Source organism: Condylura cristata, unplaced genomic scaffold (assembly GCF_000260355.1).
Source record: "Condylura cristata isolate star-nosed mole 26May11 unplaced genomic scaffold, ConCri1.0 scaffold00028, whole genome shotgun sequence".
NCBI classification, from domain to species: Eukaryota; Metazoa; Chordata; class Mammalia; order Eulipotyphla; family Talpidae; genus Condylura; species Condylura cristata.
The window spans coordinates 14,865,908-14,937,996 of NW_004567129.1; positions in this window are offsets into that span (position 1 = coordinate 14,865,908).

The window sequence follows — 72,089 nt, forward strand, 5'->3', positions numbered from 1 at the left end:
GGGATAACACCGTAGAGTAGAGGCTCACCTTTTGCTCCTGCATTTAATTGCTGCAAAAGCCATTTATTACCTTGTGCTCTTCCCCAGAGGGAACATTACCCTCTGCAGCAAGCAGACCTGGCTATGTCTGGCTCATCGAAAGACCCAGAAGTAATCCCACCACCTCTGGATAATTCTGGGTCAGCGCTATTGCCACAGTTGCCCATCTCCAGTTCAGGAAGGCCCTCAAGAAACGAAGGCTGGCAGAAACTGAGATTTCTTTCCCTCTTTGAATTGTGCATAAAACTCCCTCCCAGGGCACATAATGAGAAGACATCAATCATCCATCTTTCCCTGGGAATGTGGGAGGCCGTCCTGAGCGGTTTGCTGTCCCGCTCCATACACAGGCCAGGCTGGTAAAATTGCTTTTCCCTCGGAAAAATATGTTCATTTCCACCTTCCTCGGATGGTTTTCACAAATGAAAGTGCTTTGTCATTTTTAGTGCCCGGTATTCCCATTCTCCCCCTGCCTCTAGTCACAATCCAGCCAATAAAACCCACAGGTACATTTTTTTGTTTTGTTTTGTTTTTTTAAATAACCCCCCGAAAGCCCAGAGGATGGTCTTTGCAGGTGCACCTTGCGCTATTCCATGTGAAAATGACTGCAAGGAGAGGTTCTTTACTTTTCCTCAGGCGTTGGGCAACATTTGATAGGCACACCAACAGTCAGATGGGCTCTAGGTAACAGATACCATCTTAGAAATGAAGGGAATCTCTCTTCCCTATCGCTCTGGATGGCCAGCTCTGAGCATGAGGGAATTGACAGACATGGGCATGCTTTGTAAATGGGAAAGTGCACTAAAAATGCAAATTGTTATTATTATTTCTAAAATGTCTCCAGCCTACAATTTGTCATGGGCACTGATCACTCTACTCAAATAACTGGGTAATCGTTCCTCATGCCACAGGAAAGAAAAGTCTTTTTGAAATATTTGTGTGTGTGTGTGTGTGTGTGTGTGTAGGCTTAAACATATAGAACCCTGTTATAATCAGGTGTTTACTCCATAGAAACGCAGATGCAAAATAACTAAAAATATCCTCCTCCAGAACACCCACAAGTATTAACCTTTCGATAGGCAAGCTAGTAGGGTAACCTGACTCCAGCGCTGTAAGTCACCCTCTCCAGTATGGGTAGGGGTCACCGGATTAGGATCCATCGTAGCCTTACACAATAGATTTGATGCCCAAAAGCTATTTCCAAACAGAATCACTGCCACATCTCATCGTTGCCACATACTTTCAATACATTTACTTGATACTTCAGCAACCTTTAATAGATAATGAAGTAGCTTTAACTTTCTTTACCTTCTCAAGATCACTTCACCCACCCAAATAGCTAAAAATCCTGTACATATACATTTAATACCAGAATAATCTATTATTCAAAGGGACCTCTGGTTTCTCTGTAAACATCTTCATTATGATGGAGGACCTGCTTCTCAAATTATTTAAGAACTTTTGGTTGTTACCATACAAACTTTCATGGACTGATACTTTACAACGTACATAAAAAATGAATTCCTGGGCCCTCCCTGGTGGCACAGAGTTTAGTTAAAGCACAGCACTATAAAGCTATCTGCAGCCACTGCACCACAGAGTTTGATCCCCTGCCCAGGAGGTGCACCACATGGCACAGCAGACCTCTCCTGTCTCACCTGCTGTTCCCCTCAGCAGTGTATCTCAGTAGATCTGCCTGTTCTGCTCCCCATTCTGTCTCTGGTGAATAATCTCAAAACCCCTGAACCTGTGGCCTGTACCCCCAGAGTTTTGTATAAATAAACAAATCTTTTTAAAAATTAATTCATAGGACATTAAAAAGTTGCTTGAATGTTACAGCAATGTCCAATTGCCATAAAGTTTAAAAAGGCTAAATTCTTACTCTGAACATCTCTGGGTAACTTGTATGGACAAATTAAGTGGACCAAGAGTGGCCCAAGGATCATGTTTTCAGTAACACTCATATAGAGACAACAATCAATCACCATACTTACAATAGTTCAAATCCTAACTACACAACTTTTCATTCCATATAAGAATTTGTAAATTTCACCATTTTAGTAATTTTACTTAAGCAAAGATAGACTTTATTAGATAAAGCCTTAAGCGAAGTGACCAAATGATAACCGAGATGGAGACACAGTCAATACCACTGATTTAATACGAGAGCAGCACACTGTCTAGAAAAAATCAGGAAGTGACCCTGCAATGTGGCAGAGGAAGGAAGGTTTAGGGCTGGCTACGGAATAAAAAGATAGAAACATTCAAGGAAAGTGACTGTTAACCTATCTTCTGCATGACGGAAGACTAAAGGGACAGAAAGACAGCCAAAACCAGGCTGAGCCAAAAAACAGGAACTTTGCAGACTGTGAGATGGAGCATGTTCCCAATAAGAAGCAGACACATGTGCACGTGTGTCTCCAAGTGTGCGCCCGCGTGCACCCAGTCTACCTGGTGGGCAGGCTGACTGAAGCTCAGTAAGGAAGGGCAGAAAAAAGGTTGAGGGAGCATTTTCAGAAAAGGGGTCCAATTTATATCCGTTGCCATAATTGGTTTGTTTGTGTACAGCAGGAAAGGGGCAGAGGGGGGATGTGATGGAGTGAAACACTGAGGGCTGCGACTCCCTTGCCTGATGAGTTGGAGAGAAATTGTTAGTAACCAAGACTGGTCCCGCAGGGGTTCATTAAGTGACTGGCCCTCCACAATATCTTGTCATTTCCAACCTGGATGCATCAACATTAGACAGCTTTGCCTTATGCAACTGTGTGTCTGCAAGTGTGTGTGAAGTCACGGAGTGTCTGCTGGCTGGGTTGGAATGTATGTGTTTGCACCTTTGCTATGGGATACAGTTCTGTTTTCCATGGGAGTCAGAATCATGAAGGTTACATACAATTAAAAAAAAAAAAAGGCAAAAAGCAAAAGGTGTTTTCTTACTGGAAACACAAATTTGCTTTGACACTTAAAAAGTACCGTGGAGTTGAACAATAGGGAAACCAAGAAAGGATCTGAAGGGGGGAGGCATGGGCACTAGGGAACTGAAAGAAAGCCAGTGGAGAACACATCCAAATGGTAACGTCTTGAACCACCTTTGAAAGTGAGAGTGGGAGAGTGCACAGCACTTATCTGCAGATTATCCCCATCTGCAACCACAGCTTGCGGAGGGGTGCCCAGAAATTACAGTTAAGGGGGAGGGCAAAGAAGGGATGAATGATGAAAGACTGCTCAAAATGTCTTGGTGCTGGTGGCATTCAGAATCACCACTCTTTTGATTCTGGATCACAGGATGTTCCTTTCCAGGCAAAGAAGGAAGAATAAATCCTACGAGGAGTTTTAAGAGAGTAGTGTCTCTTTGGGAATCCCCATACAGTTCCATTTCAAAAAGTACTATGGAGGGGGGAACACCTCAAAATAAAGCAAAATGCCCCCAGAATCAGCAGGAACTCTCAGGATTCTGATTTACAAATGCTCTGTCTGGAGCAGCCAGGAAAACAGTGTGGGGGGGGGGCTGGGGAAAAGTTAACACTCTGAAGAGAGCCCCTACCTACTTCCCTTTGCCCCTCTCTGGCTACTCAGGTAGACAAAGCTAACCTTTAGTCCCTGAATAGAGGGCTCCCCGCATCGGGTGCAAAAGAAAGTTTGGCTTCTATCTGCATTTTGTGATTTGTAATGGTTTCCTAGAATTACCCATCAAAACGTTAAGCCCTACAAGTTACAAAGTGACTCCCACCCTACTTCCTGAAACATGTGTTTTACCATATTTACAGGGGAGAAAAAATACTTAGGATCTCCTAGGATGACTCTTGGCTCAAACTGTGGGTGTTAATCTGTCCTCTTTTCAGCAAATCCTAGCTAGAAGGAGCCACAAAGTGGCCATTAAAGTACATGACCTAGAGGGTTGATACAGGAATGACTGCTGATGTTAACTGTTAACAGCTACCATCCATGGAATTCTTTACACTTGACATATACACTCTCATGAGAGTTGTGTAAGACAGTAAGGCAGGTATTGTTATTACCTCTTCCCTAGGTTTATTGAGAGCCAGTGGACACAGAACATTGTGTAAGTTTAAGGAGCACCACAGGCTGACTTTGTATACTTAAATATTGCAAAATGATTACCTGTACTATAGCCTTAGCTAACATTTCCATCACATCACATGATTACCTTTACTTGTGATGAGAACATTTAGTATCTACTCACTTTGCAGCTATTACGCCCCTTTAACACACAAGGAAACTGCGGAGTCTAGAGTTTCCTACTAACTCCCAGAGCATGTTCCTTGTCACTCACCCAATGGTCCCTCCAACCCCAGTTGTTGGCATTTCTGAGGACCTCCCAGGCACTGGCCCAGCCAGAGCACTCTGTGTACATTACCTAATTATCTCTCTTGGAGTCACAAATTAAGTTAAGCAGATGCTGCCCAACCCCAAAACACTCAGAGTGGCTGCTCTCACAAAGCTGCAACATCCTGGAAATTGTAGCAAAAGAAATCACTCCTGAGGATGCATGAATGGTGAATAAGCCAAATGAAGAGACTGCTTAAAATGTCTTGGGTGCTGGTGGCAATCATATTCACTGCTGCCTCTCCCAGTTACCTGAGACAGGTGGCCATGAGATAGGGAACTTACATTTCAAAGTTAATAGGAGCCTCCGGGCAACTTGGAAAGGAAACTGTTAACTCTCAGCATTACTCCCAACCTTGCAGTTCTCAGCATCCAGGACAAATAGACAGGGAGTAAAGAGAGACTCTGAGGGTAATGTTCACTTGTGATTAGCAGACAGCAAGAGGTCCCTTCCTGAGTTTTCCTTTTAACTTTAGGGTGCTGGATTTGAAATAAATGCCAATGTGCTGACTCCAACATCTTCTTTTTCTATGTCTACCAAGAGGGATGAGCTTAGCTGTACTCCATTATACAATCCTGGATAACTTAAAAAAAGTAAAGCAACATAAAATAAACAGCAGACTGGGGTGCTCTCCAAATAGAACCTAATCCTAATGAAGAGACTTGTTTATATAGCATGCCTTTTTCTCTGTATAAAGCAAAGAATCTCTTTAGGTATTTTCAATTAACTGATCTCATGAAGCAGATGTGTTAAAAAGAAATACAGAAAAAGGGAAACAGCCACTATAATTATACATTAGGATTTTTTAAAATAAAAACTGACTCCAAGTTTTTTTTTTTAGTCATTGAAATGGCCCTCATATCATGTATGTGATGTAATGACAGCTTCAGACTGGGGATGCTTTTGATGCATTATTAACCATAAAAAAGACATTACATACCAGACCTGAATGCCATGGGGATGCATATTTCACTAGGAATTATTTTTCAATGCATGCTTAAAGTTTATTTTGGTAAACAGATGACTGGAGGCTGTCAGAGTCAGGGTGAGATTTATGTTCATTTGGAGTCTTCTTGAAAGAAGAGGAAATGACTGGAACCTGTTGAACACCAACAGCAAAATGTAAATCTCTTCTTGGCTCCAGGGGAGGTTGGCAAGTGCCACACAGACAATTCCTTCCAGGAATGTGGCTTCTAAGAGGCATCCAGGGTAGATGCCCGCAGGGGTGCATGCCACAAAGAGGAGGTGGAGGGAACACACATTCCATTTTCTCTGGGATGAGGCAGCAAAACAGAAACATCTGTACTGGAAATCTGGCTGCTGGACACCCCTTTATATGCCTTGTTGAAGTCAGGTGCAGAGAGTGTGCTGAGTTAATTCCTCCATTTCAGTGCCAATCCCAGATGGCACCCAATGCTATTTATTTCAGTACCAACACATTGCTGGTAATTCTGGTGTTAGACACAGAACTTATTAACCATCTGGCTTCTTTGATCCTTGGTGAACAATGGAGGGGGGATTTGTTCTATCCATGTACAAAACCATTCACTGCTACCTCTATTGCTAAGAAGCAAGCCTAGAATTATAGTTGAAGGAGCACCAGTGGAAACCCTGCTAGACCTGAAGATAATTTCAGATCTCACAGATAATGGTGTCCATTGTTAGGGCCTGCTCCTGCCTTTTTACTATCTGATATTTAAGATGGCTCAACCTAAAGACACAGCCATCTTGGCAGATACTGATAGTTTAATGTAACTGCTCCAGCTCACACATTCAAATGGAATGCAATAAATTCCATTTAACACTTGTTACACAGACAATTAACTCCAGATCTAGAGCCAACTGGGCACACCTAGCCTCTGCAAACTACTTTCCTGCTCATATCCTGCTTATGCCTGAAAAATTCTGAGTACCCAGTCAATGTTACTACAACACTGGGGTCTTTGGTGGGAGAGGAGGGTGAATGATCAATGATTGGCACTAACAGGACATCAATAGCATGAAAAATGCCTGCCGATCAACAGAGAATGACTAGGAGATGTGTTTTTCTGAACTTTAGTTGGGACTAGCTGATACTGTCCAATAACAGTCCAGTTTCTGAATAAGGCCGTGAAACAGTCCAAGCATTTGCGACTCTGCCTTTCATGGTAACAAAATGAATTAGATGAAGGTTTTTGGAGATGCCTCCTCCAAGAGTGACTGATTCTAAGGCAGTGGTCTTCAGTAGAGCTGATTCCTGTCCAGTAGGAATTTTCTAGCAATGTTTTAGAGATTTTTTGATTGTCCCAACTTGGGGGTGCTATAAGCATCTAGTATGTAGATGCTGCTAAACATCCAACAACACACAGGACAGCAACTCTTGCACAGAAAAAAATCTAGCCCCAAGTGCTAGGTGTGGAAACCTTATGAAGGACTGCAAAGTAACTCCTCTGTGTAGTGGCCAACAGCAGCTGAGATTATAGCTGAGCTATAGAACATCCAAAAGTAAGTGCATTTCAAAACAAGGGAGGGAGCAGATTTTCTACAATAAGCAGATTCATACTTTGTGTCCTGTGTTGAATGACCAGTGCCATAATGAAGTCACCACCACTCTGAGACCTACAGACTGTGCAGAGAAAACACTGGCGTAGTAGTCCAAGTAGGCATCATTTTATACTCCTTTCGGGGTTGATGAAATGAAGGCACAAGCCAGCTCAAAACTTCCCAGATTTGACAGCATGAAGGAAGGGTAAGGTCAAGAAAAGACCACCAGACTTTCCTCTGTTAGTCCCATTTCCTTATCTAATGTGATAACTTGCAGATCTTCGAACATACACACTCCCCGCTCCCTTTCTCTCCTGTATATAGAGATATAGCAAAATGCAGGTTAAATTGCCTTTAATCTTTAATTCATACACAAGGACGTGCTTCTCAGAGTGAAATAAAGAGTAAACTCCAGAGGCATCAAGTTCTGTAGGTTTGGCTAGATATTCCTTTTCAAAGACTGACAGCCTGGGGAATCACACGTATGGCCTTCCACTGCCCTTTTAGCTTCTTTTTATGGCAAAACACTTGCTTTTGTCAATTCCTACCCCAACCTCTGATTCCCACAGGCTGGAAGAAAGCAAACAGTAGTTGTGGTAAGTGCCCCTACTCTTTCCACTGACAGAAAGGAGAGACTGGCCACAAGGGAAGGTGACGAAGGGTGGCAGTGGGAGATATATGTCAGGGTTGGTTGGGGATGGGAAGCAGCGCTGGTGGCTGAAGACCATGCAGTTGCTCTTTCTGCTTGGATGAGGGATTTGGCCTGGGTCCTAAGAGGATGACTGTTCATTCCACGTTCCCTGTAGGCATTTCTGCATTAAGTGATATTAGAGCAGATAAGAAAGTCTACAGTAGCCTCCATAAAAAGAGATGTGCAAGACAATGAATCTTGAAGTGAAACTGACTATAGAGGTTGAACTCAGGCAGAAGAAAGGAACCACGATAAGCCTGAGTCCCCAAAGGGGTTGTGAGGTCAAAAGTCAATGGGGTGACAGAAAAAAGGATCTGGATGCCAATAGTGCTAACCAGCAGCAGATGCAGCCACTACTGATTCCTCACTGACACATCTGCCCTCTCTTTTCATCCCCAGTGCTTTTAGCCAAAAAGTAAAGGCAAGCCGAATCTCAACAGCTAGAAAGACAAGTTCAGTGTGTGGCGTCTGGAAGACTCTGGTTGGAATATTCACTCCTTTGGGAATGAGGGGAGCACAGACAGAACAAGGCTTTGCAAATCCAGTATCCCTCTAGTTGATCTTGGGCCCTGTAGGTTTAGAGTCAGGATAGTGGTGGCTTTCACATCCCTACTGGGTGGCCAAAAGTGGGTGGCCTTTGGGCTAGATACCTCTGCTAAGAAGGGAGGCAGAACTGGCTTCTCGTGGAACCTATTCTTTATCCAAACTATTTCTTGGGAGAGCACTCTAACTTGCATAGAATTCTAGCCTAGACACCCAGAGCTGACTCCATGGGAAGACAGACTTTACAGGCATGAGCACGGACTTCCCCTAAAACACTGGCTCTCGTCCCATCCATTCCAACCTGGTTTTGTATAAGGGATTCCCACTGTTCCTTTACAAAGCTGCTTTCTAGCATGCAATACAGGGATTCATTCATTTGGTCAAAGTCAGCTACAGGGAAGTGAAAATGTTCATTCATCCCCCGGATGAGTACTTCACCCCAAATGAGCAGCTTCCTTGCTCAAAAGTTAAAGTAGTAAACAACTTTGATTATAGTACCAAGTGAGGCATGGCTGACTGCAGATTAGAAGGACATTTAAGTCTTTAAAAATATTCCTGTTCCCTGGACATCTTGCTTTAGGTAAGGTGGTAAGAAATCTCAACTGATGGAAGATTTCTCATCCTGAGAAGTCTCTCCAGTTTGTACTCACACCACAGTTGGGTGCTGACACGTCTCTTCAACTTGACCAATGAAATCTGAAGAGAAAATAGCTGGAGGAAAAACCATACAGAAGAGGCTACATCCTGTGATGATACTAATGACATTACTAAGAATGAACAGCCACAACGGTTACTGCCCACCAAGAGCAAAATGATGCATGACCCACAAAGCATGATCTCCTCTCGTTCGCATAACCGTCCATAGTTAAGTAGTACCTGTTGTTGAGGTGGAAGTGCAGCACAGAGGGGAAAAGGGTCACGAAGGCGGCTCTAGATATACTCTCTATCACCTGAAATGCAAGATGCCATGCTCTCCAGCTCTCCATGACAGCATGTGACTCAGAAACTTGAGAAACAGTTCTGCAGAGGCCTTTAGAATACAGCTTCACTGATCACCAACAGAACCGCTCTCATGCTGGTGATGCTCTCTAAGGTTAAACAGACCAGAGAATCTTAGGACCTGGACTGTGGTTGAATGAGTGAGTTGCTTGCTGTGGAAAGACTGAGAATTTTAAAGACAGAGACCTGAGGCAGAATCTACGTGAGAATGACCCTGTGCTAGAAGTGACTTCAGAAATGCTGACTAGAGTTTCTGTCTAAAAGTATTCCAGTCTTTGGGTGAAATTTCACTCAATTTTCTGAGTTACTTTCCTCTGGGTTTTAGAGGTCTTAACAATGATCTCTGAGTAGAGATTGGTGCATTATTGTTAAAATTTTATCAGAAATTGGCACTGCCCCCTTGAAATATGTATATAAAAGATTCCCTGAAGTGTGATTTGCCAATGTGTTGCTGAATGGAAATCTTTTCCTGTGGGAATACATTTCTAAAATTTTAACATTAATTTATGATTCCACCTAGATGAATTTTATTTTTAATTTTGTTCAGGAACATATTAAGTGAAATATGAGTGTGTATAGCAGATTTCATGGATGAGACCTTTAACTGTGTCTATCTGTGTGTCTATAGTTACTGTACATATGTTTTAAAAAGTTAAATTAGATTTAACTAACATTTAGAATCTAGGGGATAATACAAAAAAAAATCAGATTAATAGCTTCTCTTTAAAAAACTTGAATATTCTGACCGCTAAGCAAATGTTTAACTAAAGCTAAATAGAGGCTGCTTCTTTGGGGTGGAGCAGTTGCTCTGTGAGTACTGCCTCTCCGCGCCCGTCCTTACTGGGCTGCAGCAAGCATTTTGCCTACAGGCAGTCAGCTTTTAGCCACCAGTCTATATAACAGCAGGAGCCTCCATGTCTTGGACTAAGTCCTTCCTTGGTTTCTTTATAGATATACTTACAGCCATAGTTACCACCATGGTTAAAATAAATAAACAAAAAGAACATTGAAAGTCTCCAAGCCTGGCACGGGCAGCGGAGCCTTCATTCTAATAAGAATAAAAATCAGGGCCCTCCCTGGTGGCGCAACGGGTTAAAGCACGCACTAAGAAGCTAAAGCCACTTCAGCATGAGCTCGATCCCCGCCTAGGATGTGACCCACATGGTGCAGCAGACCTCTCCTGATCCGCCTGCTTCTCCCCTCAGCAGCATACTTCATTAGTCAGCCTGTTCTGCTCCCCACTCTGCCTCTGGTGAATCCTCTCACCATTCCTGTACCTCTGGCCTGTACCCCAATTCTATATGCATAAATAAATATTTTTTAAAAAAGAATAAAAGTCAGAGGAGGTATAGTCATGCATTCCTTAACAGGGCTCAAGCTATGACAAGTGAGTTGTTAGGTGATTTCATCTTTTAAACACAATAATGTCATTACATAAACCTAGATGGTATTAGCCGTTACACACCTTCTCAATGGCACAGCCTGTTTCTGCTGTGGATTGACATGTGTTCCAATGGCAACTGAAATGTCATTAACTGATGCAAGACAAAGTTAACCCCGTAAAGCCCCCTACCTGAGACTCAGGCTGCAACAAGTCCACAGGAAGCGCACTACAGATCTCACGCCCTAACTCAGTTACTCTTGGCCACTTGTCTACTGCTTTTCTCCTCCTTGCTAACAAGCAGACCATCCCTTGCCAGCCTCCTTCCTTCCCTTCCATCATCCACAGCAGCTGGAAACTGTGCCCCTCATCCCATTCCATCCCTGCCTCCTACTTTGCCTCAGGGCAAGGTCTATAGTGCTAAGACTGGCAATGGCCTGAGAGAAGAGGCTGCTGAAACCCTGGGGCTGCCATTAGTATCAGACTTTATACATATTACAAGTTAAATAGGCTTCTGTGGGCTGGCTGAAAGACACAACCACTGTGTGTAATACAGTTTTTCTAAGGCAAAATTTAGCCTAAGTTTCTAATAAAACACTTGTAAATGAACATCTGTTATATAGCCCATTAGTAAATTTGATGCTTCTAAATTCTATAAGACAAAGGAACTTCCACTTGGATATTTAGCTTTCTTGGGGCAAGACCCCTGTCTCTCTGTACTGCTCTATTGAGCAGCAATAATACAGATACACTTACGGAGCGTAAGAGGAGTGTCTAACTCAGCAAATATTAGCTGAGAGCTTGCTGTGTGTGAGGAACCACAGTAGGTCCTAAAAACATCTGGAGCAAAATGTTGTTTCTCAGAGGTTTAGCATTCATTCAGTGTATGTCTGAGGTTTAGCATTCATTCAGTGTATGTCTGTGGGTGAGATGGGATAAGAAAGAGGGCAAACAGAACAACTTGAATATTAGATAAGGAGTTATAAAAGAGGAGGTCCTAGAGATTCATTAGACAATAGGACTTGAGCTATTCCCATAAAGAGGTGACTTGAAACATACAAAAAAAAAAAAAAAGGTAGTATTTTAAGAGCCCTCTGGCACAAATGAAGTAGAACTCCCTAAGCATTCCACAGAAGTGGAACATCACACATAATGACATAGCATGAGGGAGAAATTTTCAAGTGTATTAAGGAAACTGGGGGAATTGAGTTTGTGTGCAACATAGGTTTGTAAATTAGGTTGGTGAGTAGGAGGCATCTTGGAGGTGGCCCTGATCACCCAGCGGAGCACTCATGTGACTGATTGACCAGGTGTGGGAAGACAGCTTAAAAAGTGACTGTAATTAGCAAAAGGTAATGGTTAGCTTTATTTTCAGTAGAGGGAGTGCAAACAGTAAGGGTAAAATGAAAAGGTTACAAGAGAATATTTGGTTGGGGAAATTTCAACAACTCTTTTCAATCTTGATAATAATGTCAATTGTATGTCTTTTATACAACAATATTATTCTGATATAGCCATTAATCCATCTATCCATTCATTCTTTCATTCATTCACTGAACAAGTATTTTTATGCCTAGGGACATCTTTCAAGCCAGACATTTACTTCAGAAGTTTTTCATGTACAAGTGCAAAGTCAAAGTGGGAAAACAAACATTCTAGGATGATTTAATCAAATAAAATGCTCTTCAGATTACCAATATTTCTCAACCTCTCTATTAATTTTATCAGTAGTATGAAAAATGTTCCAAGGAAGAAAAAGATTTAGAAATTTAGTCACTGCTAAGTCCCAACACCATTCAATGTATCAAAAGGACTAATTAATTCAACCTTGGCTTTCAAACATTGACCACATAATCTTTTTATTAAATAGTTCTCAACTTTTCAATAAAACATTTTGAAAAATATTATTACAAAATATCATATAAGTATCATATAAATATAAGGTTTAGACCTCCATGTGCAAATATTCTTACTAGGTCACCCATAACCACCACCTCAAAGGTAGATGAAAGACACTGAGCTTAGAGCACAATCACTGAGAGAAAAATTCTAAAACCCCACGACTTAGTCAAATATCAGGGATTTACTGAGCACCAATTAAGTGCTTGGCATTATGGGTAGTATTACAAATACCAGAGAGATGGGTCACTGAATAATCAATAGCGTAATGAATATTACTATTAGTTTGCATCACACTAGTGAATTATCCTCACTTTCCCTGTGATCTTCCAAACTGTATTTGCAGAAAGCAACTTTGTAGTAAAATTTCCAAAGCTCCTATGGAGCTTCCATAGGACCCAAAGATTTCTTTTGCTGCACAGAAGCTCACAAAGAGACATTACAAAAAAACAAGCAGATACCCCACTGATTGGGAATAAATTTTCTCATATACTACTAGCAATAAATGATTGATTACAAAGATATACAAAGAAATGATGAAACTCAACAAAAATAAACAACCCCATCAAAAAAATTTTTTAAATGGACAGAAGACCTAAAAAGACATTTCTCCAAAGAGGAAATGCAGATGGCCAACAAGCATATGAAAAAATGTTCAACGTCACTTGTATAAGGGAGATGCAAATTAAAGCCACAATGAGATACCACTTCACCCGGTGAGAATGGCACATCTTCAAACAATTAGCAACAACAAATGTTGGTGAGGATGTAGAGAAGGGGGTATTCTCCTGCACTGTTGGTGGGAATGCAAACTGGTACAACCACTATGGAAAACTGTTTGGAGGTTTCTCAAACTGCTAAAAGTGGAGCTTCCAGCAATCCCACTCCTAGGTATGTACCCAAAAGACACAAAAACACTGATTCAAAAAGGCACCTGCACCCCAAGTTAATTGCTGCTTTATTTACAATGGGAAAGACATGGATTCAACTCAAATGCCCAAACAGATGACTGGATTAAAAAGATGTGGTACATATACACAAGGGAATATTAGTCAGCAATCAAAAAAGATAAACTCATGCCTTTTGCAGCAACATCAATGGAACTAGAAGGGGTCATGCTTAATGAAATAAACCAGAAAGAAAAAGAAAGATACTGGATGATTTAACTCATAGGAGGAGCATAAATGACCAGGGTGGGGGAAATAATAATAATGAACAGCTATATACCAGAGACATTTTATGGGGGTGGAATGGAATAAAAAATGGAGTAGTGGGGAAGTGCATTGGACTATGGTGATGGCACACAGGTGATCTGGTGATGTGAAGTCCATGGGGATTACAACTGAGATGGAAAAAGGCATACAATGATGTAAAAATAAACTATTAAATTACTTTTTAAAACTGTCCCTTTGCTAGTAGAACATGTCTTGACTCAGTGGGGGAAAGGAGTTTAATTAAGCACTGGCTCAAATAAAATGAGTAGGGGGGTAATTTTTATTTCATTTGTCTCAAAATTCCTGTCTGCTTGAAAGACAGTAGATCACCATCCATCATCATATTCTGCATGTCTCAATCTGTTCAAAATCCACAGTCAACTCTTGGGAGTCAAACATCCATTTTATAACCAAAATGTTCTCCCTCATTCTTTTTTAAAACAATATCTAATGTTTTTAAATTTTTTAATGAGTCTGACATCTGATACAGCTAAAAGATAGGCAAAATAAACTATAACCTCTAATTGTATATTTAAAATATTTATAGAAATTGTCTCTGGGTTGTAGATCATAGAAACTGACTTAACTTATAAAAGATTAACAGATTTTTTGTTTTTTTCAGTCCTGAGGCTTGGATGTTTTGTGAGCTTTATATAGAGGATAAAACTAAAACTTTAGCTCTTAAAGGGTCCCCTTAAAAATTGTATTTTACATGCAGAGTAATTCTACAACCATTAAGCCTTAAATGAGTATTAAGCCTGATGCGAAGTTTCCACTGACAGTGGAAACACACACTAAGGATTCTTCAGTATGGGGAGAAAAGGGCTGATTCATCTTTTTTAAGGGCCAGGCAAAGATAAAAGACATCAACCCAAATGGGGCTGTCTCCTCCCCAAATCTTAACATTCCCCTCCAGTGTGTTTCCTGGTGTGAAAAGTATTATTAATGTCAGTATCTCTAGTGCTTGTAAAAGATTCATGGGCCATTTCTTCCCCTTCTTCTTGAATTCCCCTGTCTGTGGCTGTTGCTGTCCTATGTTCATCTTATTATTGGGCATTCTGGTGATGCCAGCTAAAGATCCTTTTACAACTCCCACCATAGAATCACAGTTTTGTAAAGCTGGAAATGACTTAGCAATGACATGTTAAGATGAGGAAACTAATTCTCAAAGAAGAACGGTGATTTGTTTAAAGTCACATGGTAAACCCAGAACAGAATCCTTCCAGGCTCCCTTTTCTTGCCATTTTGTCCATCTTCTTCACCTTCATTATTGAAAAGGTCTATGGAGTCCTGTTTAGAGACTAGAGTGTGAGGCTAGGCAAAATCCTACAAGGTGAGATACAAATTCTATGGAGAGTCATTGACAAACGGTGCTGGGGGTTTCAGTGAATAAATGTAGAAGTGAGAGGAATAGAGAATTCCCATTAGAACAAAGCCACCTTGGCACCTACAAGAAAGATTAGACCACCACACATGTTACAACTGGCAGGCAGGTATTTGAGGAAAAGCAGGGACTAAGCCTAGTCTCAAATCTCTCCCCCAAGATATCTATTAATTATGAAGGAGAAAATAGTAACGTTATGGTGAGAAAATTTAGCAGACACCATCCTGAGCAGTGATGGACATCCTGTAATCCCCTGAGAGGACACAGAGACTGAAAGCCCATAGCCTCTCAGGTGTTCTGGCCCAAGATGCATATCCTCTTTCTAACTGAGCACTCATCAGACACACATAAGGAACAGGGCATTCTATGTAAAACTGGCAAGTACTTGCCAAAAGTGTCAACGAGAAGAAAAACAACAGGAGACAAAAGTGCTGTCTTAGACCAGAAGGCACTAAAGAGATAATAAATACATAATCAAATGCAATGTGGGAATCCTAAGACAGAAAAGAGATTTGTGCAAACCAAAAGAAATAAAAAAAGTGTTAGTTAATAACTGTGGATATGTGAGCTTCTTAGTTTGGTGCAATGGCTATATGTGAAGTTAACATCAGGACAAAATGGATGAACAGAGTATATGCAAATTCTATGAATTATTTTTTGCAACTTTTTTGGTTAAGTCTAAAACGATTTCAAAATAATTTTTTTTAAAAGAGAAGGAAATAAAGGTTGTGGAAGGCAGAGAGAGGAAAGAGTAGGTAATAGGTTAGACATGTAACATGAGAGCTAATGGTTCCTTCTAGGGCCTAAGACCAATGGGAATTTACCAGGTCCCTCATGGGTTAATCTGAAGTTGTATGTGATTATATCTGTTACATACACAAGTTAAATAAACTTCTGAGTACAAGTTCCTGTTGGAAGGGACCAAAAAGATTCTGATATCCTCATCAGCTGCCATTGGTGGCAAGGGAGCAGTGAATGATGTCGTGTGCCTGAGGCCAGCTACCCAAGACTGCAAGCCCAAAAGCTCACTTGCAATGGGAATCTTACTTCACAGGACAAAGAGGCAATAGTAGTACTCAGTTGAGATGGAGTTGGAGAAGAGAGGACATTTTAGTTTAGGGCAGTTAGCATGTTATATGTGTATATTTCTGACAATGAACTACTTGCTTGGACATGTATGAGAAAGACATGTCAGATCTCAAAGAAAACAGCAGAGCTCTACATTCAAGTATATGTTCTAAGCTCCATGTAGGTTAGTGATAAATTTGCATAAAGGGTGGGAAAGTGGATTCGATGGTATTTCCAAATATAAAACAGGTCTTTCATCCCCTCTGTTTGGTCGTCACTATTCTCCAACAGAAAAAATATATATATATACTGGCTGTCGAGACACGTTGCCAGAAATTTGTTTGGAAAAACACTTCAATTCCTTTAAATAACAAATGAGCATTTCTTCCAATTGGTGCTTTTCTGAATTCTCCCTGACTCAAGGGTAAAATAATCTCCACATTTGGCTCAGATCTGTGGATATGGTAGAGAAAGCCACCTCCAGATTCCAGATCCTAACATCTCATGGATGATTAACATGGACATCAAACTGACATTACCAATTTAATGGATTCAAACACAGAGCTTTAGAGTAAACAAAATTCAGTGGCAAGGTTTACACAACATTAACAATGTTCCAACAATACAACCCAGATGTCAGGGAATGCAAATCTCATAAATGTATGCTTTCCATTTTGTTTCTTTCATGAGCACAACAGAAGTGACACTAAAGAAGGACAGAATGAATAATTACTGGGTGACTTGTCCCGGACAGATACTATGCTAGGTGCTTTATGTACACTCTCATTTAAGACTTGTGATAAGGTAACTATTATTAGCTTCCATCTTACAGACAAAGACAGGAGGCTCCATCCAAGCTGTTCAATTTGCCTGGGTATCCAACTGGCAAGTGCCAAGTCAGGGTTTAACCTAGGTTGGCGCGTGACTTATATATGTGAGTTCTTGCCAAAAGTCAACACTGATCATCTGTAACACTCTTATTTAAGGACCTTCCAATTTCTCGCATTGCAAATAGTCAGCTAATGCCCCAACTTTCAGTGCTCTGGTGGTGACCCCTAGTCTCCCTTGATGGCCTTTTATTGTCTTCCTTATGGAGCTAAATTTAAGTTACTCCAGATTCCCACAAAGGTAGGCTGTTTACTCAGCTTCCCCATATTTTGGCATTCACTCTAGGATGTGTGATGCTTCTGCTTCTGCTACTACAGATCTGCCTACTGCTCCAGGCCCATGAAGGTGTTAATACTCCGTGTTTACTGCTACTCAATGCTCAGTGCTTAATACCTGCTTGCCAAATGGAGGATGAATGGATGGATGGATGGAAAAGAAGAGAAAGCTTCAAATATTTATGGTAGTAAATATTATTCAAACTTTATAGAGCATTATATATAAGTGCCATAAATGTTACAACTTCTTGCAAATAATTTACTAAAGCTGGATACCTCAAGATCCATATTAGAAAATATTCAGTAGTTTTAGTTCAATGGTTTGCCACTGACCTAGGGTAGATAGTGGTCCCCCTGCCCAAGGGGCTTTTGGCCATGTCTAGACATGTTGGTTGTCACAACTGGGAGCAGAGACCTGCTACTGGCACCTGAGAAGCAGATACCAGGGGTGCTATTAAACACTCTACAGTGTCTATGACACCCCTTGACTCCCAACCAAGAATGTCAACAATGCTAAGGTTGAGAAATCCTGGTTCATTTGATTTAATGGCATATACTTGAAAGCAAGCCCTGGTTTGTCTGTTTGTTTCTGCTTTAATTAAGGGTTTGTTTGTTTGTTTGTTTTTGTTTTTGGCTAACCAGGCTAGCTTGCAGAGCCTCAATATGTCTGAATTATCAAGGAATGTTGGAATTTTCTTGCAGATGTTTCTGGAAAGGTCAGAAACACTTTGGCTGTCTTACACTTCTGCTCAGTAGCAATGCTTTTTTTGCACATTCCTTGACTCTCCACTGGTTGTTGTCTACAACTCAAACTACATAATGAATCCAGCACATAAATTATTCACTCAGATTTAATTCCACTGACGGTTATCTTTGTACTTTTTCCTTTGCCAGCTAATCTGGCTCACTGCATTGGAATTTTGGTCATGCCCATCCTCCTCCTGCACTAAATTATCTCCATAGCATAGTATAAACAGAACAAGCTTGTGTGTGATATGCTTAACTGTTAATTTACCTAATTAAACTAATTCAATTAAGTCATTTACATCTTTTTGGTATCATGCCAGTTGATACCACTGCACAAGTGGGGGATGTTTCAGAAGATGATTGTTCAGCAATGAATGGAGAAAAAAAGTAATGGAACACAAAATGAAGCAACAGTCCAAATCTCTTGGTTTGAAAATTAAACGATACTGGGAAAAAAGGGCTGCTTTCACAGAGGACTATGATTAGCTTTTTTTCTTAAATGAATTTTCTCTAGAAACTGCTATTTTAACATAGGGACCATAATTTATTGTGCAAGAGATATTTTAAACACTGTATGTTCACGTATATGGTATGTTTAAATAATGTGTGCTCATTCTCACATGATGGTATGATTAGTAAAATGTTTTGCAGTACTGACAAGACAGGAGCTGAGCAGCTTCTTTTGAATGAACCTAAAAAAATATTTTTGCTCAATCACATAAATATCTTTAGGATGCATACATATTTCATTTACAGTCATCATCCAAGCATCCCTATCATAGTGATAAATTGCAAAAGTAAATGTAAAACCTTTTATGCCAATAAAAATCAACAGAAAAAAAAGACAAGAAATTCTAGGCAGGTGAGCCTAAATAAATTGTCATCTTTGTAGATCTGCCATAAATTCCTTCTTTGAGTTTGGCTGATAGAGAATTTGTATCTAAGATGGGACTCTGGACACCCTGGGTTTATGAATAGGGTGGTCACCAGAGCTTTGTCTCTCCAGGGCTTCAGCTGGGCAGGAGAGGTGCTGGGGAAAATTTTGGTCTTCTCTGAAGGAGTACATAAACCCAGGATGAGGGGCAAGGCTCTGCCTAGACTTAGTCTGGGCAAGTAAAGCCCAGTTGGGCAGAAATTTAATTCCCTCTTCCTTCTTTGGATTTTTCCTACTTTTCATCTTCCTCCATATGGCACTGTGCAGGATGCTGACCAGTGGGCTGTCTTGGTGATGCCATTCACTTGCCAGTGATTGGTTTAGGTTTGGTTGTTGATGAACTTAGGGGGTGAGAGGAAGCAAAGGCAAAGGGGGGTCAAAGCAGGTGAGGTTGGGAGGTTGGGAAAGGAGAGGCAGGGAGAGAAGTGAGTCGCTGTTAAGAAAGGGAAATAGTTTTGCTGTTAAGTGACCTAGAAATAGATGCTACCCCTTTACTTTTTGAAAAATTGCATCACAATCCGAAACCTGAAGTTTCTGTGTCCATATTGCGATGTTGGTGGGACCTGCTGTGAGGGTAAGTGAATATTAACAACAGCATTTTCCAGGAGAGAATGAGAAAGTCCAGGTCTTGAGGCCCTACTCTAGCCACTGGGTCCTAGCACTACATTTCTTGTTAAGTGAGATGTTAATTTTTCTTATTACTTAAAATAGTTTGAAACATATTTTTCCCAGTTCAGCCTAAAACATGCTAACTGAATCATTTGTAGCATCTTAGTTTCCTTATTTGTGAAACAGAGGTAATGACTTCTATACCCTAGAATTATCACATAATTTAAAGGAGCTGTTTTGGAAAGCATCCAACTTCTTGCCTTGCATCCAGCCAGTGTTCAATAAACAGGGTGTATTTAAAACAAGGGTATTACTTGCTTTTAGTCTTCAGGGGGCCTCTTGTTTCTCGAAATTGCTCGTCTTGTATTTCCTACATGTGTTCATAAGCACAGAGGCACAGCAACTGAGGTTACCAATACTTTTGGACACTGGATTAGAATTAAAATTCATGAAGGAGGCCCACATTTTCAAGGAACTCTGCAACCACTTCCTTTACCAAATAGTATCAACTATTGACCTAAAAGTCAATCATCTTTTACCTTGGGCAAAAAGGTGTGTGCTATTCTATGGAAATCTCTCTTTCCAGAAATTGTCCTTTCTTATCTGGGACTTACTTATGAGAGATGCATCCAAATGATGGTCTCATCTCAGGGGCTCACCACTGTTCTGCCTAAGCCCAACCTCTCCCACACTTGGCTTCTTTTGCTGCCTTTTCCTCCCCTCCCCCATACCACCTGCCTGACCCTCCACTCCCAGATCCCAACACAGCGCTTTCTAGTAGTAATTAACAATAAATGCTTATATGGGAAACACTGGTAATAAAGGTAGGGAGGGACTGAGGCTGGAGACAGGCCCATGGAAAGGGAGAAGCTGGGAAAATCAGTTTCTGGCATCTGCATTTTAGAGCATTAATCCTGGTGTTCAACTCCATATCTAGACAGTGACTCTGGCTGCATGCTGTGCTGATGCCGCTTGGGGGAACCATATGGCAAGGCCAGGATAGGGTATTCAATACAAATGAATACTTCACATACCTAGCAATTGGCTAATTGCTTATTCTGTACCTGACATAATGACCCAAATCTTAAGAGCTAATTTGACCACCACCATTCTAAGGACAATAAGTCCATTTATAGACAAACATGGGAGATAGCAAAGGTTGAATGAATTGCCCAAGGCTCTAGAGTTGGTGAGTAGAAGACCATAAACTCAGAACAGAGCCAAGTCTTCATGACCAAGACAAACGTTTTGAGGTCTTCCCACAGTCAAAACCTGCAGTAAGACCCAAGGGTAGGGCACAATCAGGTATCCTGGTGACCCCATATGTGTACAGCAGAAGAAGCACTAGAAGAAGTTATATCATCACAATTCCAAGTAGGAACCTAGGCAAATCTCAGACTCATGCATTGTTTACACAGCTGAAAAAATTACACATAAATAACAGTCTAGTCTTTGAGAGGTCACTGGAGGAACCTGCCAAAGTACTTGAGGCTACCAGAGGAAACAGGTAACACACATCTGAAGTGGTGTGAACCTATATCTGAAATCATATGCAATGTTATAAATCAACACCACAACAATAATAATAATATAATTAAAACAAATAGCATCAACAGTTGCTAGCATCAGATCAAGGATACTGTATATCTTGTTCCTGGCACATAGTAGGTGCTCAATAGTTGCTTGAGAAATCAATGAAAGCAGCAAGGCCATACTTCTTTCTTTTTTTTTATTTTTTTAAAGATTTATTTATTTGTGCATACAGAGCTGGGGTACAGGCCAGAGGCTCAGGGACAGTGAGAGGCTTCACCAGAAACAGAGTGGGGAACAGAACAGGCAGATCGATGAAGTACACTGCTGAGAGGAGCAGCGGGCGGGTCAGGAGAGGTCTGCCATGCCATGTGGTGACCTCCGGGGCAGGCGGGGATCGAACTCATGCGGAAGTGGCTTTAGCTTCTCAGTGCTGTGCTTTAACCCGCTGCAACACCAGGGAGGGCCCTACTTTCAAAGAATTGTTTCCACTTCCTATAGTCCATGGGAACTACTCTTTTTCCTTCTGCCTTTTTGTTTCCGATGCCTTCCTTAAGCTTTGCCAGCCCATAGCAGTTACACTTCTGCTGGCCAAACATCAGTGGGTACTGACTGACTAATCCCAGCTGGTGTGCACTGGGCTATCCACAAGCCCTGGACAGCCTGGCTGGCATGACCAGAGCCAGGTTGGTGACAAATGGGGTCTCAGCGACTATGACTTGGGAGAACCAATGAATCACTGGGAGGTGTCCCTTCTGCCTATGTATGACCCAGGGAGCCCTGGCCTTCCATTAAAGGAGAAGGTTCAAAGCTTTTGGAGAGCTTTAATTTATTTTTCAAATTAGAGCAACAAGAAAGGAGCTGGAGGCTTTAGAGAGTCAAAGAACTCAAGAGGGGGAATATCAAAAACTAAGATTGAGTACAGGATGAGAAAAGGTTGACCCAGCAGTGGCTGTCCTACCTGGCCTTAGGAATCACATTCACGGGAGCACTTAAGAATATGGATCAGGATGATGAAAACCATTACCAAAGGCAGAGCCCAAATACAGTTCTACAGTAAAACATACTACGAATGCCTTCAATGATATTCACAGGGAGCGTGTATGTGTATTTACCTACATGTGTGCACACCAAGTTTGTGCTGGCAGGCATGCAAGACAGCAAAAGCCACTCAGAGGATCCTGTACGGATAAAGAAATATGCATGTGGGATGTTTGTAGGAAAAAAAAAATGATCATGTGGCATGCAGAGGCTGCATATAAACCAGCACCAGTGAGAGGTGCTCTTTATATCTGTTTTTATCACAAAACATAAACCTAAGAGAGGTCAGAAAGTACTCAAAAGATATGCCTTGAAGACTCAGTGTGTCCTAAAGGCCCAGAATCCACTGCAAGTAACATTTCAGAGAACTGCAAGGTAATGCCTTTCCCTTCTCTGCGTTCTGCCTGCATGCATAAAGATGTCAGCGTGTTGATTATTCTGATTAGACTTTTAGTGTAATTTACGGGGTCCAGCCATTGTGCCTGGGTGTCTGGTTTGCACTCACTGCCCTGACGATGCCATTTTAAAATGTCAGGCTCAGCCCTGATTCATGGCTGATGCTAGTGACACTGCCGCTGACCTGAGTTAGGCAGCAATATTTAATTAAAGGAGCTGAAAAAAAAAAAAAAAGAATCAGCTTAAACAAAGTCTAGGGAGAAGTCTTAAGAAAACCAAATTCATCTCTGGGAAGATCAGCATCTCCAAGCAAGGAAGAAGCACTGAGAGGCCACTGTATTTGCATCTGCTTATTTGTGGCACTGCCTTCTGGAGTGCGAGGGCATCCACAAGGAGGGAGATGGCTGCTCTGCTCTCCTGTTCCCTTTTGTTTGGGGCTTCCCTGGGAGCAACACTTTCTCCAACTTCAGCCTTTGTCACACTGGGTCAGCTGGCCTGCTATCTGGCCCACTGATGGCAGAAGCACCCAGGCTCCAACAATCTGCTCCTAGCCCAATGACCTCTTCCCAGCTTGCATGCTGCCATAATCAGTGCTAGCTCCTAGGCCCAGGATATGCTGCAAGCTTCAGGGGGAAACAGAAAATGTGGAGCCTGTGTTCTTTTGGGGGAGCGGTGCAAATCCAGTTCCCACCACCAATAGGATCCCTGTACAAGACTCTGGAAGGACGAACTTCCCCAGGATCTTCAAAGCTAGTAGTTTAAGGGAGACAACAATTATTTTTTAAAAAGTACATCTGTAACACACATATCCACATACCATATCCCACAGGCATAAGGATGGCGCTTCTCATTAATGGAAGGTGACAGTGAGCTGAGGCTGGAGAAGGAGGGCCAGTCTTTGTCCAGGCCTACGGGAGCCAGGCTATTGTCTTCCAGTCTCCCCTTCCCCCATGACCCCAGGGTCAGGGGCACACATGCTGGCCTTGAACTCTCGGTCTGTCTTCCCCAACATATTAATTACTATTCCCTTTGGTCAGGCTCGACTGCATTAGTGCTAATTAAGAAGAGTGAGTGTGTGGTTCTGGCAGCTTTTGCCTGCAACGTTCAGGCCAGGAAGGGGCCCTGGCAATCTTATTACCCTTGGAGAAAATCCTCCCTCTGCTCCTTACTGATCAGGTGGCCATACTATGCCCTCAATCCAACCTCCAACAGTGACTTTGCCTCTCTTATAATGAACACATCTACAACCAGGAGGCCTGGTGACCAGTAAGGACAGCCCTAGTCAGACATGCATGGCAGGGCACCCACCTCACTTCCTAATGCCAAGGGGAGTGAGCAGAACAAAGCTTGGGTCATGTCCATTTCTAACTCCATCTGTTGTCTTTTTCCTCCTTCATCTTCTATCTAGCACACTCTTCCTTTAAACTCACATTATAGCCAGCTTTTGTGGGAATCTGAAACCTGGACCTTCCACAGGATCTGAAGACAGGTGATCGTTTTTTAAGCTGTCTTCTGCATTGTGTCCCCCCGTCACTCTCACTGCCCTACCTGATACACTGCATGGGTCTTCATGTTGACTCTAGTCACCATCTGCTCCAGTCCATTCTGGCCCAGGTCACCAGGGTGACATTCTGAAGAACAGGTGGCTTTGCCACTTACTTGGCTTACAAACACCCAGCTGATGCCTCTGTCTGCAGAAGGTCTTTGGTACATAGTATAGGCCTGAAAGAGCCCTCCTTCCTGTCTCATCTTTTGTCAACCACCCAACACCAGGGTTAACAGGTCTCCATTGGAGTGGCAGTTCTCCCACTGCCCTGTGGCAGGGGTAGCAAACACAGAGGTTCGGGTGGTCTAGGAGTAGAGGATATATGCCCAACGCAAATGGTAGGACAGTGGAACTATTGAGAGAGGCCAGCCTCTCTCACCCCACAAAAGATGGAAACAAAGACTTATATTGCATGTTCCTATTATAGATATTGCTAATAAAGTAAAATAATTTATAAAACAAATAATACATATATTTAAATATGAAACTACCCAGATCGATGTGTTGAGAGAGAATCAAAATTAGAAGACAAAACAAAATGGCATCAGAAATCCAAACCACCAGTTTGGGACTTGCTTCTCCACCTCCTAGCAGCCAGATTGCCCATAGGCCCCTGAATAAATGCAGACCTCAGTCCTGCATGCCTTCTCATGACTCTGTCCTGTCTGTTTTGGGTAGCTGGTAAGGCTGCTCTCATCCTACTTCAATCAAACTCAGAATGGAGCTGCCCCAGGCTGCTGATGTCCACTGTATCAGGAGGCCCACAGCAATCTGAATGTCAGTTAAAAAATAGTTTTTAAATACACTCAAAATATTGCATGGGATAGACTTACATTAAAATATTTGCTGTTACCTAAAATACAAATTTAATTGGGTGTCCTTTATTTTACTTGTGAAATCTGGCAACCCCATTTTGGCTATAGCATATTCACTTATGCATTCTTGTTAGGAACTCCCTGAAAACAGCCAGAAAAAAAAAGGCACCTTTCCCAAAAATACCCTTTCAACAAGGAGCTTACCTTCTGCAGAGAGATTCAAGGGTCTCCTATTCTAAACTTACTTTTGTCCAAGAGTTTTAGTAGAAGTACAAGCCCTAGACATGCCATCCAGCCTCAGCGCATCATTGTTCCCATCTCACAAACTGGGAGACAGTGCCTGTAACACAGGTGAGATGAGGCGACATAAAAAGGTATTGATTGTCCTAGGACAACATCTGGCACGAAGCTGGAGGCAATGGATTGAGGTGACAATGGTACTGTATTTATATTTTATGTCCCCCTTACCCAAAACATCCCTCTAAGGATGTGTGACAACCTAATCCTCTCTGCATTTCCAGTGCCTAGCACACTGTGCACACAGTAGGGCTGAGAGGGTCACATTGGGGCTGTTTCAGTACATTAAGTACATACTAAGACATGGATTTTGTCTCCACACAAAGAGCAATGGACACCTTAAGCAAGAACCCTGATAAAGAATGCCAAACACCTAACTGCAAAGAAAGTGTGGCTTTCTTTTCAACCTGAAAATGCCCTTTGTGTCTTGCTCCCAAATAGACATTGCTTCCTTTTGTACAAGCTCTCAAAGGCTGCTTGTCTCTGGGACCTTGACGCAGATACCCTTAATAACAAAGTACCCTAATTTTTTTTTTCCTTTCTTAACTAGTTTATTTACTTTAGAAACAGTGCAGCTTTTTTTTTTCCGCCGTCACCAAGTCACCCGTGTGCCATCACCATAATCCCATGCATTTCCCTCCTCACCCCCCTCCCCCGTTTTTGATCCCATTCCCCACTCCACCCCCGCAAATGTCTCTGGTATATGGTTGTTCATTATTTTTGTTATTGTCTCGCCTGCAAAGTACCCTAATTTTTAAGGGGACCTGAACTTTCTTTTGGTAAACATGTTTCCAAAAGTATCTTGTATGAGAGAGAAAAGTTATAAAAGGCTCCAAACTCACCCATAATCCTACCATACAGGAGTAGCCCTTGTCAGCATGTGGAGTAATTCTTTATGAGACATACATATTTACATACATTTATATGCATACACACATATAGTAAGTTATATAATTTTTTCCTGTTTGAATACGTATTCAAACGTATTCATTTACAATAACCTGAGATGAACCTACGTGATTTTTTTCTTCATTTCATAATTTTACAAAAACATTCATGTTCTTATAAAACAAGGTCTTTCACACCTGTACCCGCATGTTTATTGCTGCTATTTACAATAGGAAAGGCATGGAATCAACCCAAATGCCCAAAAGTAGGTGACTGGATTAAAAAGATGTGGTACATATACACAATGGAATATGGCTCAGCAATCGAAAAAAATAAACTCATGTCTTTTACAGCAACATGGAGAGAGCTGGAAGGGATCATGCTTAGTGAGATAAGACAGAAAGAAGAAGAAAAATACTGAATGGTTTCACTCATAAGAGGAGTATAAAGGACTGGGGGAAAAATAATAATGAACAACTATATATCAGAGACATTTTATAGGGGTGGAGTGGGGAATGGGATCAAAAATGAAGTATGGGGGAAGTGCACCAGACTATTTTGATGGCATACAAGTGATATGGTGATGGGAAGCCCACGGGGACTACAACTGAGATGGAAAAAGGCACAAAATGGTATTTAATAGCCCAATAATATTCCACATATAGGTATATATACACAGACAAAAAAACCCACAAATGTTCCATTATTTATAATCCTAATTACTTATTAATAGGCATTTAGTTAATTCCACTTTTTTTTTTCTTTAGGACAAAAACTAGAAATTTGGTCAAACAATAGTACTTTGGTTAAAATGTCTGAAATTTAGACACTTATCTCTAAGAATCATTATAAACAACATAATGAGATGTTAAACAGCCTTGGTAAGGCAACCTTCGAGGCTGTCAATGGAGAGATTCTGCATGGAGGAAGAAGCAACTGACCTGAGAACCTATCTCACCACCCAGATTCTCTTCTACCTGGCAAGGAGAAGGCTGAGATTTGATTTTGAAGGCAGCTGGTTAGCTTCCTTACACCAAGAAGTTGGTGGCGCAGCAGGTTAAAGCACAACGGTAAGAAGCTAAAGCCACTTCAGCATGAGTTCAATCCCTGCCTTCCCCGGAGGAGATCCACATGGCATGGCAACCTCTCCTGACCCACCCACTCTCCCCTCGGCAGTGTACGTCATTGATCTGCCTGTTCTCCTCCGCATCTCTGGCCTGTACCCCAGTTCTGTAAGAATGAATAAATCTTAAAAAAAAAAAAAAGAACCCACTGTCTACTGAGCAGATGATGGGTTCCCTTGAGTGTTTATGAAACTCATTTTTAAAATTAAAATGTACCTGGTTTGTATGAAGATTCCTATAAAAATAGAGGTTGATGGACTCTAAACCTCTAAAAATTCTAGAACTCTTTCTCTGGTATCAGTTGACACTAGGAATAGCAAATGCACAGTTTTTAATGCCATTAGTTTGTAGACTTGTTGACAGTCTTCATTTACTAAGACCTGGGGTTTGACTTAGAGTCTCACCATGGCCATTGACTGGAGTAGCATGTAGCTCTATTTTATTTTTTTAAATATATTTATTACATCATCCTGAATTTTTGTATAATGTATGATTTCCCCACCACCAATTCACCCGTGCACCATCACCATAGTCCTTTGTGCTCTTCCCACTCATACCCTGATTTTTCACCCTCTTCCTCTCCTACAGAATGTCTTTGATTTATAGTTGCCTGATGATTTTGATTTTCACTTTATTATAGTTACTTTTTTTTTCCTGATTCCTTATTTGTTTCCTCTACATTCCTCCTATAAGTGAGACATTGCATTCAGTATTTTTCTTTCTCTTATTCTTTCTGGCTTATTTCACTGAGTACAATCCTCTCCAGCTCCATCCATGTTGCTGTGAAGGGCATGAATTTATCCATTTTGATTGCTGAGTAATATTCCATTGTGTAAATAAGCCACATCATCTTAATCCAGTCATCTACTTTTTGGCATTTGTGTTGCTTACATAGCTTACCTATTGTAAATTGTGCTGCGATAAACATAGGGGTGCAGGTATCCAACTCAAAATGGATTAAAGAAATAGACATAAGACCTGAAACCATAAAATATATGGAAGAAAATATAGGCAAACACTACATGACATAATACACATCAGTAACATCTTTAAAGATATATCACCTAAAGCAAAGAAAATGAAGGAAAAGGTGAACTACTGGATTACATCAAATTAAAGAGCTTCTATACAGCAAAAGAGACATTAGTCAAAAAAAATACAACCCACTGATTGGGAGAAAATTTTTACACACAATAGTACTGGTAAGGAACTGATTGTAAAGATATACAGAGAGCTGATGAGACTTAACAAAAACAAAGTAAACAACCCAGTCAATAAGTGGGCACAAACACTAAAATGACACCTTTCCAAAGAAGAAATGCAAATCTCCAGCAGGTATATAGAGAAATGTTTAACATTCCTTGTAGTCAGGGAAATGCAAATCAAAACCATAATGAGATACTATCTTACACCAGTGAGGATGGCACATATTAAAAACAAACAAACAAACAAACAAAAAAGGCAACAACAAATGTTGGCGAGGTTGTGGAGAAAAAGGAACTCTCCTACATTGCTGGTGGGAATGCAAACTGGTCCAACCACTACGTAAAGCTGTGTGGAGGTTCCTTACACTACTAAAAAATGGAGCTTCCATAAGATCCAGCAATTCCACTCCTAGGAATCTACCCAAAGGACACAAAAACATTAAATCAAAAGGCTTATAATTCCATTTAATATCTGAATACAGAAATACAACATAAAACAAATCAATTAGAACTCTTTTTATGAATCTGTGAGGAGTCCAGAACCCAAACCACTTCCATTTCCCAGAAAAGACTTTTGGGAGTCCTGATCCAATCAGTCCGTTCTGATCCCTCCAAAATCTAGCAGTTCAAGATTCTTGTATCCTGTTATTCACATAATAAGAAACCATGTGTCATATCAAAGAGCTCCTCTGTCACTTTGCTTGCCCTCTTTGTTACATGATTCCTGTTCACTGGGTAGAGATGTGAACAGCTGCAGTGGAGATGTGGGAGGCTCTCCCTGCCTACCAACAGTACCAGCAACGGGAACTGGGCAGCCAAAATGGACTTTTGATACTCAAGATTGCTTGAATGAAATAATTCTTTTGATTTCTCTCAATACGGGCTGTACCAGACTACAGGAGACTGTGGACACAGGGTTTCACTTAAGCTCCTCACAGCTGACCTGACAGACAGCCTGGAAACACCTAATTGAAAATGCATTATTATCATTAGACCAATACTAAGATTAAGAATGCTCACTCCACTAGTGCCCCCCGAGACGTAGTTCTACCCAGACTAAAACCTAGGCAAATCATCAGGAAGAAGAGACTGGGGCCTGGTCACCATCCTTAGAGTCTTGTCACATCCCCTGGTCCTTCTCCTGGCTAGATGGAAAAGACACAGAAGGGGACATCTATGCAGGTGGGGGCTGTCAGGGAGCTGCCACTGGGTATTACTATCATCCCAGACAACAGCATGTCCCCTGAAAAGAGAAATTTCAAACCCTGCAAGCTCAGTCCTCCATCCCCTTGTTCTCCCAGTCTTATAAAAATAGAAAGAACACATGTTCCCATTAGTCACTTGCTGGAGGGTTGCTGTGGGGTATATGCAAGCAACCCCAGCACTGGAACAAAATTTGAATATCATTTGCATCTTTCAGGTAGATAATGGATACTGCATCAAACACTTGCAGTCTCCCCCACCCCCACCACACACTCACACACACACACCAACCGGGCACCAAGAAAGGCAGACCAGATGACATTTCCTGGGAATAAGGCCGCTCGTTTGTTATGTTTTCACATCCACTTGTAAGACCCCTCCTGGTGACCGGGGCCCACCCCAGCTGGAGAGGCGTTCTGAGAGGCTTTTAATTAAACTTCTGCTTGCCAAGAGTGGTTTGCATATGCACAGGAGGGACTATGGCACGCCTGAGAGAGCCATAAAGACAGCCACTTCCTTTGCTTCTGTATGTCCTTAACTCTCTGAGGTTACAGCCAGAAGGCTGGCCATATCAGGCAACCCTTTCTGGAGGGGCACCTACAGGGGGGTACAGGGCTGACCCTGTGTTGCAGTGGCTCTGTACCCCCTTCCCTGCTGGTAGTGTCTGGGCTTCGCTGTAAGGCTCCCAGGGCAACAGCCATCAGGGCAAAAGCAGGAGAGACAGGACTACAGAAGGGTCAGGTCAGGGCATAGCCAGAGGAGAAAGACCAGAAAAGCCTTTCAACCCTACAGGTGGTTCGGTTATTGACCAGCACAGCCCTCCTGGGAGGGCAGAGGCCCCGAGAGCAGGAGGTGTTCTTTGTGCCTCTGACCTGTCTTGACCTGACCTTTGTAACTCTATCAGGCCTAGTGGTCAGTAGTTACCAACTGTCAATAAACTGCCAAAACACACACTTTAATTCAGAATACAGGAGGCCCATCTATTTGCTGATCGATCTTGGCCTTGCAAGTTGACAAAATGTGGAGTCCCTTGTCTTATAATAATATTGAAAATATGTGCTACGACAAATTGAATGATCTACACTTCTTACACCCCACTCCTGAGGTCCTCAGTAAATACAGGATGATTGATTGAGATGAAAGGTGAGTGGGAGGGCTCTAAAGAAACCAAGGCTACTGATTTCCAGGCTTGAGGACCTCTCAGTCCATCTCATTAAGTTTCTCTACTATAGTCTTATGGAAACAGGGGTAGGCTACTCTGCTCCAGTTATCTGGGTTCTTTACAAATAAGCAGTGCATGTTAGATTAACTGAGGCAAAAACAGAATTAGACATTTCAAGATCTATGTTAATAGACACTTGGAGTCCCTGAATGCTTGCCAACCCCTTTCCACATGAACTTAGGCTGGTTGTGGTTTAGTAATTCTTCACTCTCTTCCCCAGAAGAAAACAATTATGTATTTTTGGAGATGGTTAGATGACATGATTGAGACTGATCACAAGTTGCAGACTGGGTGTCTGGGAGTTCTAGGCTAACCCTCTGTTTTCCAGATGCTGGGATAGTGATGAAGACGAGGAAGGTCAATGTCTTCAAGTCACTCTGCATGCGCTTGAGGTGCCCACTTAAATGGGTATGTCAGTAAGTAGTATGACAGGCACTTTCTAGTACTTTGCCAGCATAGCTATTTAACTTGTAAATTGTAAATAAGAATCATACCTGCAGCCTGGAATTGCGATGTGGATGAAGTGGGTGAGGACCTAGAAAACGCTTAGAAGAGTTGGTAGGTAATAGGCAGCCTCAGTACATGTCAGCAAAATTATTTATGCATTACAATCATATACTCATCCTTACCGTTAAGCAGGGTGGCTGCATGGCATGGGTTCAAGCCCACAGGATGCATAGGTGGGGCCTGTATTTTTCCTGTCACACTTGCATGAAAGGTTGCAGGGATTTTCAGTCTCATTCCTCTTGGTATTTTAGATTACATAATTCTTATGGGAGAACTACCCTATATGTTGTGGTATACCTCCAGTATCACTCTCTTCACAGCTGTGACAACCCCAAAATGCCTCTAAGTATTGTCAGATGTCCCTGAACCACAGAGATACAGTTCTTGCCATGAGCAACATCTCCCAGGGTTGTGCCTGCACAAGCTATTATAGAACTTTGGCTTCTGCTCAAGTCTCCCCATTGCTGGGTTGGTTCTCACAGATAATTACAGGTGAGTCACTGCAGCTTAGGAATCTGACATTTGCCCCTTGGGCTATTCTAGCCCAATGGTACTAAATATTAGATGCTGAAGTCTGGGTCACCCTGAATACCTGTAAGATATCCTCCCAGCACTAGGCATGTCTGCTGATGCTCCTCAAAAGGGTAGCGAGTTCTTGAATGTCCAGGCACTGGCCGATGGCTACCCATCACGTCTGTTACTATAGCTAGCGGGAGCCCCCTTGTCTGGCTGTACTGTGCTCACTGGTGGAAGTGGGAGACTGGCTCCCTCCCTGTTTGTGTTCAAATTTACATGGATGTGCACCAAAGGAATCCCAGCCTACTCTCTCTAGATGGCACTGCGTTTCACTGAGAACAGGCCCTAAATTCATACAAGTGTCAAAGAGGGTTGAGGGGCTGGTCCAGAGGACACAGCATGCATCACTGGCTCACCGTTCCCACCTGGACTTTCTCCCGCTAGGGATGCCCTGTACCTGCCTTAAGCTGCTCTGGTTTCTCAGACTGAAACTTCTTCAGTCTTTTGGTTAAATGGCCTCTGGGGAAGCCTGGAGTCTATGAACTGCCTGAGATGATCAAGAGGAACTGATACACCATTCACTTGATGAAAAAGTATATTGTCATTCAGACAATCTTCAATCTTTTGTTGACTAAGTTGCCTGGTGTCCCAGAAGGAGCAGCATCCTTCAGGATCAACCTGAACAGACATGCCCCAGATGGACTGGTGGTGTCCATTTCCTGACAAGCCATGATCAGCCCCATCCAGTTGCAACTAGCTGTCAGGTTTGTGCACAGGTGACAGAGGCATCTGTTCTGAGATACAAAGTCCATGCACCCCACCTCTTAATTATAATGCTTAAATCTCCACTGCCAACTGAACATGGGACACACATAACATATATGATAAGAGACAGAACATGTGTGTAGTTGCCCCTTCTTAGAAATACCCAAAGTATCCCTGTAACTCAGTGCATATATATAACCTCCCAATAAAATAAAAACCTATTACAAATCACAGGGCCGGGTTTGAATCCCAAAGACCATCTTGCTCCTGGCAAAATTACCCCAGTACAACTCCTTTCCATCTATAGTTCAGACTGGTGCCCCAGGTCACTGTCACTATATCACTGGCATAGCAGGCCAGGACGCTCACAGGTTTGCATTAAGAATCATTCAAGGGCTTATAAATAGAAGGCCCGTGAATTTGACATAATATCTTACTCTGCAAGTGAAAAGACTCAGAACCAGAGAGATTAAGTGGTTGGTACAAGTGGTGTAACTAACCAGTAACAAAGGCAAGAACAAGACACTCAGGTCCCTTCCTGGTGGTCATCTTTAACTTGTAAACTTCCGGTTGTAGAAATGAACAAGTTAATTTGAGGAAAGGGCTTTTGCACTAGTTCTTTCATCCAGCACTGGAGCTTTTCATGTAGGAACATAGTAGGAAACTGAACCTCATGCCTTTAAGCACCAAAACATAAATATTTTAATGAAACATCTCCAAGGTATATTAAATAAGAATATGCCAAAGATTTTTACCTAACCAGTATGAATATGTACATCCATGCCTTTTATCCTTTCATCTTTCTATAGAAACTTCCCCAACCCTGCTGGCCTGGAATTACTTCAGAATTTATTTTGCTTCAAATGGTCAATATTAATGTAACTTCTGAACAAATAAGATTGTCTCTAATTAGACTTGTCACCAAGTCTATATTCACCAGTTTTTATAGGATAAATCTGTTTTCAAGTATGAAATACTAATCAAGTCTCACTATTTTCTAGACCATATTTGCAATTTTTTACTCCCTGTGTACTAATGTCTGCTAATTTTTCCAGATATTTGCAAGACAAAAGAGGTCCTTGCAAATTCTTTTGTAGTCTTTATTAACATCATGCCACTTTCTTAAACAAGAGACCCTGAAGAAAGCTGAAAAGAAGGACAATGGTCTCAACAAAAACATTTAACTTTTTACTTGGCTTTCTTTTCTTGCACTCCATCCATCCATTCCTCTATTTTTCGCTGTTCTATTAGAGACTGATTTGAATGACAATGGTTCTGGAATTGTCCTAAACTAAAGAAATGACAAATGTAGGTCCATCAATTTTATGTCTGACTCAGGGGAGTGTCAAAAATACATTTGCCTAATGCCATGGTCCCAGTTTATCACACGCTCCCATGCCTGTGATTCTCAGTGCTAGAAAATTCAGCTCATCAACAAAAAGTATAGAATAAGGTTTGATGACATTATCACCAAGTCAGGTTAACAACAAATAGGGGGAAACAAAAATTGGATCTTCCCTAGTTAAGATGTTTTCCCTGCAGAAGGGTAGATGCTGTTAATGCAGTCCATCCCTGGGACAAGTCCATCAATCACTGTGAAGGCATCATGGCTCAAAGGCAGTCTTGGCCATTTGAACAAAGCCACAAAAATCAAGCGAGAAAAGGGTATAAAACAAATTACCACATACATATAACTAGATGAAAGAAATAATCAGGAAAATGAATTTTCAGTTCTAATATATTAGTAATTTCCTATGTTGACAAGAAAAAATAATGCTATCACATGCAAATTATATCATTCATTTATACACTGCCTCTCTGTAATACAAAATGTAGGAATTTTAAAAACTTGGTGGCTAAAATGTAGAAAAACAATAATGCCTTTATGATAGCCCTTATTATTGCAGCTATGTTTGTGTTAAATTAGAATTTTCAGACAAACTTCTATCAGATTTCTAGCTTCTTTTATAAAATTGGAGAAGAAAGGGTATGTTAATTATCCCCAACAGAGCAAATGGACCCTTTGTGGAAACTTCCTACCTGGCTAGAAGGCCATGATGCTTTCTACTTGAAAAGAAATCAGAGTCACAAACAGCAAAGGAAGTGGCAGCCAGGACAGAGACAAAGGTGACAGAGACTCAGGGAAGGAAGACAACACTGTGCTGAGGATGCAGCAAATCCATGAGAATTCAAAGCCCAAAAGGAAGGGATGGGGATTTGGAAAAGAGAAGCACATCTGTCTCCGGTCCTCATAGATATAGCTTCTGGGGTTTCTGGCCTTCTTTCAGTACTGAAGGAAGTGACCAAAAGGCCAGTTTTCTCACCCTTGGAAATGTCTCAGAAGGTCTAACATCAGCAGTAGGGGTGGGGCAAAAAGCCTATCAGCTTCCTTACTTGCTAAAAAGTTAGAAGAGTCAGTCAGCAGAAGGGCACTGCTGACCAGGCTCCTGGCTTCATCGCACTGCTAGATGATTAAATGCAGTTAGGGACATTAAAGGACCACGTAGGAGATGAATGAGTGGCTCTGTTTCTCACACCAGTGTTGTTCATCTCACTTTGCTACCTGTGAGCTGAGAGCAGGATTGCAAGTGATCTTTATCTTGGATGGTGGGGACTAGGCATTTGTGGATGAAAGGATCCTCAAACCTGGGGTACTTGGACTTTTTACCCATGCCAGAGTGGAACAAAGTACAAAATGCATATGTAGGCAGGAGGGGAAACCACTGAGCTACTTGCTGGTCCTATGTTATACTTTAATCTCTGTGTGACGTTCTGAAAGCAACCTGCAATTATACAATTAGACTGAATACACACTTTCCCCATTAGGGTTTATTTTTGTCACCAGTCATGTTGCTTACTAGAAAATGAAGGCCGTTATTCTACGTGGCCCACACTTCCTTCCCCCTTTCCAGACATTTTGCTGATCTACTTTGATTTCTGTTTAGCAGCCTGCTGATTCTTCTCTTTAAGGCTATTCCTTAGAGTTTGAGGGGCTCAGAGGTGTGTAGATTGCTGAAATCGAACTTACGTGGCATATTTATCTTGAAAAGCTGAGGCTTGTGTAAAGAGGCCCCTGGCAGCTGACTGTCAGACAGGCAGGCAGAAGGATGTAAAGAAAGCAAAGAAAGAGGATGAAGCTTCAGAATGAGGCTAAGTCCAGGATGTAGCCTTGAGGTAAAGGGACAATGGTGCAGTGGGTAGGCAAATGGGGTCCTTCCTAAATGCGTGGGATTAGGTGAGAAGACGCTGATGGGAATGCTGCGTGCAACTGGGAGACGTAACCACAAATACTTACTGAACTGCCGAGCTGCCTGGCAGGAACTCATCTGACCATCCAATAAGCTTCCCAGCAGAGCAAATCAAAATGTCAATAAGACACTACTAGTTTCCAAATTCTATCTCACTGCACATAACTGTAAGTCTCAACAATCAATAGCATGTTAGTGAAATACAATCAGAATTCATGTAACAACACGTGGACGAGCAAGTGCATCCAAGAAGCATGTGTGTCAATAAGTGAAGTCCAAAAATTTTAAGTGGGATAGGATGATCAACACATAACTTAGGGGCAACATCTTAATGAAAGCATCCGAGGGATATGCAAGGGAGATAAAGGGAAAACCAGAAAGAGTGTGGTTGATCTGCTTTTCAAAACGCAGCCCTATTCAGCACCAAATAACCATTTCTGTTTCTCTGTATCTACTGGAAAAACCTATAGTTTTTCTGGTTTTGTTTAAAATTTCTTAACTTCATTTCTTTTATTTAAAGATTTATTTTTTATTTATTTATGCATACAAAAACTGGAGTTTGTGCCAGACATACAAGAGGTGAGAGGATTCACCACAGACAGAGTGGGGAGCAGAACAGGCAGATCTGCTGAAATGCACTGCTGAAGGGAGCAGTGGGTGACAGGAGAGGTCTGCTGTGCCATGTGGGTCACTTCCCTGGCCAGGAATTGAACTCTGGCCAAAGCAGTGATAGTACTCAGACTTAACCTCTAAGCCAGCAAGGAAGCCCACATTTTTAGTACCTAAGGGGATGGTGAAGACTAGTCTTTCGAATAGTTTTCCAAAAAATTCATTAGGTTGTCAAAATCTGGTTATCTGAACAAACTGTCACTGAGCCCACATATACAACCACCACCACTATACTTGTCCTATCATCTCCCCCTTTGCTCTTTTATCACTCATATCAGTAGATTAAAAGATCAGAACTACCAGCTTTTAGCAAACAGATTCACCTTAATAGCAAGGAGATCTCCATGAGACTAAACACAAATTATTAAAGGTGAGAGATAAGTACACAACAGTTATATTAAGCTCTTTGTCTGATTTCTGTTAGGCATGCCCTGATTTCTTTTAAGCACTAGGAAGATGTTCATTTTCCAGTTTATAGGGGGGGTATCTGATGTGTCTAGAGTGTCATTTAGAGTATTACTAATTTACGAAATGGTACTCCAGTGCCCTGAAAGAGTTAATTCTATTTCAACAGATAAGCAATTTATTTTCTATTTAGCAGCAGGATAAGGCCCACTGCTTACAAATGACTATGTACCCCTTAGAGAGAGATCGAGCTATATAAATACAGGGTATGATAATTATAATTATTGTAATTTAATGTCAATCCACGGTATTATTTTTATATGCCCTCTCTAACCTTTGTCTAGAACGACCAAATCAACATTGTTAAAGTCCCTGTCACTTTTGCATTTGTCTTTGGAAAATAGGATGTCAAGAGATGAGCCCGATCTCTAGAAAAAAGTCCACTTAAATGATTAATCAACAAATGTTCCCCAATACCATAATTAAACAGAAAGCATAGCCCAGAACATGCCTCCCCAGAACTTCCAATCTATTTGGATAATAACATTTCATGAGCAAATGCCAGGCCAGAGATAATGGTGTATCCCAACAGAAAGTGCACCCATTTCAGAGGAGAGAGATTGGCAATGTTATAAAACAGCTATCACTGGCCGTCCTGCCCTGAGAGGAGTCTGTGACAAAGCTTCTCTTCATTGGTTCCTTGGTCCTAGTTCTGCCCTTTACTAGCTTTGTAATTCTTACCATGTTACTCAACTTCTGGGAGGTTCAGAGTCTAGAGAAATCACTGATTTGGAATGCATACAGGATTAAGTAATGTCCACTTGTAACCCACTAGGTGCCACACAAACACAAATATGAAAGTTTCTGTAAGTCATGTATCAGTGGATATGATGGAAGACAACATCCTGAGTGGATAAAAACTTGTGTAACAGCCATGGGTGATTTGGTGATGGGAAGCCTATGGGGATTACAACTGAGATGGAAAAAGGCACAAAATGATGCAAAAGTAAAGTATTATATTATTAAAAAAAATTGTGTAGCTGCCAGTCTTGGGATCACAGTTTTCTCTTTTACCAGGACTCCAGGTCTTATTCTCATTGGCCAGGGCCTAGGAGCACAGCAAGGAAGTAAAGTGATGCTCCATTAGCAGGGACTCAAAGAAGAGAAGGTGGGTGTGTTCTAAAGATGACAGAAAGGAAAGCAGAGGGAAGGGAGAGATACAAAAAGAAAGAACATCCATAATAGTTTTCTAGTTTGCTATACAAAGTACCACAGATTTGTGGAGGGAATCTTGAAATAAAGAAAATGTACTGTTGTGCAATTCTGGAGGCACCAAATCTGACATACGGGTGTCAGCCGTATTGTTTTATTCCTCTGTGTGGGCTTTTAGATGACCTTCTCCCTGAGGCTTTATATCATGTCCTTGTGGTACATATATGTATTCAAATTTCCTCTTCTTATAAGGACACCAGTCATCTTGGTCTACTGGCAGATCCCATGAATTATATGAGGACACCCTAATAACCTCACTTTAGTTTAAATGCCACTTTAAAGACCCTATCTCCAAATAACAGTCACATACTGAGATGTGTGTGTGTGTGTATGTAGCACTTCAATGTATAAGTTATGAAGAGACACAGCTCACCTGTACGATAACATGCAAGTCCCTACTCTCATACATTGCTTAATGACAGGGATAATTCTGAGAAATGGGTTAAGAGATTTTATCACTGTGTGAATGTCACTGATTAACACAATGAACAATTATACAAACGCAGGTGGTACAGCCTACCTCATACCTAGGTTTTGGGACTTCCTTTGTATGTGCAGTCCACTGCTGACTAACACTACACAGGAATTCATTACTGTAGGTTCATTTGGAGCTTCACTCAAATGTGACAATGAAGGAACAAGTATAAGAAACAAACTTGAAAAGGTGTGGAAGAGTCCAGAAGTTTGGTGACATAATTGTAAAGATTAGGAGACAGAGGTAAATCAAATGGTTCTGTGAGTTGACATTAGTAAGATGTGCTTCTGGGTGGACACTTTCCTAAAGTAATAGAGAATGACCAGATCTTCCTGATATTATAATGTACAGATTCTGGCCTGGATCTTTCCAATAAGCTCTTTATGAAAGATGCTAATTTCTTCACTAAAACGCTCCTCTAAAAACCTCCACAAGATCACTTAGAGACCTGGTCTGGTGACCAATTACTCAGGCTAACTGTAACTGATTTCTGAAATCTGACTGAATTCTTTTGCCAATGGAAGCCAGAGTTCAGCATTTCAAGGTTTCCTGCTTTGCTGCATTAATTCTCTTTCACATTCCCTGTTAGTGTTATCTTTCCATCCATCTAAGTTCCTCCATCTTTCTCTCTCTTCCTTCCTCTACGAATATGGAGAATAATTAATTTAGAAAGATATATTTGAGTAGTTAAGATGATCCTTGTATTTCTCTTATTTTAGGTATCAAAACTTCTCACCACCACACCTGACATCCTAGATTTAGTTTCTCCACAATAAAACATAAGGCAGAACACTCTAGAATGTTTAAATGATTCCTCTATGGATAAATTTGTTAAGTGCCATGAAGGGAGCTAGCTGGTGTTCTTTATAATATGAATGTATTCACATTTCTACTCCTTTTAGTGGGACTTGTGAAGTACACTTGCTTTTCAAAATACAATATTCTGTACAGACACTTCATATGCAAAATAGAAGAATAGAATTTCCTAACTTCACTATAATTAAAATATTTTTTGCTCTAATCTCTAATGAGTTTGGAGATTGCTTTATCTTTTTCTTCTTAGCTTTAACATAGATTATCAATTTTTTAACTACTAGGTTAGATAGTTCACATGGAGAGAAAGGGGTGGATTTGTGGAATGACATTCCAAAATATCACATGTACAGCATTCAAAAACCATCCCTTCTAGCTCCATCCATGTTGCTGCAAATAGCATGAGTTTATCTTTTTTATTGCTGAGTAATATTCCACTGTGTATATGTACCTTATCTTCTTGATCCAGTCATCTATTTTTGGGCATTTGGGCTGATCACACATCTTCTAGTGAAATAAGCCAGAAAGAAAAATACCAGATAATTTCACTCATAGTGGTAGTACAAGTGATCAGGAAAAAAAATAAAGCAATTGTAATAAGGTAAAAACTAAAATAAACAAACAACTATAAACCAGAGAGCTTCTATGGTGGGCAGCAGGGAAGAGAATCAAAACAGGGTTAGAAAGAGCACACAGGACTATGGTGATAGCACATGGGTAAACTGGTGGTAGGAAGTCCATGGGGGTTGTGACTGAGATGAAAAAGCATACATTGTACAAAAATGAAGAATGTTGTTTAAAAAAAAAATCTCTTTTCAAACTGAAATGAGTATGACACCTTCCTAAAAAGAACTATCTGAAAGCAGGATTGGCAGTGAGCAGCTATATAGGGTGGCCCTGTGATCCCTTCCCCATATTATAGGAATTGATGGGGATGCAACTCAGAAACATTAGTAATATTCACATTCACAGCTGATATGTTCCTATCATACCCATCAACATACAACTTCACACAGTTATTTTATGTAAGTCATCACTACACTAACCTCTTATAAATCTTTTCATGTATGCATAGATTAGTATATTGATATGTCTACCAATATATCATTATACTTATCTATATCTTCTATATTTGTATTTGTGTATAAATACACACATTAAATATACAAATAATTCTAAAAATTATCCATAGTAGAAGAGCTGTTTTTTTCCCCCTAGCTTTATTGATGAAAATAGCTTCCCCACAGTTTTTAGGCCTCTGAATATCATTTCTGATTTTTTTTTTCTATAGGTGCATCCATTAAATTTAAAGAGATACACAGGATTATGGTGATGGCACATGGGTGACTTGGTGATGGGAAACCTGCAGGGACTACAATTGAGATGGAAAAAAAAATGTAAAAAATGATGTAAAAATAAACTGTTATAAAAAAAATTAAAGAGATACATTTATATTAACTAGAAGAGAACAGTGACCAAGTTCTATACTTTGCAGCAAGTATACTGGCAAAGTAGCACCATTTGTATAGCTCTGGCACAACGCTCCTTTTCAGTCTTATTCTCCCCAATTGCCAAAAGTCTGAAACTCATGATTACACAGTATGGCCTGACCATCTTCCCTTAGATTTTACCATTTTAGGATGTGATAGCTCAGTTTCTAAATTCTAGAGCCTTCATTTCAGTGAGATCCTTTCTTGACCATCTGAGCTATTTGCATTTTTTGGTAAGGGAATGAAGACTCCTGGGAGCAGGTTTCAACCAACAAATAATAGCACTTTGTGTATAAATACATAAACTTCCCTTTTCCTTCAGTGGGATCATTGTGAAGTATGTGTTCTACACTTTTCCCTGAGTTTTGCTGAAGAAATTCAGCTTCAGCTGACCACAATGACCACCAGGTTGCTATCTACACTTTGTTAGCATCTTCTCCTTTCCTACTTTGCTTCCCTACACTCCTCCCAGCTTCTGGGATAATCTTAAAATAAATAAGTTTCATGAGAATATTTGTCTCACGGTCGATTTCAGAAAGAATCCAAATGAAGACATACAGTATAGTATCATTACTGCAAAGCTGCCTTCTATTAAAATCTGCACACTCTTTGTCTGGGGAGAAGGTGGAGTGAACTTTGGATCACAGAATTTGGATCACAATAACTAAGAATAGGAACAAAGAATACTGAAAATTCAGTGAAATGCTTACCAGCAATAGTTAAGCAAAGAAAATGGTATAACCTCAAATATAAACCTCAAAAAAGATCAGTTAGGAAATATGAGGAAAGTCATTTTTTTGTGCCTCAATGGTGCTTTCAACAGACTCCCAACAGCACAATGCATAGGATAAATTGAAGAAAATATTTAGAACTTTTGCTGAATACCTTTTGATGAAGCATAGAGCCAAACTGAAGGTATGTATGGATATTTTTGGGTTGAGTCAAGAAAGAAATTTCAAGAATAAAAGACCTTACCTATCACCTAACGACCTCAGAATCTTATTTAAGGCAGGAAAAGCTGTTGGGTTTATTTTTTGGGGGGCGTTGGGGTCCGGGTACAGACAGACAGATAATCAAGATATTCCCAGCCAGGTGAAGTGATCCCCAATGAAGGACATTTAATGAAACCTCAGGAGAGCGGAGTTGCTGGTTCTGAGTCAGAACCATCAGAATACTCCCTTCTTCAAAGCAACCAGGATCTTGACAACCAAGTGGAACACAGTAAGATGTTGCTGAGAGGAAAGACATGAAAAAAGGTAGAAAATGTTCTGAGAGAAGGAAAGTATGAAAATTTTAGAGCCAACTAAAGTGTCTGTTCAATTATTCAATTATTCTTGGTCTTTTTTATTTTCTTTCTTATGCATTTACACTGCACCTTAAGTACAAAGGCAACAAACCTTCTCTAGCTTGCATGAACTTAGTATAAGCATGTAAAAGCCTTCTAACATTTGACTTTAAAAATAAAGTCCACCTAACTGAAAGAGAAATCAAGATTAAAAAAAAAAAAAGGAAAATAGTTCTAAAAACTTTGAACACTGTATCATTACGTAAGTAGAGGGGTGTAAAAAGATGTCAAAATTAATGTGCTATTTATGGCTTCAGAACAAGATGACATTCTATGACAGAATAAAGTAATAACCAGTAAATGTTAGGAGGCAGGGAAAGGAAATGGGCAGGTGTGCTATTTTATCATCTTTTAAGCAGGAAGAAAACCAAAACATTTCCCTGTTGAAACATGAGCTAAAAAGGAATCATGGAACTAGGCGCAGCAGAGCTCTCCTGTCTCCCCGCTGCTCCCCTCAGCAGTGTATTTCAGTGAATCTGCCTGATCTGCTCCCCACTCTGTCTCTGGTGAATCCTCTCACTCCACCTTCCCCCATCCCCAACCCCCACACCTCTGGCATACACATTAGTTCTTGTATGTATACATAATCTTCCTTTTAAAAAGTAATAATGAACTAGACAGAGGTTTTTTTTTTTAGTCATTTTTCTCAATCTTTCCAAATATTAAGAACTATGTTCTAATAAAAATTATTTTTTGAGGATCAGAGATTTATTCAGTTTCACCTTCATATTTTTTTAATAAATTCTAATGTAACAAAGCCTACTACCATTACATTTAAAGCTTTTGTCTTTACTCATTTTTTTTGACCTTAGTCTCGCTAAACTTTTTATTCTTTTTTTTCTGTCCCTTTTCTTACCCTCCTCTTGTCTTAAATATACATGATAAGTAAATACTAAATACAAAATATGAGCGTTTTGAGTTGTGAAATTGTTCTAAGATTTTACTTTATTCTTTGTACTTTACCATTTTTAATTTTGTCAAGTGAACATACACATTTTTTACAAAAACACTACTTACTGGTGTGTAAAAGAAAAACATAGGCTCTAATATTTGCTGTGAATGAGGGTATTTGTGATTTTTCTGCATGATGGAAAAGGAAAGTACCCCAGTTGGGAATCTGGAGCAAAAAAAAAAAAAAAAGAGGAAAAGGAAATTATAATAGAAATATGACATAATCTCCCTGCCCCCAAAATTTTGCCTGAGATTTTGAATTAAAGTAAGTATCATTTTGCTTTACAACACTGTTTTATCCGCTATTTTCCTTGGAGGACTTAACCCCTGAGGAAGCTGATGAGCCCTTCCCCCTTAATGATACTAGATCCCTAAGTCTCTCCTCTTTTAATCTTCAAGTTTTTCTGAGAATGTCAAAGAAAGACTGACCAATGCCTTCATGCGTTTGCAGATTAACAGCTTCTGCTATTAACAAATTGGAAATTCTTTCCCTCACCCCTCTTACAATGGGAGGGGTTTTTTTCCCTCTTAATAGCAATATGAGTCCCACTTCTGCAATCTATAAAGCATTTTTATTTTTCTTGGCTACTTCAGCCTTCTGCTGAATTTCAGGAGCATTAAATGGAATGGCTTATCTGAGGTCAAAGCAGAGAGACAGACAGAGGTAGGCAGCAATACCTGTGTCATGCTTTGTGGCCACCAAGTCAAGACTTACTTGTGAGGTCACAGAGCAATGCTTGACCAATAATGCTCCCATATGGGTACAGAAGAGAGTCTGCTGTTTCTGAATTGAAAGCAATGGATACTTGATCTCATATGTGACACAAATTTCCAACATAAATATACTACAAAGGTAAGACCCAACACAGAACTTAGAGTCAAGAAACCCCACCTTTAGCCTACTTGTTTGATCACACTAAGTAATAAAAAGTTTACCCCTCTGGCCCTCCCTGGTGGCTCAGCGGGTTAAAGCACTGCACTACGAAGCTTGAGCCACTTCCTCATGAGTTCGATTCCCGCCTGCCCCGGAGGAGTCCACATGGCGAGGCAGACCTCTCCTGGCCCGCCCGCTGCTCCCCTCAGCAGTGTACTTCGTCGATCTGCCTGTTCTGCTCCCCACTCTGTCTCTGGTGAATCCTCTCACCCTCCGCATCTCTGGCCTGTGCCCCAGTTCTGTATGAATAAATAAATAAATCTTTAAAAAAAAAAAGTTTACCCCTCAAATATTTTGCAAAATCAGTGTCTTCTCATATTCAGTATCTAATTGCATGTAACCACTGCAGTAAATATGCTGTTAATCATAAACAGTATCACCATTTCTAATTACAAAATGAGTATTTAAAAGCATTGTTGTTCAAGGAAGCATTGATAATGTTGCCGTTAATGACTAATTAACTTAGCTGACAGAATGAGCCACGTGCCACCTAGATGTTTTAAGCATTTTCTAAATTATTATTCCTCTTTGGGTAAAACTTTTGATTCCCTTTCTGACTTGTCTGTTAATTATGAAATGATCCCAAATGGACAAGACATTTATTTTTGGCAAGCTAAGTCATTTGTTTCAAGTTTGTAACTTTACAACAGACCTAGCTTCCAAAAAAATGACAATTACAACATACATTTAAAACATTACATAAATACGTAAGTTTCAATATCTACATAAGTTATGTGATCCAGGTTACATAAATTATAAATTGAAATATACAATTATATGACTCTAAAATTGTAATTTTAATTTGTTATAACTATAGTATAAGTTTATATGGTATATGTTATATACTATAAAATAAAGTGGCCATTATAACACTAATATACACATGTATACATGTACATACACATATATATCCTATGGTAGGATATTCTGAACATATTTTAGGAAAGAGCTATTTCACATACCAAACTCAACACCTTTATTTTTAAAAGCCCATTCTTCTGCTTGAAAAATATAAAAGCCATGGGGCAGACACAGTCACATATAACACAAGATCATTTGGAGAGATTGGGTGGGGAGGTGGGCACTGTATTTACTTTCAAAACACAGCAAGTAGGATGAGCGCAACACTATACAAAGAACTCTGAGTTTCTGGGGTAAACACATGGGAATTAAGGTTGGCATGAGAAGTAGAAAATGGAGACTGAAAATTACAAAATTCAGTCACATTTCAAAATTTTCTGCTACAATAATTCACTTTATGTAGAATTAATGTGGCTGATTGAACGTTTGTGCTATAATTTACTTATAATTAACATTTTATGGTGAACAGATTTTGCCATCTTCTTCATGCTGTGAACTCTAAGCCATAGGTCAAAAACAGAGATGAAACAGATAAGCACAACATATTCTCATGGAAATATTAATGAGACTTTAATTTACTGCTTTAAAAATACATTTTTCAACAATGTCTGTATATCAAAATCACCATTTTATTTTAACTTTTTAATCACATTAAAAATACAATGAAATCCTCTAGCTGGCAGAAGACACTAAAAAGTCTAATGAACATAGGCAATCCCAGATAGTTCAAACTTTCCCCAAAGTTTTTCAGGTGCCAGAAATACTATCATATGAAGAGACACAGTTAATCCAATATAGGAAAGAATCTCTCTCAATTAATTTACACGTTTGATGTGGAATAAATTATTCAGGAACATTTTCCAAATACTAACCCTAGAAAAAGAGTTCCTACTCAAGCCAAGCCATCTGTGCAAACCAAAAGCAGACCAGTATTTCATTTATTTGATTTAACTTCATAGCAGAAGGTTCATGCCTGTCCAAAGACTTAGGGTAGGGTCTCAAGCTTTCAAGTGGAATAAGAGTTGAGGGGTGAGGAATTTTCATCAGTTACTGTCATTATCAAAGTACGGCCTTTCCTTCAATGGTTACCATGCTAGTAGTACACTGGAAATTGTATCTTCCTTCTCACTTTTGAGTAATTGGCCTCAAAATCTTCTTCTCAGAGAGGTCACCTTTGATCTCTTCACTACATGATTGCATCATATTCAATCCTTCTCTCTTAGCATATAAATATACATATATAATGGTTATTTTGTGATAAATACAAGTTTAAGAGGTCAGTACTATAGCTGTATTATCACTGTTTACACTGAAATTGTTACAATAAGTTTTCCTGGTTGATTAACTAGTTTGAAATTTGGGCCTTTGGGTATACAAGCCAACTTGTTGTTTCCCAAGGCTAACAAAAGTTGTTTCTCCCATCTACTAGAGATAGTGTTTATTTCTTCACCCTCGAATCTAAGGTTTGCTTTGACTAATAGTATATGGTGAAAGTGACTTCATGGAAGTTGGCTTCACAGACTAGAATAATGCTAGCCACTGCAGTTATTCTAGCTATCCCAACTCCAGCACCAACAGGCAAGTGAAAGAATCATCTTGGATAGTTCAGCCTTCAGACTAAATTATTCTAGTCTAGTTGTCCTTATCATCTTCCCCCAACTTCCATCTACCCTCCCAGATGAGCCCTAGATGTCTTGGAACAGAGACAGAGTAATCCCCCACCATGCCTGATCCAAATTCCTAAAGCCACGGAATCTATGAGTATAATAACATCATAGTTGTTTTGTGCCACTGAATTTTGTGGTGATATATAAGGCATAAAATGCTAACATGCTTTTGCCTGTATCTCAAGTAACTTTTTATTTTAGAGAGGAAATTCTGTTAAGAACTAACTAATCTATAAATTTCGTGTGAAATAAATTATTTTCTGATGAAAATGCTTTTACCAGAAAGTATTTTATGGATAAGAAGACAGTGCATTCTTTGAAGCAAACTCAGGAGACTAGTAGGAATTTTGAAGTTGATGACAATCCCAAAAGAATATATATCTCATAAAGATTTCATATGTGTTCTTTGAATTCCTAAACAGTCATGGGCCATAAGATTTACCAGAATTGTTGTTTCTTCAGAAATTCTACTCAGGTTAGTTAGCAATAACTTACGTTCATTCTCTACTCTCACAGTCAGATTTACCAAAAGTGCCTTTACACACATCTCAGTTTCTTCAATTGCTATTCTCAACCAACTCAAAGTTTCCATAAGGACCATTCCATTTCCTAAGTTAGGTCCTCCCCACTCCAATAAAGGGGATGTGTGGTAAGGGAGAAAGAATTGTAAAGTATCTACAAATACCCAAGAAAAGATATGTCTGATTTGCATAAGCAACCTCTATTATTTTGCAAATATTTAAGATGTTTCCATCAGTTATGACAACAGTATTGGGAAAGAAAGGATATTAGCACATGAGGTAGGAAAAACAATGCTACAGAAAAATCACTTGGCCTTGATTCATCTCTGCCGAGGCAGACCAAAGAAGATTTGGACATTTTCAACCAAGAATATGCTACATTTTTGATTGACAAATGGAAGCTTATCACTACAAATTCTCAATAGCTTGTCTTTTTAAAATGACCGTGCCATTGCTGAGTGCCCATCATAGGAATTAAACAAAACCAGGTCAAGGGAACTCGACAGAAACCAAGATTTATATAGGCCTAAGTATCACACTGGCCAACACTGGCTATTAATCCATAAAAACAGCACTTCTGATAAGAAAGGTCCCAACATTTCCCAGGGAGTTAACATTTGTAATCTAAGAAGAGAATTTGGGGTGAGTATGGATACGATAATTCTCCCAGTTCATTCTAACATCATAGGGATATGCAAATTAAGGAACAGAAAATGGGGAGCCAGTGACTGCATAAATAGAACTTATATGATGATTCTACAGTTCTTCTTCCACTCTGAATGTACCACTGTTGCTCATATAAATTCAACAATCAGCCAGGGAAAGAAAGGTGACTCTGAAGACAGAACTAGAACATCAATGAAGGAGCCAGAAAAACCTCATAATTGAATGAGGACAATTCATTTCCCTCACTTTCTGACAGGCAATCCCCAGTCAAATGAGTCGTTTGAATATAAAACAAAAAACACTAAGTTACGACAAGCACGGTAAAATCAGCTACAAACATACACATATTTGGGGAGAAATTACACATGTATAGTTCTCCTTTGATGGTTTTTTTTTTTCCCCTCCCTCAAGGGTTTGTTTGATAAGAAGTAGAGTACCAGTTTATTTTTATAGAGGTAATCTGATTTCAGGAAGAGGAAGGAGGCTCGAATAGAGAAATCTCAACCTTGTTGGAAATACATAATCTAGCATTACTTCCACTAATGGTACATATCCTATCACACCAGTGATGGGGGCTCCTTCACAAACCACATCATAAGGTTTCTATTTTATTCTACAAATTCTTAGAACTGGTAGCAAAAGTATCACTAACCTGGGAAATCATGCAGTTCAAATTTCGTCAGTCCAGGAAACCATTCTTGCTGTCTTCAAACAGTCCACAAAAGAACAGGGCACCAGAGGAGCTCTCTTTTAATGAAGGAAGTTAGAGGCAGGGTTCATTTTCAAGTGTTGGGAACCTTCTGCCTCTCTTGTAAGACTATCCTGCAACTTTCTACACGTTCAATTCCCTGAAAATCTGACAGGGTTACATGACAGGTACATTCTAGTTGCTCCTTGTTTCCTTTCACAAGTATCTGAAAGAAAAATAAAAAGGAGAAAGAACTTTCTCAATATCCAGATTCTGAAAGTGGCCAGAGAATGGGAGTTCCACATTCAATTTCCAAATTGAGGTGATTCTTCCCTTTCTTTCCTCCCATCATCTTCTGCAGCACAGAAGACTCATCTGTTTATATACATCACCTTCCATCCTACACAAAGCAGAAAAATAAAAAAAATAAAATCCAACTGCTTTAGGTTATAAACAGAGAGGGAACTACCATATCTTGAGGCTAGTCAAACCTTGTGTTTCCAAGGAGACTTGGCAGACCCATTCCTCTCCCTTTCCTGCGTCCTCCTCTCTAGCCCCCAACCCAAGTAGTCTATGTCCAAGTTTAGAAGATTTTTACTGAGGAAGACAGTTTTCTTTTAAGGGGTAGCATCTCCCTTAAAAGCAGCCTGGCAGGCCAAGGGTAACATGAGACATCCTTGTTGGAGTAGATATCCTGGGCCCCAATTACTTCCATGGAATGTTTTCCCCAGTGGCAGTCCTAAAGCACCTGGCTTTGATTGCATTGTGGGAGCTGGAAAGTTTCCTTACATGTGGATCTGCTACTTATTAGCAGAGTGACCTTAGACAAGCTTCTTAACCTTTGTGAACTTCATTCAGTCACCTATAAAATGAGAGACTAATATCTACTTCATGGTGATGGTCGGATGAGATAGTGCATGGCAAGACACAGCATACCACTCAACTCAGGAGACATACATTAATTAGGCTGGTTGTAGTTTTCTGCCATCTGGGCTTCCTCATGGGGAGATAACAACTTAAAGGAGGCGGTACTGAAGCTATGTTGTTTCAAAGGTTCTTCTGTCACTGACTGTGGGCTGGTTTCCCATGAATCACTTTAATCTGGCTCACCCTAACCCTTGCCCATAGAGTTACCTATTCTGGTAATGGCTGGTTGTTGGTTTTCATTTTTCTGTCTCGTCTTTGGCCAATTAAGACACAATCTATCCTTCAAGAAATCTCTCTCCACCCACTTTCCAAGCTTTTCCTTCTCATTATGTTCTACCCCCCTTTTCTCTCTTCCTTTTACATATACATCTTCAGACCCATAGTAGTACCTGCTGCTAAGACACCCAAGTAGAAGTCTTATACCTGCCCTCTGAGCTTCTCCTCTGACTCTCACTATTGGTTCTTATGCCCCTCATCTCTTTCCATCTACACTCCAGGTCACCTTCCCCTGCTCCTAAACCCCATCTGTATCTCATTTTCTTTTGCTTGTGACTGGTATTTTCCCTTTTCATTCAAAAAAATTTAAAATGATTTTTGACCACCTACTCTGTAAATTCTTTTTCTTGCTTTAAACAGTCAGAAAACCCAGATCATTGTGACATGTCAGCAAGGTTCCAGATTAGTAGCAAAATGAAATCTGTATCAATGACAGAAAGAATGAATCACAGCCTATGGTGGTCCAGTACACTGGCCTCAGAAGCTAATTTGCCTAATTACTGGAGCTAATCAAATATGCTCATCCCTCTGCTCTCCTAGCCATCCCCTTTCTCACACTTGCTTACCTGTTGATGTTTCTCAGTAAGATAGGAGAAGATGAAAGAACATAGGTGAGAGACCCCAATTAAGTTAAATCCTCGTAACAAGATCAGGGAAAACAAAATTTTAAACATGGAAACATTTTTATGGTATCACTGGATACAGTGAGCTCCTGTTAGTGAAAAAGTAATACAGAGAGGCCCTCCCTGGTGGAGCAGCGGGTTAAAGCACAGCACTGAGAATCTGAAGCCACTTCCGCATGAGTTCAATTCCCGCCTGCCCTGGAGGAGACCACATGGCGAGCCAGACCTCTCCTGACCCGCCCGCTGCTTCCCTCAGCAGTGTACTTCGTCGATCTGCCTGTTCTGCTCCCCACTCTGTCTCTGGTGAAGCCTCTCACCGCCCCTGAGCCTCTGGCCTGTACCCCAGTTCTGTATGAATAAATAAATAAATCTTTTTAAAAAAAAAGTAATACAGAGAACTCTTAGGTACCCTTTACATAGTCTCCTCTCTATGGAGAGCATCTTCAAAAATGACAGTACAACAAGATTACAACCTGGATATACCCAACACTCACATAGTCACAAAATATTTTCACACACCTCTCCCCCACTCTCTCCTTCATTCTTGTCTACTACTCACCAGCTTTCCCTCACTTTAATTTTGTGACCTTGAGAATGCTAATAAATGAAATCAGGTAGTATGTAACCTTTGGGTATTGACTTTCTTCACCTTGCCCACGGCTCAAGTTGTGTATCTTTAGTACAGGGCAAAATTCCACCCTGTGGATGTACTAGTTTAACCATTTGCCCACTGAAAGGCATCTGGGTTGTTTCTAACCAGCATAAGTTATTATAATCAGTGATATATCGGCTTTAAGTTTTCATTTCTCTGATTTAAAAGTCTTATTAGTGCAAATGCTAGGTTGTATAACTGCATGTTTAGTTTTTAAGACTCTCCAACTGTTTGCTGAAACAGCTGTATCACTTTACACTTTACATTCTCTGTCTGATTTCTCCATATGCTTGCTAGCACTTGACATTACTTTTTTTTTTTTAAGTTAATCTAGTAGTGTGTAGTCCTATCTCATTGGTGTTAACTTGCACTTCTTATACAACCAATGACAGGAAATCTTTTTTCCATGTGCTTATCTGGTATTTGTATATCGTTTTTGGTGAAAATTCTCTGCATGTGGTTTGTCCACTTTCTAATTGGATTCTTTGCATTTTCCCATGGCTGTTTTACTTATATAGTCCAGCCATTGGTTGGATATGTGGTTTGCTTATTTTTTTTCAAGTCTTTTGGCTTATCTTTTCATATTCCTAAAGCAAACATTTTAAATTTTATTGAAGCAGTTTACCAAAGTTTTCTTATATGGAGTGGCTTCTGGTGTCCAATCTAAAAAAGTGCCTAGTTCTAGATCCTAAAGATTTTTGCCTTTTTTCTCCCTGATGGTTTTATCATTTCATGACTTATATATAACTCTGCTATTCACTTGGAGTTAGTTTTTGTATATGAGAATTTCATTTTTGTTTGCTCAAGAATGTCCAATGATACCAGCACCATCTACTGAAACCCTAGTCATTCCTCCACAGAATTGCTCTTATAACTTTGTCAAAAATCACTGGGACCTATTTCTGTGGATCTATTTATGAATTCTCTATTTTCTATAGATCTCTGTGACAATACCACTTAACAGTCATTGCTATAGCTATATAAGAAGCCTTTAAATTGGGTATATTGACTTTCTCTCACTTTATTCTTCTTTCAAAAGTTTTAGCTACTACAGTTCCTTTTAACTCCCATATAAGCTTTTGAATATTTACTGAATAACATTTTATTTTAAAAAATCTTGATACAATTTTGATAGAGTTGTTATACTTCTATTCAAAAACTGATGTTTTTACTGTAAAGAGTATGCCAAACCATGAACATAGTATAGCTCTCCATTCATTTAGATCTTTGATTTCTTTTACCATCACTTAGTAGTTTACAACATAAAAATCGATGTATTTTTGTTAGATTTACATCTAAGCATTTTTTTTTACCTATTATACATGGAACTGTATTTTTAATTTTTGTTTTGTTTGCTAACTTTTTTAAAAAAGATTTATTTATTCACACAGAACTGGGGTACAGGCCAGAGATGCAGAGGGTGAGAGAATTCACCAGGGATAGAGTGGGGAGCAGAACAGGCAGATCGATGAAGTATACTGCTGAGGGGAGCAGTGGGCGGGTCAGGAGAGGTCTGCCACGCCATGTGGTCACCTCCGGGGCAGGTGGGGCTCGAACTCATGCGGAAGTGGCTTAAGCTTCTTTTGCAGTGCATTAACCCGCTGCACTACCAGGGAGGGCCCTGTTTGCTAACATTTTGTTAAAGACTTTTAAAACTATGTGCATGCTTTCTGCATTTTTAATTTTACTTAGTCTGGTCTTTGTATCAAGGTAATATTAACTTCATAAAATGTATTGGAAAATGTTTTCTCCTTTTCTTCTTTCTGGATGAAATTATGTAGAAGCAGTGTTCATTCTTGAAATGTTTGGTAGAGCTCTTCAGTACAACCTGTGGGTAAGTTAAAAGTGGGAATTTTGGGTCCCTCCCTGGTGGTGCAGTGGGTTAAAGCACAGCACTAAGAAGCTAAAGCCACTTCAGCATGAGTTCAATCCCCGCCTCGGAGATGATTCACATGGTTTGGGAGATCCCTCCTGACCCGCCAGCTGCTCCCCTCAGCAATGTACTTCGTCTGTCGGCCTGTTCTGCTCCCCACTCTGTCTCTAGTGAATCCTTTCATGCCCCTGCACCTCTGGCCTGTACCCCAGCTCTGTATGCATAAATATATATATATATATTTTTAAGTGGGTCTTTTCTTTGTTTCCCTAATTTCCCTTCCACGTCATACTTCCTTAGCTCCTTCCACAATTGTGCAAGATCTGATGCCTATAATAAAGTTCACACACCTAATATTCATAGTATTTGCTTCCGACTGAATCATGACTCATTTCTAGCTCTTCTATTACATGCAAATGATAATCACAATTATAGTTACTATTTGCCGAGCACTTAAATAAGCCAAGCACCTGTCACACACTTGACATCTGTTTTTCCATGTAAACCATTCCAAAAGGTTTTACTGTCACCCAACTATACAGAAAAGAAACTGAAGAGCAGAGAAGTTAAACAAGCTGTACCTAGACACCTAGGAAGGAGGAAGAGGGAATTTAAACTCTTAGCCAGGCTTTTACACTAAAGTTCTTTCCCTGCACATTAAATTTCTCTTTTCAAGGACCAGGACATACATTCAGTACTGATATATTTAAGTCTCAGTTGTGTCCATGGCTTCTAGTACAACCTGTTTTGCTTTCTATTTTCTTTGCTTTCTCTTTACTCCTTTCTCTTTTTTTATGCTCTTCCCATTGATCAGCTTGGACCCGTACCCCATAGCCATTTCTCCATCCAAATGTCCCCTTACCTCCCTAGTGCCTTTTTATGTAGCTGGGAAACAAGCCAGATTAAGTGGTGTGTCTCCTCTGAGATGCACTGACCCCACATAGGTGAAGAACAGACAGAAGGACACAGGTTGGGAAGGTGGGAGGATGGATACTATATTGTGCTAAATAGAAGGTGTGTCCAGGAGAGCAGGGGCAAGTGGGGACATGTCAGGGCCAGCAGGCACAAACTTGCTCAAAAAACAGAAAAGATGGTGCACTGTTGACTCTGAGAAATTCCCTCTCTTGTGCTGGCTTTTGCTCTTTGCTCACTTTGGGCTCACATTTATTTATTCAAGAAACAGTATTAATTCATTAAAGTAAATAATACTTGGGATATAGAAACTAACATTTTAGTTAGCAGAGGCCAACCAGATCCATTCCATTCAGGGTGTGTGTGTAGACGTGTGTGCACATGTGCATATTTCTTTATTTTCCCTGAGTGCCTCTGCTAGGTAAGAGCCATCAAATATCATTGGGAATTAATACTAATTTTTTGAACATCCCCAAAGAATTAAAGAGAAAACAGGAGAGAGGAACTAAGAGGAAGGGAGAAAGAGGAAGAGAGAGAGAAAGGGTAGGCTCAAAGGCAAAGAGAGCGAAATGGACCAGATTATACAAAATTAAAAAGCAAACACGAGCAGACAATTTGTGCTGAGTGATTGCAAGCAATTACAGTCCAGCTTTTCTGGAGGGAAGGTGGGGGGAGGGGTTATTTCAGCTTAAAAGGAGACTTTATTCATTCCTGATCAGCTTCTCCTACCATTCTCTTTTATTCTTGGATATCAATTTAAAAAAAAAGTCAGCTTTCAGATGTTCCATGTCCACCCCTGCGAATCCACCCCTGGGCAGACAGTCAGGATTTAAGCTACCAATCGGTTCTTTCTATAGCCCTGAAAACCAATTTGTTCATAAAGAATAAAATAAGGAGGGGGAGCGGGGAATACAACAAGAGCATGTGTTTCTTTTAGAGGAGAGCTTCAATTTTACTATAATTGTCTAAAGACGGAGTGGCTTTGATCTGAAGAATTATTATTGTGCCTCAGATGCCGGCTGCTAATGCCACAGCTGTGCTGGGGCGCGGTCACACCAAGGGGACTGGGGACAAACTTAGTCCCTGACCCGCCTCGGGGTCCCTCGCTTCTTATCTTTCCTTTGTCCACATGGCGAAAGTTCACTTTCCTGCTATGTCCCTCGACCATGGAAGGCCACAGTTCTCTTAGTTTTATCAGAAGTTGGGGACATAGAACAGTGACATTTTGAGGGTTATTGAGGCTGGGCAGGAGTGAGGGTTTTATTTTCACAGGGGCAGCCAAAGGCTCCATGTGAATATGGCCAAGAGAGCAGACCTGATCTTCAAATTAGTGACCCAGATGTTCTGGATCTCCTGTGTGGCAAAAGCTGAACACAACCAGTTTCAGTGCTTGCAAGAAAACACAGAATTAGTCAGTGTGCTGCTCTGACTTCAATTCTTGATTCAATAATTACTCTCTCTCCACCTTATGCTGCACCAAAGCAAAGAACTCAACAAGCAGAATTCCACACTTCTCTCTCAAGAAGTGCTAAAAACTGTATTTAGAGTCTGAGAGCTGAACTGTTTTCAGCATTTAGGTTCCTTCCCTTACCTTCTGGAAGGACAGAGCCAGATCTCTTCTCCCATGTCACTCACCCAGTGGGACTGGACTGGGCATGATGGGCTCGGGACTGCTGGAATTGCTCTCTTAATCCCTCAGTTCCCTTCCTTCCATGTAGGAAGCCACCTTGCTTGCAGGCACCTCTTACGTTTCACTAGAGACTGGAACCCTACAGGGTCCCTCTTACCTGTTCCTTTTCTGGCTCCCGCAGCCTGAGAAATCCTCTAAAACCCCTAGCTGGGGACTTAGGGTCCATAGATATCCTGTCTTCACAGCTTGCTATAGACCCCACCCTGCTCAGCCCTGATAGATCCCATCAGGTGAAGAGCCTCACCTCTGTTGAAGAAGGGCTCAATGAATTCGCACCTCTGAACCTTTGCTTATGCCTTCCCCCTGCCAGGAATTCAACCTTGCCCTTCCTTTCCTTTCCTCAAGTCCTCCTCCACTTTGTTAGCTTTGTTCAGAGCCTAAAGTGCAGATGAAATGGATAAGAAAATTACTCTAAATGGACATGAAACAAAGCTTTGAAATCCAAGCTACCTAAAATATATAGAGTAGAATCTCGGGGGTTGGATGAGAAGGGGCAGAGCCCATCCCACATCTCTAATTCAGTGTTCCTCAAGCTGGAACTTAGAGAACCCTTGAAAAAGATAATGCAGAAAAATGCAAGAGCAACCATGAACCTGTGGGATCCAGAGATTCCAATTAAAAACACTGCCTTCAGGCCCTCCCTGGTGGCGCAGCAGGTAAAAGCACAGCACTGAGAAGCTAAAGCCACTTCCACATGAGTTCGATCCCCGCCTGCCCTGGAGGCAACTACATGGCGTGGCAGACCTCGCCTGACCCGCCTGCTGCTCCCCTCAGCAGTGTGCTTCGTCGATCTGCCTGTTCTGCTCCCCACTCTGTCTCTGGTAAAGCCTCTCGCCACCCCTAAGCCTCTGGCCTGTACCCCAGTTCTGTATGCACAAATAAATAAATCTTAAAAAAAAAAAAAACATTGCCTTGAGAAACAAACCAAACCCCAGCAACATAAAAATATAAACATAGTTGTCATTCTAAAGATACTAAGCCCAAATTCCCCAACAAAAATCATTCTTTCCTGGCTGAACTTAGCAAATTTTAAAAAAGTAATAAAAAGTAAAAATACATTCAGTAGACCTTTGCTAATTATGCAAGAAGTGGGCCGGTTACTTACCTTCTTTGTGTCAGTTTCTCACCCATAAGTAGAAAAGACAGGAAACTACTGGACTCACAGCGCCACTGAGGGGCAGACTGATCAGACGAGGTGCGTGCCTGCAGTGTGCCTGTTCGTCAGGGCTCAAGCACGGACAGTGTTCATCAAACAGATGGGCTCAATGCCTGTCTTATCCCTAGAAAACTCGAGGACCTAGTCCCCAAGAAGCACCGCCTTCCCTCTTCAGCTCTAGGAGATCTGCTATTCTGGACTCTATAGGGACTGGAAGGGCTGATTCTCAGGAGACTGAGGCTTTGTTGAGGTATAAATGGCAACCGCAGGAAGCACTAAGGAAGATGGTGTGGTGTAAAACACACGCTCTGAGTGAAAGGTAGGTGACTGGGTGTTCCAGGGAGACATGGGAGGACCAGACAGGTACAGAGCAGGTGCTCTCAGGATGAGACCCATACTATGAAAACTGGAAAAAAAATTAGCTAATAAAATTCAAGATAATCAACCCATGTCTTTGGGATCACAGAATAAGCTGTCTGAAAGGAGCATTTGGCAGAATGGTAAAAAGGCAGATTTTCTTCAGCTCTTCCCTCCAAGCCCTTACCTTCCAGCCCCTGAGTCCCTTCCCAGCAGTGGACAACCTGCTAAAAATGTTACTTGTAAAGATCTAAGCTTTGAGCTTACAGAATCTGTGTTTTATCTGGTGAAATTTCAACTGATTTTTTCTGATAAGTGATACAAGTCTTTAACATTCAAAGAACTAAATCTTTAGAAGTACAGTTTTGGCCGGTGGAAAAGAAACTTTTGATGGTACATCAGCTGGGATTAGGTTTGGTTGCAAATGTCAGGCAGACCAACATGACTGTGACTTGAAAAAGCTGGAACTTCATTTCATGCTCACATAAATAAATCCAAACAAAGTGGCCGAAGAGCCTGTACTTCAAACATCTCAAGACCCCTGGTTCTTCCCAGCTTACTGCTCCAACGTTCAGAAGTGATGGTCCTGTTCTTCACAGTCCCTGGCAGTACTGATATTCTACATGATAGAATGGGAGAATGATGGAGGAACAGAGAAAGGGGTCAATGGCATGTATAACCTGTCTCCTAAAGGAAGCTCCTGGTTTAGGAACATGTTCTCACTTAGCAACAAGGGAGACTGGGAAATGTAGTCTTTATTCATAGGAATGTGCCCAACAGAGAGATCATATTACTATGAAATGAGGGTGAAAGAATTTGGGGAGATCACTGACAATCTCAAAGCTGTAAAGAATGTCTTTCGTGAATATTCCAGTCACAAATTCACAATTGTCTTCTTCCTCTGCCTTCCTTGCCTTACTAGAACTTCCTGACAATGGTCTCCTTTCAGTCCTGATCACATAGTAAGAGGGACAGAAGTAAGAAACTGTGTCTAAAAGTGTTACTGCTTAATAAACAGATATTAGCATCACCATTTTAGGAATAAGAAATGGAAGTTTCCCCGAGTGCAAAACACTGGTGAGGTATTCCTCTGGAGGCCCCTGTTCAAGGATGTCAGTATGCAAAGCCCATGCGCCCCAGTCTCTCCTGCCAGTCAGCCGCTACCTTCATCACATAATCAAAATCTTGAAAAGCACACAGACTGCCTAGGAACCCAGGAGTTTAAAGAGGTGGTGCCTCCTGGAAGGAAACAGGCAACAGGGCTGGAGGGGGCTACAGGCAGGCAGGTGGAAAACACAGGGCCCTGCACATTTGGCTAAGGATCCTTGAGTTCTCAAAATCCTGGTGGGACTTTTAAGTTAACTGAGTGCCACTGATTTCTTGGTCAGAGACCCTCGAGGTGACTGCCCTCAAGACTCACCTGAGCCTTTGGAAAACCTACTACTACTTAATGCTGACTTCCAGAGTCTGACCCTATTAACTCAGGGTCAAGCCTGAGATGCTGGGATTTTTCAAATCTTCCAACACGATTTTAGCATGCAGCTAGAATCTAGAACAGTGTCCTCAAACCTGAACTTGCATACCCTATTATGTAAATAAGCACATTCATATTCACAAGGTCCAGGATGAGTATCTACCTTTTAGTAAGTTCCCAGGTGGTATCAGTCCTGTCCAACTTTAGGGCACATTTGCAAATTTGACTCTTGAGTTCCTCCTTGAATTTGCTATATTCCTGGGGGCTCTGAGGAATTAGCTACCTCTGTAAGGGGAATCACAAGGGTTCTGCTCCTGTAATCACACCAGCCTTCCACTCCAAAATGGTACTCCAAGGCCTGCTCCTTGCTGCTTTGTCTATATCTGATGATGATCTAGAATATCCCGTGTTGAACACAGCAGAAAACAAATTGCTTATGCTTATAACTGCTTATTGACAGTTAATGCTTAGGGCTAATAAGCAACGAATTACTAATAGCAACAATGACACTGAGCAAACAGTGAGTCCTACAGAGTATAATGCCCTCTGCACCCTTCCCCCCAGCCCAAATTATAGTCCTAAAAGGGCATGCAGAACCTTGTTTTGACAGGTACAAGCTAACACACATACACTTAGTAAGATGGTTATAGGGAGTAAAACTCTAGTTTTAGTAGATGTGTTTTTAGTGTGGCACACAGAAAATTAAATGTGAACGTGCCATTAACATGGAAGCTGTGATTTTAATTCCCTACACAAAATGCTGACAAACTGAGACTGTTAAATCTATTTTGCATCACTGCTATGGTATACAGTGAAATTTCTTAGAATTTATACTACCCCTACCACTTTTTTTTGGGGTGGGGGGGGAAATATACTTGTTGCATCAAAAACACAGGGTCTCAGAAACCCGAGAAAATGCCAGCATACCACTAAAGAGAATAGGGTTCCACACCATGGTTTTGTGATGACTAAAGGCAGCACATTCAGGGCTGATGCAGGATGTAGAATTGTGTGTGTGTAGTTTCCTTAAATATTTCTTTTTAGAGGAAGCAATGTAGCACTTAACGTCTAATGACATCTATTAAGGAATTCATTAAAGAAAAACTGATAACAAGATATGTTCTCATAGTCAACAATTAGCTGTGCCATGTAGGGATCTTGATTGCTCTTCGATGCAGCTGTTCTTACAGTAGCATAGAGCACAAGTGCATCTTTCTGCCGGCCGATCTGACCATTGGGCAGCCTGCAAATCCTTGTCATAGGTAAGGAGATAGACCAAGGCAGGCCACTCGAACCCAACCTTTGTAACATGTAGGCACAGGCAGGCTCTATCTCAACTTCTTTTGTCCTCAGGCTCACCTTTTACTTCAAGGCCAAATGACTTGAGTGGTAAAAGGACATCTCAGGAGACCCCTTCTAGGTCCTGATACCCAGAGGGCTAAGTTATAAAGAACTATAGTGATCTCCCCTTTGACAGCAGCTGTCCTAAGAGATGCTCCCCTCTACTTCCCTTGATGAAGAAGTTGCTACCATCATTATGGTCAGTCTGAGCCTGGAAAAAGCCCTTCAGGAAGCTGAGACATCTGAGATCTAGCATTGGAAGCCAAAGAGCCAACCTGTCCCTGGGGTTACCCCATCTCTACACCTTCTGACTGTGACAAAGTGAAGTCCAACTAGGCTGGAGGTCCAACCATTTCAGAACCTTCTTTTATCTCTGCATTTGCTCCTGCCTGAAAAGGGTTTGGACACTGGATAAGAATCATTCCTTCTAGCAGTCTTGATTTGATTTGAATTTTTGATTTGAAGACCTACTGAATGCTAGAGCAAACAGGTTTAAACCACCTTTTAACCCAATTTCCTCATTTCACAGATGAGAAGACATCAGAGAGGATGACCAACAGCCAACTGGATCAGGAACCCAGCATTCCTGACTTCTAGTGCAGGGTCCTATTGCTTAAAGAAATATTTAGGGAGGGGGGATGCAAATCTCAACACTCAAATAACTCTTGGATTATCTTGCCTCTAATAGCACAATGTGAAGTCACACTGAGCTGCTGCTAGGCTGCTTGCTATCCATATTATGGATTCAGATGCTTTCAGACTGCTGCTAGGACCCCTACCACAGAAAAAGGACACATTCTTTATTTGTGCCACCAATGGGAGAAAAATCACACTGAGTTTGTAACAGATCATAATTGCCTGAAAAGGGGGGTGGTCCAACAAGAAAGGGTGTACTAGTTACTCTGTTCCCCCACCCAAGCACCAACCTCTATCCTCCTCTCCCTGTTCTCTGTCCTAGCCCCATCTCCCTATGTCAATATACACTACCTGACTGTGCTCTCCTTCCAGCTCACAGTAGGTCTGGCTAATAGCAAGACGCAGATGGAGGTCAGAGTACTGGTTATCCCAGCTTTCTCCATGCCCTACCATGCATTTTGGCCCTAACTCAGCTTTCCACAGTCACAGGTCCCCTGTCCCTCCCTTGCCACCTAAGTTCTTCAAGGTGCCTCATCATCCTTTGTCAATCCCCTTTACTCTTCCATTCCTGCAAAGCGTTCCACAATTAAGCACTTCTTTATTAATGTATCGAGTGTGTACTTTTTCCAGCTAGGACCCTGTGATGCTGAGGGTTAGGGCATGGCTCTGCTCGCCCTGATATCCGTGGAGAGACCTGCATCACATAACAAGAGCCTATGTTTACTGATTTGAGCATGGGATCACTTTCTGTTAAAAGGGGGAGTACAAAAATCAGGTAGAAGATATAGTAAGCCCTAACTTAACCTACTAAGTTCTTAGAAACTGCAGCTTTTAGTGAAACAAGGTATAATGAAAACATTTTTACTAGTTCTCAGGTCAATTGGTATAAACAAAAGTTATGTTCCTCCAACATATTTCTGTTGAGAAAAACACCGATTTCTAAATAAAGACCCAAAGTATCTCTAATGTTTAGAATAACATGTATAGGTTCATTCATCTACTCATTGTTTGACCCACTTATTCAAGTTCGTGGCCAGAGCTTGTCTGGGCAGCTCAAAATACAAGATGAGAACCCACTTTGGATAGGACTCCCTTTCATTACAGGGTGCACTCACACTCACTCGGCTGGGACGACTGAGACTTGCCAATGGACTTCACCTTCAGATCTCTGGGAAGGAAGTGGGAGGAAACCAGAGTATTCAAAGAAAACCCACACAGACATTGGGAGAACATGTAAAGCCCACATGGACAGTGACTCTGGCCAGGAATGGATCCCTCCCCTCTCTCCCCAACCCCCAATCAACGTGAAATGAAACTACTTTGAACAAAATTATTCAAGGCCAGGCTATCTGTGGAAGCCAACAGTAGTTGGCCAAATCTGCCCAGCACATGAGATTTTCTTCGTCTACTTTAGATCATCTGCTCAAGTGACAAGTCCAGTCTCCAGTTTCAGGGTCACCACTGATCATTCTGTGGAACCTGGGCAGGTCCCTGCTTCTCTGATCTTAGTCAGTCACACGACACCACTCCCTCTCACGCCTGCTGAATATGCTGTGTCTCTACAATAACCAAAAGCTACCAACCCATGGTAAGCTGTCTTAAATGCTAAAACAAACACAAATTTGAACTGCTTTTCCCATCTGTTTCTTTAACAAATGGGAGCTTAAGCCCATAGGGAAACTGCGTGGGTCAGGGAAACATCAAATGAACACTTCTGAATAAAAACAAATGTTTCTGAAGATCTCAAGATATTTTAAACACAGCACTCCATTGGCCAGCCCTGCCCCCTCCAAGGCCTGCACAAGATCCTGATGACAGCATTATTTGCTTGAATTGGATTTGTTTCTGTGCCCAGAAACAACACACAAAAAACCTGGAACAGGAAACAGCTACTGGGTCCTAGAAGTTTTTCCAGGACACTGTCTGGGACCAGACAGCAATAAAACAAAAGCTGGAAACCACACTAAGGGAGAAAAAGAATCATTCTTGGGCATCTGCATTACTTTTCTTCTTTAACTATAAGGAATGAAAAGAACTGTGACTTGAATTCAAAAGTAAAACCCTATCATCTGAGAGGGCATATCCCAGGGGAGGAGGAAGAGCAAGGGAACACTAGAGGAAGAGCAAGGGAGCACTAGGAACTGACCACCATTTGTAACTTAAGACATGAAATTTTTGACCAATATAATGGTTTTATTTAAACTGGTAGTATGATAAAGTAGTTTTATTTGGAACTATTATTCAAAAATTATTTCTACCAAATAAATATAACCTATATCTGTGCTCATAAAAGCAAAATAACTACTTTGTTCAAGCTATTTTTCCCCCTAAAGATTATTTTCCTAGAACCTTAACCCACTGACATTTTTAAAATTATATGTGTGTGTGTATTTGCATTATTTATTATGTGAATGTTAAATAATACAATTATTAGAATAATGGTCCCTGATTTATATTCATATATTTGAATGATTTTTTTTAGCCATAGATACTTCTAATATTAGTATGGCATGGTGTGTTCCTGAACAATGTTTTTTTAACATGGATTTATTTTTTAATCTTTTTTGTTTCATAAAATTACATGTAATCTTCCCAAAATGCCACACTTTAGAGCTTTTTGAAGAATTTCATACAGAAAAGTACTAACATTGCATTTTATTGTTAGTAAAGTTGAAACGCTTGATACTCTCAATTGACTCGTCTCTGTATATTATAACAATATTTTTAATTGTGGAAAATATTTTTTCTGATTAATGACAAACATTGTAAGGTCAGAACAAATTTTATTAGGGTAACTCCAATTATTTTATATCTAATATTAAAATGAGTAAATATTTTAGCTCAAATATTTTCTCAGATACAGTCTTTTTACTTCCCAAGTATTTATTATTAACAGATTTTTACAAGAAGAAAACTAAACTGTTTCTATACATGATCCCCAACAGTAATCCTTTATCTTCCAATTTCAATCCTTTAGGCAAGAATATAACTTTATGTAATTAAAAATGGAAATGTGCCATCAAAAGAGTCTTCTCACAAGACAAGCTATCCCAAAGAGTAACTATAATTTTTTAAATGAACTTCTTTGTAAGTTGGGGGTTCTCAGTACTTAATTTGCCTTCTTCTCTTTTTGTTAGAGGAACAAAGTTTATCGTCTTCCTGTTTGCAAGCACTATCTTCAGCAACTGGTTAATTTAAACCAAAAAAAAAAATTTTTTTTTAAATTCTCCATTCTTTGAAAACTTTGATTAAAATTATCCAACTAAGGGTGACTAGAATGCAGCGATGAGAAAGTGCATCCTGGCACTGTTTTTTCCTCATATTCAGCATCACCAACATCACAAAAATTTTGTGACTTGGTAACAAAAATATCTGTAAATTTAACCCTTTTGGATTTAATTGATCTAACACAGCAGCTTAGTGGGAGAAAAATCTGAATTCTATGAACACAACAAATTCCACATACATTTCTGCCACATAGTTTAATTTTGTAACAACATTGCTTTTATGATGAAGCTGCGCTTCACCAAAGTCTAAATATGTATTTTCACTACAAAAACTAATCACTCATCCTTCTATGTTAAATTAAAAGCTCACTTTAAAAAAAGAATCTATCACTCACGGTAACAATAAAGTCCATTACTGTACCTTTTTAGAGTGAACTTCCAGAAATTGATTTCTTCAATTGGAAGTGAAAATTTGAACTTTATTTTGATTTCCTCAATTGGAACCGAAAACTTGGATCAATTCTGATTTTCTTTCTGAAAATTAAAAATTCTTTGTGAAGTACCTAATAGCACTAATAAAACTGAGACCCTACAAGCACGTTGTCTAGCATAGGCATATGGAATAAAAAAATGAATGAAATCTAGGGGGAAAAACAGGCATTTAGCATAAATGAAAAAACATAATTTACAGAGGAATTGGTAAACAAATTTTCTGCCCATTCGTAAGTGAGTTCACCATCTAGGAGAAGGTCTTCTTAAAAAGAGCTGTTGGCAGCCCTCCCTGGTGGCACAGCAGGTTAAAGCACAGCAGTAAGAAGCAAAAGCCACTTCAGCATGAGTCGATCCACGCCTTCCAGGGAATTGACCCACATGATGCCACAGACCTCTCCTGACCCGCCTGCTAGTCCCCTCAGCAGTGTACTTCTCAGTCAGCCTGTTCTGCTCCCCACTCTGTCTCTGGTGAGGATCCTCTCACCACCCCTGCACCTCTGGCCTGTACCCCAGTTCTGTATGCATAAATAAGTCTTAAAAAAAAAAAAAAGAGCTGTTGGCCTTTAATTGGCAAATCTCACCTTTTTCATGTGGTCATTTGGCATGGTGGATGGTAAAGGGTGACAAATATTAGAGCAAGTTAAATGTTTACAACTTTCATAAGAAATGGAAACTCGGTGATTTTTTTGTTTTTTGAACTCACATCCCCCTAAAGCACCAATTTCAAAATAAAAATGTTAGCAAAGAATAAAAACAAATAAGTAGTTGTGGGTTCAAATAATAATACATGATGCAACTGCTATTGCAAGAGCATTCTATGTACTTTGACAGGGCTGCTCAATTTACTGCCCAAGACCAATTATTTCCGACACACCCATTCCAGAGTTCTCTACAGTTCACACATCCTGCCACCAACCATCACAGTGGGCAGCTGCCCCCGAAGCCCCGGTGCTGACTGTGGCACTCATGGCCAGGAAGGTCACAGCATCAAACCACCAGAGGCAGAGAAGCTCCAGAACCCCGTGGCACCTCGCACCATCCGCACACGTGGAAAGGGGTCGTCAGACTCCCTGCATCCCCGGCCCAGGGAGAAAAGGGAGACGGGGTTCGTCATCTGCAGGAGTCTTAGGCTTAACCACAAATTCAAAGGAGAATTCAGTTCACTGACTGGCATCTGACGCAACAGGATGAGGCCTCGGCAGAGTCCAAGGAACAAAATGGAGGTCTACTCGCCCCACCTGGCTTATTTTAATGCAACAATCACTGAACACACTTTGTGAAAAAATAACAGTAAAAGTAAACTCTGAGACAAACATAAAATGGAGATGATGCCGAGCCAGAGGCACACCCCGGGACTCCCCTGGGCAAACTCAAAGTGTTGTTATCTGACATTTTAAAGTTTGGGCTCTATTTTCATCCCAGCAATTTTTTAATAGCCTTTTTCTTTCCTTTCCTTTCCTTTGCACTGTGTGCTCGCCCATTCCTTAGGACTCCCGGCCCCTTCAGGAAACAGAACAGGGAGACGTGGATGGAGTCCGACGCGAGGAGAAAATGGTGGGCGCCCACACCTGGGTAAAACCCACGCCCCTCAAATTTCAGGAAAGGCACCCGGTGAGCTGGCTGGCCCCTCGTCCCGTCTCTTGTGTCCCCTTCTTACCAGGAGGTGACCTTGAAGAACACAGATGCCGACTGCTGAGAACCGTGGTTCAGAAAAATAAAAGGCCTCGGGCCCCGCTCGGCCACCAGCAGGAAAGGCAGCAGTGCAGCCACAGCTGGACTCAACTCTCCCTGGTGGGGTCTGGAGGGCGCCACTCTCCCCGGCCCTGCTCCACTCTGTCCTTGGCACCAAAATCCTCGCCCGGAGAGTCTGTGGCAGGGCTCTACCTCTCCTCCTCTCTGCTGAGATGCCTTCCCCAAGGCCGCCATCAGCAGAAATAGCCTGGTGCCAGCAGCCAGACACCACTGCAGCTTAGTCAACCTCCTCCCCCTCTTAGGAAGTGGCACAGAGCTGAGCTCCCCGATGTGCGTGCTCGCTCCGGCGCGTGAGGCACGCTCGCTCCGGCGCGTGAGGCACGCTCGCTCCGGCGCGTGAGGCACGCTCGCTCCGGCGCGTGATGAGCACCTACCTCAGCACGCATTCAGTCCACACCTGTTAGCCTCGTGCCGCCTTCAGCCCGCGAGCAACCTGGGGGAGGGGACCTTATGGTTGCCTCATTTCCTCATCACAGACCGCCATACCTGGCACACAGCTGTGACATGTCATGTGAAATAAAGGTTTAAACGCTCCCAAAGGGGTAGGCTGCCCCAAAGGACTCTGGGAAGATACCTGCAAGACCATGAAAGGTGATGGTCTCAGCATGGCAGTTACTCCTCTGTCAATAGTATCAAACGTATTATGCTATTATGTTCCCCTTGGGGAACTGGGAGTGGGGAGAGGTCCAGCCTAATAGTAACCCTACTTTATAGTGGGCAAGAAAGACTCAGGGAGGTTAAGGGCCCCAGGTCAGCTCAGATGCTGCTGATGTACCTGTGACTGGCCATCAGTCTGAGCACACCTGATGGTTGTCAGTCCTCCCCACCAGCTACCTCCTACAATTCACCCAGTGATTTCTTTTTAAAAGTAGAACCCTAAAAGCCCTCTCACTCGATTAAATCATCCCGACTTCAGATATCTATCTAAAACAGCTATTTTTTTCTTTCAACATCTGAAATGTTTTTAAGGGTTTATTTTCAACACCTTTTCTTTATACTGATTGTGCAGAATTTTCATTCCACCTTGTCAGTATTTTCTGTAGTCAGCTCCGATTTCTAGGTTTTTATTTCTTCTCTCTTGAGTGGCCACCACCTGCTTACTGTTTGGAAGGCTTTGCTGCCTTTCTTGGCTTTCATCTATTGAAATAGATGAGAGGAAACTTCAGTAATAAACCTTGTTTCCACTCTTCCCCCTAATCTTCCCTATTTGTAACTCCTACTGCCATGCTAAAGATGAGGCTAAGGAATGGAAAATTTTGGGGATGTTGCTAGTCTATGGGAGTCCTCCATAATTCTCTCTACGACCCAAAAGGCAGGAGGCAGAAATGGGCCTGGGATGTCCGAGTGGCCTTTGAGAGTGCCTGGTCCAATCAACAAGGGCGGGACCTGCTATGGCCTTCTAAGTGGCCCTCTAAGTGGCAATGCAAAAGTATCTGTCTTCGTTCTAATGATGACCCATGGCTGCATTAGGGAACACTAGTGACCCTGATGGACACTAGCTGGTCCCATCTTTGGCTCATCTGCACACCCTGGCCCTTAGGGGAGCAGCATTGCATAGAAATATATAAATATTTTACCAGTCCCTCTTGCCCTCAGGATATCAGGTTTAATGAACTAAACATCCTCCATTAATCATGCAGCGAAACATTATTGACACCAAGTGATAGGGTAAGTGACCATCTGTGAGAACCAGGCAAGGACTCTGTCTGCTGAACTCTTCCCTATGCTAAGTCTTCCCATATCTTTCATAACTGAGTCCTAAATCCCACAAATCAGCAAGCTGAGTGGATACCTGGCTATCCTGCTCTCTTGTCTCCCCCTACCCAAGTTCAGACACCAACCTTCTCAGACACCTTAACTCCTAGCCACATCTCTTCTATCTCCACATTGTCCAGAAAGGCATGATCATGAGATTGTTCAGCTCACAGAGGGAAAAATCCTGAGTTCTTTTCCCATGACAACACCATAGCTAACAGGTCAATTACCTTGTCAATATAGAAAAATGTAGCTGAAGTGAATACAATCCCAGAGGCCTTGTGACATCTTTGAATATCTTTGTAAATCAAATCTAGCACCCACCTTAGAGCTGTGACAGACACTCAGTACTAGTATAGTCAGGCCAGAAAGGCAGGAAGGGAAGGGGAGAGGGTCGGAAGGGTGTGCTTGAGATGGGCTGGGTAATGAGGTGATGCCCAGGAAGAGCAGGGCTTTCCCATTGTTAGGTACCCTGTATCCTAATGCCACAAACATAAACAAAAGTCTTGGCTCTGGCTTCTTACTGGGATCAGCGATGTCCCTCATACATTCCGAAACCCCTGAAATCTATGGGGGTAGGATGGGAGTTGCCATCCAGCATAGTGAGTGTGTGAGGTGTCTTTTGCCCTTTGTCTCACTCCCTTCTTTTTCAGAGCTGACCCTGGTTTCACCCACTCCCCTCTAAAGGGGCAATGTCCCTTCCCCCCACATGTCCAGAGCATCGTGCATTTGGCCAGTGGTCTAGCCAGTCCTCTCCCAGCCTGTGCACTGCTTTAGCCCAACACTAATTAGTAATGCAATCCCACAAAGAGTGAAGCTGCCTGCCACCTCCCCTCACTCATAGTGATTTATGTTCAATTTGTACAAATGGAGAAAATGAGATTTCAAATTTCAATGCCATTTCTGCAATGAGGTGATTAAAAGAGAGAGAGGTATCGCCTTGCACTGTATAGAATATTGATCCCAGTGCTATTTTCCTTTGCAATAACCATTAGCTCAGTATTATTTGCAAACCTCTAATGTGAACCTGGAGATGTAATTTACATTTGTGCCTCACTTATTTGCTTTAACAAAACAACACAAAAGCTTTGGGTCTTTCAATCTATCCATATTGTCAATAAAATTAGCAGCTGGAAGGGAGAAAAAATTATATTCAAACCCATAACTTCCCATTAACTACCACAAGACACAACGCATTGTTCCAAAGGAAAGAGCATATCATGGTTAAATCCCTTTCACAGTCTTCCACTCCCCCTGTAATGTGCTCCCAATTTGGGACAAGATTCGATGAGACAACTCAAAAGTGAAGTGTGGCCTCATGCTAACACAGATGAGCATGGGTGCTGGGTGGCCATGCACCTCTAGGGCCAGGTCCCTGGAAGCACATGCCTGAGGAGCCCATCCTCTGTGCCGAGTGCTCACATGTACCTTCCCAGAGGTCCAGGCCCAGCTGCCAGGACAAGTGTGTACCCATAGACCGATGTGGGGCTGTCACTGACCCTCCCAGAGTCTTCCCAAAAGAGGAAGGGAAAGCCCCAGGCAGGCGGAGGGTGGGGGAGCTGGGAGAAGAAGGAGGTAATCATGAATAAAAGCACAGGCTTGTGTTAGTGCAATTCAAGTGGCAGTTCGTCAGCCTTGGACTCTTTAACAAATAGGCCACACAGCTCCACTCTTATTTCTTGTCTCTGCAAATCCGTCAGCTGCCTACCACTGCCTACCAGACCCTGGAAGAAGAGAACAAGAAAAAAGGGGAAGGGGGGGGGGGTGAAGCTAATGACCCATAATTGTCATGATAGTGGGAGAGGGGCCGGGCAGCTGTTTTACATTCCTGGTATGTATAGTATGCAAATATGGACAAAGGCTCGACACAGTTTCGCTATTGTGGATCCGGAGGGTAACCAAATTAGCCTTTGGCAGCCATGGTAATTGGGAGGTGCTGTTCCCATTAGGAGTCCTGCAAATTATGAAGAAAAATGGACCGAGGGCTTTGTCACAAATAATAATACCAAGAAGAAAAGAGCAGGCGGCTGTCCTTTCTTTTCTACCCCTCACTCTCCACCCTTTGCCTTTATTTTTTTTTTTAATTTCTGTATTGTGTTGTTAATACCTCTCCATTTAGTAATAAGAAAACAGCCTGAAATCCCCCACTAGACGGTGCACAGACTTGATTGCAAGAATGTCAAGTTTGCAAGGGGGGAAGGCATGGCTAGAGGGAGGAGTTCTTCCTCGCCCAGAAGAGCCTGAGGCCTGAAGGTAAGGAAGGTAGAGAAGTACTGAGGCAAACCTTCTGACCCAGAACCCTGGTGGTGACAGTGCTGGAATTCTGAGTGGGATAAAAGATTCTTTTTCAGAGGTATACTCTCTTTATTCCAGTGTTCCAGAAAACCTGGCCTCCTGGGTCATGGTTGTGTTCTGCCTTCAATCTCACAGAGCCTAAAGTCCTGGCTGCCTCTCCTGTCTTAACAATTCAGAGACCAGCTTGAAAACCTCCAGTCATCATGGATTAAGCCCCAAACTCACACAGAAGAGATTCTGAGACGTCTGCCCTCGGGCACTCCCTGGAGAATGCCTAATTCCATGTCCCCAGGATTTAGGTGCCTGGTGACCAGATGGGCCACTGGAATATCAGATGACACTGGGATGTATTTTGTGTGGCAGGGGTGAGAGGAAGGGAATGGTCAGCTTGGGACCAAACTGCCACAGACAAGAAGCATAGCAGTAGTGGGGACAGTGGAGACTGTTCGGAAAGCTGCAATTCCAAGGACTTTCCAAAGCGCACCATATTTTAAAGCAATCAACTCCCAGTGTCCCCTGCTCTTGCATCTGTTCTGTCCAAGGAGCACCTGCCATGAATGAGGCCTCTCTGGAAATACAATGTCTTGCATTTATGTTCTCCAGTGATATAGTGGCATGCCAGGCCTGGCTCTGACACTAGTTTTTTTTTCATTTTACATTTCATAAAAAGGTACAATGTTCCAACATGGCAAGGAACAGGAAGCTTCCGCTTAGCGGAACAGGAGAGCTAGAGCCACAGACTCACCTTTTAATTCAGACAGAATCTGCCATAAGGAAAAACAATGGGCTTTTTCTCAGGTTTGAAGTATCCTCAGAGACTCTGCAACAAAAGAAACCTGTCCATTTTTTTTTTTCACTAAAGGGGAAAGAAAGAATGAATAGCTAGTTGCATGCATTTGAGAAATTAACAAAAATGTGAGACAGACCAGGGAGACATCAGGTCATAGCAAAGTCAGAGAGGGTTGAAAAGCGAGTAGGAGGAAATGACAAATTGCTGGCACGATGTCACTGCAGATGGGCCCAACAGTGATGTACAAAAGGGTCAGAGTGGAGCGGGGGACCCAAATGCTGGCTCCTATTACTTTGTAATGTTCAACCCCCAGTCCAGTAACAAGAGGAAAAAATAGCCCCAGGTTTCTCTATGCTGCCCTCCCCACCACCTCACCCCATTCCTGGCTAGTTTTAAAAGGAGACCTCTCAACATTGGTACAGCTCAGGTTGCACATCTCTCTGGGGAGGAACTTTAGAAGGAAAAATACAAAAGGAAACTCTTTAGCATTTACAAATATCTATATTTTAATTAATTGTTTATTTATGCATAGGAGATTTGGAGTGTAGGCCAGAAGTGCAGAAGGTGAGAGGATTCATCAGAGACAGAGTGGGGAGCAGAACAGGCAGAGCCACTGAAATACACTGCTAAGTGGGCGAGACAGGAGAGGTCTGCTGCATCGTGTGGATCAGCTCCCTGGCCAGGGATCAAACTCAGGCCAAAGAGCTGAGACTTAACCCCTAGACTACAAGGGGGGCCCATGCCTACAAATATTTCTTAAGAAGAAAAAAAGTTTGTTATTTCCCTAAAAAAAGTTTTTCATTTCGTGGTTATTTAGATTTTTGTTTTAGTTCTGTCCCTTGACCTGGCCGGCAAGGCCTCTGACATCTGGGTTCCTGGTTGCTTTCTGACCTTTTTTTCTCTCGCTTCCAACCTCAGAACTTCAGCCACAGTTTCTGGACCTCAACATGCCTTTTCCTATCTCTTATTTTCCAACGAAGTACTTTCTCTACTAGCCATGAAGTCTCCGTTCATGGCCCATTTTGTCTGTCTCTCTGTCTCCTCTTTTTCTCTCCCCTTCTTTCACACACTCTTTCATGCACACACACACACACACACACACAGGCTGACTCTTCTTTTCCCTCTTCCTCAGCTCCTTGCAAGGACACTACTTCCTTGGGCAGCCTTCTCTGAGTTCCTGAGGCTGGAGTAAGCCCCCTGCCAACATCCCTAACACATACACAGAGGCCAACTCATTATAAAGTTCTCCAACTTTCTGTATGAGA